Raw genomic sequence first — 60948 nt, forward strand, 5'->3', positions numbered from 1 at the left:
TAAAAGGATGCTACTCAATGCTTCTGATTCCGAGTTACGTTTTCTCCCTTCCCAAAGTTGAAGCTGAACTAAAATGCTGTCGGTAAAGTACCTTGGTGTCATTTTCTCCCGTTTTAACAGCTGTACCAGAATCATTAGGATCTGTGTTTTCTCAAAATAAGTGTCTTTCACACACAAAATGAAGGGGCTGAATATGCTCAGCTGAGGAACCAGACACGCTTCCCGTAACGCGTCTGTCCAGCGGGGTCCTGACACCAGAGGCGAGCAAGTTCGACCAGAGCCCCAGGAAAACGAGGGGGAGCGGGGCGCCGGTCCAGCTCCCGCAGCGCCGGCCGCGAGGATCCGGGGCCGGGGACACAGGGGCTCCGGCGCGGGGCCACAGCGGCGCCGACTCGGCCCAGGAACGGCGGCCGTCCGCCCCCGCCCGAAGCCCCTGGGCGGCCGCCTCCGCGCCCCGGGCCGGGCCCGCCGGGCCCCTCCGCCCGCCGGCCGGGCCCCGCCGCCCTCCGCCCGCCCTGCGGCGAGCCGCCGTCTGCGCGCCCACCTTGGTCGTACGGATGTGCTCCATCCCGAGGACGCGTCCGCCGGCAGCCGCACTGGGCGCACCATGGAGCGGAGGAGCGGAGACCGGTGGCGGCGCCCCTGGCCCAGCAGGAACCAGCTCCGCCGCCGGCCGCGTCCACCGCGCACGCGCGGCCCGCCCCGCCGTCTCCTGGAAACACTTCCCCAAACCCGGCCGCCGAGGGGGCGCGGCGCGGTGGGCAGAGCGGCGGCGGCGCGGGGAGAGCGGCGGCGGGATGGTGCGGGGCCGCCGCGGGTCCCACAGCGCCCCTTGCCGGCGGAGGCCCTCCAGTCCCGAGGAGAGCGCGGTCCTCTCAGGCGGCTGGCGGTTTTCTCCGCTCCAGACTGGGTCCTGTGCACGTGCTTACGCAGAGAGAATTTGGTGGGGGAGGGCGAGACAGGATGTCACTGAAGCCCCTCTCCCCACCCGTGGACAGCACCAAATTTCAATACTTCCTCGTTAGTCTGAGCTGCAGTTCGGCTCCCAAGAATCCATTCCACGGAAATAATCAGGTGTATTTAGTGTAGCCTTATTTGAATCGATCACAATCTCCAATATGGTGAGATTAGTTATTTAAAGTGGGGTATGGCCCTACACTGTTATTACCAGCATCCCTTAACAATTACGGGATGCGTCCTAACAAGTAAAAGCTGAACAAACTGAAAAATCAACAACTTTTCGTAAGAAACTCTAGTTGAGAAGTGAGATCACAGGGCAAACCACTGATCCCCGAATTAAAGGAAACAAGCAAATATCAGAGAACAACAGGTTATGGGAACAGAAATCCACAGGCGCACCCTCCCTGGGAAGCAGTGCTGGGCAGTTTCTTTGAGCCAGTACATCCTGTCCGACTATCTGGAAAACATCACATGACAAACTAAAAGGCAAAGAAACAAAAAACCCCACAGAGTTTGAAGAGACAAAGCAAGCATCAAAGCCAGTCTTAGATATGGTGGGGATGTTGAAATTATCAGGATGGGAATTTAAAACAATTATGATCAAAAGGCTAAGGGCTCTAATGGGTAAAGTAGACAGATTGCAAGAGCAGATGGGCAGTGTGACCAGGGAGATGGCAATTCTAAGAAAGAACCAAAAAGAAATGGTGTGGATAAAATCCACTGTAACAGAAATGAAGAATGCCTTTGATGGGCTTCTGAAAAGGATGGACATGACTGAGGAAAGGATTTCTGAGCTTGAGGATATAGCAATAAAAATCTCCTAAACTAAAAAAGCAAGAAGAAAACAGATGGACAAAAACAGAATATCCAAGAACAGTGAACATCTACAAAAGGGGTAACATCCATGTAATGGGAGTATCTAAAGGTGAAGAGAGAAAGGAACAGAAAAAAATTTGAAACAACAATGACTGAGAATTTCCCCCAAATTAACATCATGCACCAAACATTTCCTCAGAGAACACCAAGCAGGATGAATGCCAGAAAAACTGCATATCATTCTCAAATTCTGGAAAATCAAAGATAAAGAAAAAAAATCCTGAAGAAGCCAGGAGGAATAAACCTTTATCTACAGAGGAGCAAAGAAAAGAGTTACATCCGAATTCTCTTCAGAGAGCATGCAAGCAGGAAGCATGGAGTGAAATATTTAAAGCATTGACAGGAAAAAAAAAATCCACCAACCTAGAATTCTATACCCTGTGAAATGCTTATGTATAAGTGAAATTAGTGACAGCATTGATGTCAGGGGCAGGAGGGAAGAGTTAGAATTATTTCATTATAAAGTATTCACAATGTAATAGGGAAGAACAAATCTGACTCCATATTAGATCTGTTCCTTTAGTTCTAACCCTGTGCTCTGTTTCCCATGCTGAGTCATGCTGGTTCTGCACCTTTTGTAAAAGAATGTTGCCTCTATCCTGAAATACACAGGATAGATCATTCTCAAGGCTCTGACCTTTAAGGGTATAACACTTTTCCATTTACATAGAGATAAAAAGTTGCAGAATAGAACATTACATTTGTCTTGTTGGAAGTTTACTGGGACACCATGACCTGACCCATGGGGACAGCTGCAAGAGCAAAGGATTCCAACACCAAGAAGTTTGCAACAACCAACCACATCCCCTCCCCTTTTTAGTATAAAAGGAGCCTGAATTGACTTGGGGAAGATGGTTCTCCAGGACATTAGTCTGCCATCTTCTTGGTCTGCTGGCTTTCCCAATAAAGTCATTATTCCTTGCCCCAACACCTTGTCTCCGTTTATTGGCCTGGCAGCGAGCAGAACAAGTTTGGACTCGTTAATAACACTACCAACAAAGTTATGCTCTACAGGAGTATCATATAACGAAATTGTTGATGCTGAATTACTGAATGAAAACTAAACCAGCTATATAGCGGTCAGTTCAATTTGACTATGCTTTGTAATTTTTATTTATGTCAAACAAAAAGCTTACATTTCTAAATGGTTAAGATTACAGGTGACTTTTGTCATTCTATTTCAGCAGTTCTGAAGTGATTTCAGCCTGGGCTGATTTGGCCCTCAGGGTATATTTGGGAATATCTAAGAGATATTTTTGGTTGTCACAACTGGGTGTGTGTGTTGGGGGGGATGCTACTGGCGTCTAATGGGTAGAGGCTAGGTCTGGTCCTGAGCATCCTAAAAGGCACCAAACACCCACCCTGTAACCAAGCAGAACCCTACTGTCATCAGCGACCATATGGTATTTATGACTGCTTAACTGTGTAATAATTTAAAGGGTTTTTCTCATGCTTTTGCTGACCAAGATTAGGCCAGAGAGGAGGGGGTTGTTGTTAGCTAAGTGAAATCATGAACAGAAAACCGTAAGCACAGTAGCTGACCTCAGTAAATGCTCTATAAATAAGCTGTACGTGTGTGTCAAGCAGAATGCATCGTAGAATCCGCAGAGGTATCTGTATCCCTGCTGATTCTGATGCTAGTTCTTTAGCACTGACTGAGTTCAGATGGGGTTTCTTAACAGATATAAAAAATAAGGGGAAGCAAAGTGGCTTGCGGTAGAATTTAACATCCAAATCACTTGCTTCATCCTTGGTAAGCAGCCATTCACATAGAATAGATACATGAGTTCAAGTCTCAGTAAGTCAAAGAGGAGTATTTGAAACATGTTTTGGGATAGGATGTGATACTCTCTCCAGCTAAGGAAGGTTAAGCCAAATTCCAGTGCCCCGTGGTTCTGCTGGCTGGGCAGGGTTTAATTTGAAAGAGGCATGAAGCTTATGTCATTACCATTTTACAGCCAAGTTTTTGATTGAATAACCAAACAACTGGGCTTTCTTTGGAGTTTTATTTCTGCAGAACGTAAGGATTTAAAGTGTCTTCTTTTTGCTAACAGGACAAACAGAAGTCACATAAGATTACAAACGGTTTTTGAGATCCAGTCTTACATTTGGTGCATCTAGAGAGGCAAGTGGTAGATTGTAACACTGCGCATCAAATATTCCAGTTTCCATCTCTGTAGGGTTCCTCTCTGTGGAATTTTGGGATTTTCTGCAGCAATAACTTAAACTACTCTGCTAGATACAAGACAGAAATATTGTACTAAAGTTTCTATAAGATCAAGTTTAAAAAGTTTGTTGATTTGAGTAACTCCCCCCAAAACTCTGTGAGTCAGATTTTCCTTTCTTTTACAAACTTAGTTTTAGATTTACAGAATTATTGCAGAGTTCCTATATACCTCAACCCTGTTTCTCTATTACGAACATGTTATTTTAACCCCTACTGTATTTTTACATGCTCTTTCCATCCAGTTAATCTTATATGTGTTGGTAATTAACATATATGTATTTAAGTGACAGGATTTTGCTTTTACTAATTTAATTTTGGTATTCTTCAAAAGTTTTGGAAAGAATGCACAACAAAGACGTAGGGAATCACTTTCTATCTTTTTACAAAAATTGTCAATCTTTTTCCTTTCCAGTGAAAGGTGTCCTATTTGTACCTAGATTTTACACTCCCAGCCTCTTACTGACCACCCCATAGTCATCTCTGATAGTAGCATTCTTTAGACCATTGAAGCTCTAAAACCCACAATTTTTTTTCTCTTCCTGTTCAATCACTATGTTTTTCTTTACACTACAGTTCATATATGTCCCTTTTCTTTCTCATTTCCATAGTGACCTCCATAGTATTTGAAATGCTGTTTAATTTTTAAACCATACAAATACAGAGATGGTGTTAAGTCTGCTCAAGGTGTGGTAACAAAATACCACAGACTGGATGCTCAAACAGCAGACATTTCTCACAGTTCTGGGAGCTAAGTTCAAGACCAAGGTGCCTATGGTCAGTCTTCCCAGCTTTCAGAAGGCTGCCTTGTTTTGGCTGTGTCCTTAGAGGTGGAAGGGGTGAGTTCTCTGGTGTCTCTAATTACCAGAGAACTAACCCTATCACGAAGGCCCCACCCTCATGACCTCATCTAAACCTAATTACCTCCTCAAAGTCTCATCTCCAAATACCATCACACTGGGGATTAGAGTTTCAACATGTGAATTCCAGAGGGACACAATTAGGTCCCTAGCGGGGGGCAATGTCCAAGCCCAAAGCAGGAGAAAGTGCTGCATTAAGGGGACCCCTGAGCTGTTAGGTTAGAAAGTGATCGAGTGGAAGGCACTGAATGGGAGAATGAAGAGCCACTGGGTTTTTGATCACGGCAGTGTCCCAGTGAGAATTGTTTAAGGAAAGCAAATACGGTGGAGGCTTCTAAGATGACTCCGACTGGACGAAATCGCAGGTAGGAAAACCATCTGTGGAAGTAACGGAAAAATAAGGACACACGTAGAAAGGCAGCACCCCAAACACACCACCGCCGGGAATTCCTTCCTCACCCTTCCGCCCTACGCAATCTCCTCTTTACATTCCCATTTTTCTTATGTTTAAGGGTTGCTCACAGAACCCTGTCATTGTTCCCGGTTCTGTACTTTTCTCATCCCGTCCACTTTGCGGTTCCCTAGTGGACACACGAAGGTGTCCCGGCGCCCCAGCTCGGAGGCAGCCGAGGGCGGGACCCCAGGTTCCAGCCCGGAGACGCGGGCACGTCCGTGGGCTCCACCACGGCCTCGGACAGCGGGTCTGGGCCGGTTCCAAGTGTCCCGCACACAGAGCTCGGAGGCGCCCGCGCGGCCAGCCGGCCCGACGGGACTGCGGCCTGGGACCTCCCGGCCGTCGGAGTCGTGCGGAGGAGGGCGCCAGCCTTGCCAACGCCGGGCTCTGCGCATCCTCCCTGGCTGCAAGCAAGGGTAGAAGCAATAACAGACTCGATAGCCACAAGCAGAAGCTACGTCAGCACAGACGTCCAGACACACCCAAGGGGGAGGCACCATCCGAACCGGGTGGACCTCGGGGCGCCGCCCCCAGTCGTCCCAGGGCGCCTTGCGCGGCACGCCGGCCCCACCCGTCCCCTCCCAGCGGCCCCTGCGCGGCTTGCGTACTTCCGGGGCTGCGTGCGCGCGGCCGACCGACGTGCGCAGCGCTGTCTCCGCCCCTTCAGGCCTGTTCTTGCGGCCGCCTGGCTCCGGGTTCGCGCCGGGTCGGGGCTGGGCGGGAGCGATGCTTCCCGGCCTGCCTCATACTTGAGGCGGGAGCGACCTGCCTACCTCTCTGCTTGCCCACGGCGCCGAGCCGGCAGCCATGTCCGCGGGGTTCTCCTTCGGGAGCGGCACGCTGGGCTCCTCGACCGTGGCCGCCGGCGGGAGCGGCACGGGCGGCGGTTTCTCCTTCGGGACCGCGGCGTCTAGGTAACAGCACTCTGTGGGCGGCCTCCTTCCGGGCGGCCCTGGGGGCCGGGGGCCCTGAGAGGGTAGGGGAGCCTGGGGGCCGGGGGAACCCTGGGGGCCGGGGGCCCTGAGAGGGTAGGGGAGTCTGGGGGCGGAGGGCCTGGAGGACCGAGGAGCCTGAGGGGTCTCGGGGCAGGGGAACCCTGGGGGGGTGCGGGCTGTCTGTGTGGCGGGGAAGGGCGGCCTACCTGGGGTGGGGGCGGATGGCTGGGTAGGGGGCGGGAAGGCGAGGGAACCTGGGAACAGCCTGAGGGTCGTGGGGGGCGGGGGACACCTGTTTCCACGCGAAGTCTGGGCCCAGTGCGGCCCAAGGCTGCGGCGTACGGTGAATGTGAAACGGATGAATGGAACTAACTTGTGGGGTTTTAGAAGAAGATACTTAATAGGAAATTTTAAGGGAGACAATTACAGGTTTCTCCCTGATAATTGAGATGCCATTGTAGGGTATACGGTTTGGGACATTAATGATTGGTTTAATGGTGTCGTGGTTATGTTAAACGCGCTTTCAAACCTTTTGTGCCTCATGGGATCTTATCTGCCCTTTTGTTTTTTGTTTTAAATACTTGTTACAGCATTTATTGGTGATAATTTTGAACTGTATATGCAAATTAGCATATCATAGGTAACATTACTGGGTTGTAATGACTCACATTGGTGCAAAATGTAGGTACCATAGTCCTCGTTTTTGAGCGGCCTGCTACACCACCACAGTTTGGCTAGTAGACACCTAGAAAGGCGATTAAAGATTTTAATGATGCGAGATTTAATCCTTAGAACTCAATCTTTTGAAGATAAAGGTGGAGATCAAGTCAAGAGGTTTACCGAGAACGAATTAGATCACTCCTGAAGCTTGAAGAATGTGGTTGTAAATTAACCAGGCAAAATGACATTCAGTTTTGCCTATTAAAAGGGGGAGGGTGATGGTGGTGCACAGAGTACAGTGAAGTCAGAAATCTGGAGTTTTCCTTAATACCTCCTCTCCTCTCGCTTTGCGTGCTTCATCGGCGAGGCCTGATAATTTTAATTCTTCGGTTTCCCCTTGCTTCATTTCCAGAGCCACCACCCTGTTGCAGACTCTTGTCATTCATGGGACAAGTAGTTATTGAACACACTCCTGTGTAGTAGGCTCTCTGTTAGGCGGTAAGATGAATAAGTCCTGCTTCCCGGAAGCTTACATTCTTAGGAAAACACTTACGATTCCTGCCAGGTTCTCAATCAGTGACCTACCCTATGTTAGAAGAAAACTGCTCCTGTCTACTTTGATTAGCTCAGTGGTATCTAAGTTGCTATCTCAACTGCTTTTCCAACTTTTTTTGCAACACTGTGGCCAGTGATTTAAAAAAAAAATTCCCTCTGCCTCCCTTCAGTGATTTTTGCCCTGTCCTTGGAATGAAGTAAAAATAAATCCTACCATGATCTGCAAGACCCAAACAGTCCAGAACCTCTTCAGACACCCTGAGCCCAACTCATTTCAGTTTGCTCCAGTTCAGTGATCCAGACTCACTATGAAAAAATAGTATCTACAGACACACAAATAAGTAACAGAAACAGTTTCAACAGAAGACACTGCCCTTATTTCCTGCAATGCGCTTTGATATTTTTTATTTCGTTCTGTTTCATTTTTTTTTTTTAAATGCTGGTTTGTGAGCTGCTAAACTGATTTTATACTCCTCCAGTGCATCCTGATCTTGGTTTGAAAAACACTGCTCTAGCAGCTTGGGCCTCTTTCAGTTCCTCAGGTGGACTTGGCCAAACCCCTTCCCACCTTCGGGCAGGTCCCTCTGCTTGGCATCCCCAGCCACTTCCTGTGCTGAACCTGGTGCCTGTTTTGTGGGATTCGTGCTCACTTCCCAGGGAGGCCTTTTCTGACCTGTCAGTGTAGAGGTTTCCATCCTCATGCCTGTATTGTAGCACTTACCACAGTTGTAATCAGCTCATTACGTTTTTCAGTTGCCTTGTTTATTGTCTGATGCCAGCAACAAAATGTCGACTCTGTGATGGTGGAGAAATTTCATGCTAGTTTTCCCAGAGACACAGTGGAGCTCAGCACATTATTTGTCGAATGAACAAATGATTGATTAATCTTTTTCTTTATGGTTGGAAACTTCCTGAGGGCTGATCTGAGTCTTATTTACCACTTGATCTCATCCCTGCAGCAGTGCCTGGTGTTATTATGAAAATGACTCTGATAAATACTCGTTGAATCATTGAGTAAATTATTAGCAGTGAACTAGAAGAATTTATACAGCCTTTAGAAAGCCTGAGAAATTAATAAAAGAGAAAGTCTGCCCCCTGTCCGTTGGAGTACTGGTTTGGAGGCCTGACTGCCCTTAATGCCACCTGGTGACTTGGTCTCTTTGGTATATCATTTTGGAGTTACTCTCCAAGCCTCAGTTCCCATATCTGGAAAAGGGGTATAGTCATAATGTTTACCTCAGAGAGTTGTTGAGTGAGATAAAGGCAGTGAAGTGTTAGCATTGGGTCTGACATTTGCTGAGTGCTCAGTAAATGCCTCCTCTTGTGTCAGCTCCTAAGTGCACATTCTGAATGGAAAGTTAAGATTCTGTTCCTGGTCTGCAGGTCTGCTCGGCTTTTCCACAGCACGCCCTGTTGAGGAACTGGCAGCTAGTGCTGGTTGAGGCAGTAATTGGTTAGGTCTGGGGGAGCTTTTGTTTCAGTAAATTTCTCTGCCACAGAGAAATTTCTCTTCTGCTTCTCTGGTAAGATTTCAGTTTGATGTGTTTCTTTGGTAATGTCTTCAACTTTATGAAGTTGTGAAACACTTCTTTGTGTCTTCGTCTATCTTGAAATGTCAAGAAACTTAAATATTTATATTTTCTTAAAATACATTTAAAACTTATTTATGAGATAGCTATAAAAACATGGGATCATTGATTTGTTTGGGAGGAAGGGGAGCATAATAAGCATTTTCATAATTTGATTCTTCAGAATTTGCCAGTGTTCCTTAAAGTACATTTTTGATTCAGTTGATTAAGTGTTTAAAGATTTGTGCTTTAATTGTGGGTGAGACCTTGCAGCCCTGTTCTGCTAACCCTAACCTTGTGCTTACACACCCAGGGCACGTACAGGTGTGCTTGCTCATACGGATCACTTTGAAGTCAGTGGTAGTCTAACACACAGTTAGGATACACCCCCTCCTTCCTGCTCAGAGTTGAGGACTGATTTCAAGTTCTGCCTTCTTAGTAAGCCCCTCCCTCTCCATTCCTCCCCCAGCGACCAGCTGGTGGCATACCTTGTGCGTAGTGTGTTTGGTTGCATTTGTAAGTGCTCCTTACGATAGCAGTAGCAACAGCATTTATCGGGTGAAGCTAATTTGCCCTGTGTAATCTCTTAATCTTTACAAAAAAATCTTGCTAAATGGGTACTGTTACTCCCATTTTGCAGTTGAGGAAATAGAGGCTCAAAAAGGTTATGTCTCCCACGTGCCAGCACGTTGGAGAGAACTCCTGTATAATCTTTGAGGTATCATATTGTTAAGGTTTTTTTTTTCATCTTTACATAATTTCTTCTCCCACCTAGAGAGAGCAAATTTGAGCCTCTGAAGTTTGCTAAGAACAGCTGAAAAGCTGTGAATTTTGTTCACATCACTTGTTGTTAGCAGCTGCTCTTTTTAAGCTTTCAGAAACTCTGAAGAGGATTTCTGCTGATGAACGCATAGTCTTCGAAGAGGGTAGTTTTCCATCGCCACTTACTGGTGCCAGGATATGTCTGTTCTTGCCCCTCATCCCCACCCCCAGTGATGGTAATACAGCAAGAGAGAGGTGGTGAAGACACCTTAGAATAACTTTTCTGTTTCTGGCTCTAACTTTTCTTTATGTTAGCAGTTGGGGAAGGACAGATGAATTTAGCAGTGTGAGTTGTACATGAGTAGTTCAAAAGGAAAGTAATCCACATTTATAGGATTTCCTTATGGCCATTTAAAAATATACTAGCTTTCAAACAAAAACTGGTGAAGGCAGAATATATGTGTGACCCTGTTTATGACTTGGGATCTGAAATACTAATTGCTATAGATTATGCCTTTCTTGAAGGCTGGTACTGTATTTTTAAAGACAAATTGTACATGTGGATGTATTTTTAAAGAGAACAGAAAAATACTTGAACTTGGTTGGTTAAAGGTGAATTGTTAGTTACTTTTGTATCTTGTGGAGATGTATGAGATATGTTAAATGAAGAAAATAGCCCCAAAGAGCTAATTTTCATTTTTCTTAAATAAGTATTGGCTCCAGTAGGCTTTACTTTGTGTTTTTTATAAACAAGCAACCCTTCTGTGGGGCTCAGTTTTGGAACTCTTGGAAGCACCACGACGCCAGCAACTACGTCTGCTCCTTCGGGTGGTTTTGGAGCTGGGCTCTTTGGATCTAAATCTGCCACTGGGTTCACTCTAGGAGGAACAAACACAGGTAAGGAGGATTGTCACATTTTCAGGGAGTAGGTTCGGGATGTTTGTTCTTTGTGCGTTCTGTCCTACGTCTCCTCTCTTTACAAGGATCGTCATCAGTGGTAGCCCTAAACGATGTAGAGAGATGAAAAGAAGTACAGGGATGTGGGATTGAGGGCCAGAAATGGGCCCAGCCGTTACCTATGACTTACATTACTATAAGAAAGGAAAACACACACGTACATTTAAGAATTAAAGGAGATAAATCTCTTTAAATACAATGGATTAAAGTAATTAAAATTTTATGTTAGATTATAGAATGCAGTGTTTTACCTTAGTGAAGATTATGTCAGATTGACAATTTGGACATTAATTAATTCAGCATAGATGGGATAACCGGCTTCCTATTTTGCTGTAACATCATAATTTACATCCCTAAGAGATGTTTTAAATTTTTTATTATTAAAACAATTGTTTCACAAGAAAAAGGGTAAGATATAAAGGTTTCTGGTGGACATTTCGGTAATGAAAAGTTTTTAAAGTACAGGTAATTTGTTACTATGAGCCAGAAACATGTTTCCCTGGAGCCACTATTTTCAAAGTTTGCTTCCTTATTCACATTCAGCGTGTGCCCTCAGGCCTCTTGGTGTCTGTGACCACCTTTGGCCTTGAGCTCCCAGCCTTGGTGGCAGCGCTTCCCCGGCCGCGCAGGAGCCGCCCGGAGCCCAGCAGTTGCCTCTCCAGATAGTGCTGGTGTTCTGCTTGTAGAAGCTTTTTTCCCTCCTTGCCTCATTTTGTTATAGGCAATAGTTGTTCGCATTTTACATCCCTCATTCCCTGATTTATCGGGTTGCATACAGTTTGTAGTAGGAACCCCAGTGCTGCAGGAGAGCACGTGTGCGGGCAGTGGTGATGGCGGAACAGACGCGCTCCCTCCCAGTCCTCCTAGCAGGGTTACCCGCCCTGAAGGGGCTCCAAGTCTCGCGCTCATGGCAAACCAGAGAATGCCATCTTCTGTCGATGATTACATTTTATTTCTCTTTTTGTCCCCAGCAATAGCAACAGCTTTAGCCATAGGATTAACTCTGGGTAAGGATTTTTGAGGAAAGAGCCCACATCTGTGTTTCCTACTCTTCTCTTCCCTGATGTCTCACAGGGCTGGGGTGCAGAGGAGAGCAAGTGAGGAACTGAATGTAGGTCACAGATTCCCGCTTCTCGAAGAACCTCTCCGCATTTGAGTTTTTTAAAAAAATCAACAACTATATAATGCTTTTTAAATTCAGAAATAATTTTAAATACTGAAATGATTTTTCTGTAGAAATTTATTTCATAATACATTTTTTCAGTCGTTTAAGCCCTTTTAGTGGAAAAAGCACCAAACTTCAGTCCGGAAGCCTTGGAATGAAGCCCTGGTTGTGTCTCTAAGTAGTTGTGAGGCCTCAGCTGCCAGATGCAACATGACTGTCCTTTAGTTACCTATAACATGAGGATATTGGACTAAAAAGTATGGTTTCCCTTCCAGCCCCAAAACCTGCTAGTTCTCTGTAGTGATGTGCTGCAGGGAATGTGAGTAACCAGGTCACCACTGCCCTGACCTGGAGGACGGGAAGTGACGTGAAAGGGTGAGAGGACAATGAGGGAACTCAGTTGAAATTAATTAAACTTCAATTAAAAGTTGAAATACATTAAAGTTTGGTGACCTTTCTTCCCTTGGATGCTACTTACCTGTTATCAACAGAAAACACGTCTGTTTAGCACCAAAAGTTAGGGCAGAATTGGGTGTAATACACGTAATTCTGGTAAAAAGGATTAATTTTTTAAACAGGCACGCCGGCCACCACACCTGCGTCCACCGTGGGCTTCACTCTGTGCTTCAGCAAGCCCGCGGCGCCCGCCACGCCCTTCGCGCTGCCCAGCACGTCGGCCTCCGCCTCGGCCGGGGCGCTCACCCTCTCGTCCGCTCTGACGTCGGCTCCGGCAGGTGCGGCCCAGCGGGGAGCGGGGCGTGTGAACTTACGTGCTTAGTGAACATAGGTACCTACCTTTAGTAAAGATAATTTGAGTTTGGGAAAATTTTTATTTTGGTCATTCAGCAGTGTTGACCTACTAAAGGACTGATTTGTGAAGGTCAGCATTGAGCCTTAAAGCGGCAGAGGCCTTCCTGGACGTTGGTCTCTATTTACAGAGCAAAGCAGGGGAGAGAGTGAGAGGTCACATGTGAAATGATTCATATCTGCTTTGTTTTCAAGGAGCATTTTGGTGACAGGCAGGATAACGAGTTTTCATAAACCTTGCCTGGCTTAGGATTCATCTGGTTTTGAATGCGGAGTTGGTGGCCTGGCTTGAACACCCTGTGTTACTGTCTAGAGTCAGTTACCTGATCCCATGCAAATATTAACCAAAGTCCTTATTTCTGTCCCTGGTTTTTGCTTTGAAGGTACTATTTCTCTTTATTCTAAAGTACATATAATCTTATCTTTAGTGAGTGGTTTTTTCCAAGAGCCAGTTTAACCATGACATCAGTTTTTTTTAGAAGTGTTTGTATTTTCTGTGATGTGCTTGGAAATGATGTTTCCTTTTGAAGGCTGACTGTTTCGCTGTTTGCAGCATCCACAGGATTTACTCTGAATAACCTGGGTGGAACGACGGCCACGACTACCTCTGCATCCACGGGCCTGTCCTTAGGGGGCGCCCTGGCTGGCTTGGGAGGCTCACTTTTCCAGAGCACAAACACTGCGGCGTCAGGTGATGGGTGATTGCTCTCCAAAAACAGTGAATGTTTACAGTTTAATTTACTGTATCTTTATTTTCACATTTTGAGCAGATCACATTGTCTCTTTAACTGTTATGTTTTCCTTTTAGAGTAAAAACTGAATTATAAAATGTAGTTTTTAATACATAATTGGGTATTTTAGCCATATTTTAGAAATACATTTCCTTAGTGTTGACTGACTAGATAGGGAAACAAAGAAGGGCCTGTTTAAGGAGTTGGTAAACTGTTCTAGAGAAACTTGTCTTTAGAGTTAGAGGGTTGCTTTTGTGTTTATTACTGAGTTTTTAGATCAGTTCTGATTTTTCTTAGGCCCTTTGACACGCTATTCAATGCTTAATTGTGGTTATGTTAACCTAAAGATGCCATTGATTTTTTAAAAATTAGTAAGTTACTTACTCAGCTGTGTGTTTTCACACATTGCCAGGATTTAAATCATTTTCATTGGTCCTGTGCTCTTATCCAGTACATCCTGTTGTTTCCTCTGGTTTTAAAGTAAATGGCATTTTGTCTAGAGAAGCACATTGTGTCAGCTTGGAAAAGCATAGACTTCGGTGATTTACCAATGCAAGGTCTCTGAAGTTTTACTGCCTGAGTCACAGGTATACGTTGATGACTTAAGATTAGCTATAGTCTAGCTCCTTCAATTCCGTTTGTCAGTGAGGTAGTGTTTAAGTAAGTGAAGTCTACTTTTTTTTTCAATTTATTGAAAAGAACTTGGGAATATGAAATTTTGATGATGTTTGAACTGTAGCTCTTTAATTAGCAGTTCTTTAAATTTCACTAATAATAAAACTATTTGCTGTATATTATACTGAAACCTTGTGAGTTCATGCTGGATTGTTTTTCCCCAGCCTTGTTGAGGTATAATTGACGAATAAAATTGTGAGATACTTAGTATACTACATCAAGATTTAAATTTGATTGTATACGTTGTTTTCTTCTGTTGAGTTAATTAACACATCCAATCTAGAGTATTTTAAAAGTATGCAATTTCCAAAGCATGATTGGAAGATAGTATGCAAATGAAAGCTGCTTTGGTAGAGAGGGTATAAAAACAACTAAAAATCAAATATCCACATATACTGAGTGAACAGATACATTCTGGCCCTTTTAATAAATCAAAATCATGTTGTCGAAACTACATATACCATTCAGTCCAAGCAAGATTGTCAGTCTTTGTCCAAAGCATGCTCTAGACTTGTTTCTTGTTGGTCTAAATCAAGTGTGAAGACAATCTGGGATCCAGCTTAAGAGCGTTTGAGTGCGCTGGTCAGCAGAGGAATCATAAAGACCGCGGAGCCTTGTGACTGATGTTTGGTCTGTTTGCAGGACTTGGACAGAATGCTTTAGGCTTGACTCTGGGAACTACAGCAGCTACTTCCTCTGCTGGCAGCGAAGGCCTTGGTGGCATAGATTTTAGTAGCTCATCGGATAAAAAGAGTAAGTAACGGTATACTGTAATCCTATGCTCCAGCAGGCCTGTTGAGGAAATTTAAATTTCTGTGTCAGGAAGATTGTTGGTTAAATATTCAGCAGTATGGGTTTGTTTTTCAGTTTGCCTTATGTTTCACAAATTTCGTCTGTGCAGGGCATTTAAGAATTAACTTTTGTAGAAAAGTCAGATTTGTAGGTACATGTGTCTTATGTAGCTAGCTTAGTAAGTGTATTAATATTAACATTTTAAAATCAGGACCGTGATACGTATATTGTTTTGTAACCTGTTCTTTCTCGTGTAATATATCACAAGTTGTAATCAGTGTCAATAATTCTTTAAAAATATTTCAGTGCTGCTCCATATCACTTTCATTAACGGATATACCCTCATTCGGTCAGCCATCATCTGGCTGTTAGCGTGTGTTTCCAGTTCTTTACTTGGCATCCTTGCAGAAAGAGGCATTGTAGTGCAATCGCCGGGCTGCGACTCCTGTCTCACCTGTTCACGGTCCTTTGACCTTATTCCAGTTGTTTATCCTCTCAGCGCTTTACAGAGTAGGGGTTGGTTTGAGGATTACTGTTTGTAAAACCTTAGCGGAGGCAGGCACGTGGAAAATGCTGCTTGTTTTTATTATAAGTTTCTGTTCATATTTTGGTTATTTCCTTAGGGCAAATACCTGGTGAATCATTGGCTTAAAGGGAGGGACATTTTGGAGACTCCTGACATATGTTGTGAAATTACTTTCCAGAAACATTTTACCAGTGTATTTACCCACCAGCCAGGATGAGAATTCCCTTCTCACTGTGCTCTTGCCGTGCTGAATATTCTATTTTTTTTCATTTTTTTAAACATTTTTTATTGATTTATAATCATTTTACAATGTTGTGTCAAATTCCAGTGTTCAGCACAATTTTTCAGTCATTCATGGACATATACACACTCATTGTCACATTTTTTTCTCTGTGATTTATCATAACATTTTGTGTATATTTCCCTGTGCTATACAGTGTAATCTTGTTTATCCTATTCTACAATTTTGAAATCCCAGTCTATCCCTTCCCACCCTCTACCCCCCTGGTAACCACAAGTCTGTATTCTCTGTCCATGAGTCTTTAGATTCCACATATGAGCAATCTCATATGGTATTTTTCTTTCTCTTTCTGGCTTACTTCACTTAGAATGACATTCTCTAGGAGCATCCATGTTGCTGCAAATGGCGTTATGTTGTCGGTTTTTATGGCTGAGTAGTATTCCATTGTATAAATATACCACATCTTCTTTATCCAGTCACCTGTTGATGGACATTTAGGCTGTTTCCATGTTTTGGCTATTATAAATAGTGCTGCTATGAACACTGGAGTGCAGGTGTCATCCTGAAGTAGATTTCCTTCTGGATACAAGCCCAGGAGTGGGATTCCTGGGTCATATGGTAAGTCTATTCCTAGTCTTTTGAGGAATCTCCACACTGTTTTCCATAGTGGCTGCACCAAACTGCATTCCCACCAGCAGTGTAGGAGGGTTCCCCTTTCTCCACAGCCTCTCCAGCATTTGTCATTTTTGGATTTTTGAATGACGGCCATTGTGACTGGTGTGAGGTGATACCTCATTGTAGTTTTGATTTGCATTTCTCTGATAATTAGTGATATTGAGCATTTTTTCTGTGCTTTTTGATCATTTGTATGTCTTCCTTGGAGAATTGCTTGTTTAGGTCTTCTGCCCATTTTTGGATTGGGTTGTTTATTTTTTTCTTATTGAGTCGTATGAGCTGCTTATATATTTTGGAGATCAAGTCTTTGTCGGTTTCACTTGCAAAAATTCTCTCCCATTCTGTAGGTTTTCTTCTTGTTTTATTTCTGGTTTCCTTTGCTCTGCAGAAGCTTGTAAGTTTCATTAGGTCCCATTTGTTTATTCTTGCTTTTATTTCTTCTAGGAGAAAATTTTTGAAATGTATGTCAGATAATGTTTTGCCTATGTTTTCCTCTAGGAGGTTTATTGTATCTTGTCTTATGTTTAAGTCTTTAATCCATTTTGAGTTGATTTTTGTATATGGTGTAAGGGTGTGTTCTAGCTTCATTGTTTTACATGCTGCTGTCCAGTTTTCCCAACACCATTTGCTGAAGAGACTGTCTTTATTCCATTGTATATTCTTGCCTCCTTTGTCGAAGATGAGTTGACCAGAGATTTGTGGGTTCATTTCTGGGCTCTCTATTCTGTTCCATTGGTCCATATGTCTGTTTTGGTACCAATACCATGCTGTCTTGATGACTGTAGCTCTATAGTATTGTCTGAAGTCTGGGAGAGTTATTCCTCCAGCCTCTTTCTTTCTCTTCAGTAATGCTTTAGCAATTCTAGGTCTTTGATGGTTCCATATAAATTTTATTATGATTTGTTCTAGTTCTGTGAAATATGTCCTGGGCAATTGGATAGGGATTGCATTAAATCTGTAGATTGCCTTGGTCAGTGTGACCATTTTAACAATATTGATTCTTCCAATCCAAGAGCATGGAATATCTTTCCATTTTTTAAAGTCTTCTTTAATTTCCTTCATCAATGGTTTATAGTTTTCTGTGTATAATTCTTTCACCTCCTTGGTTAGATTTATTCCCAGATATTTTATTACTTTGGGTGCTATTTTAAAGGGGATTGTTTCTTTACTTTCTTTTTCTGTTGATTTATCGTTAGTGTAAAGAAATGCAACTGATATTTTGAACATTAATTTTGTAACCTGCTACCTTGCTGAATTCTTCAATCAGCTCTAGTAGCTTTTGTGTGGACCTTTTAGGGTTTTCTATATATAGTAACATGTCATCAGCATATAATGACACTTTTACCTCTTCTTTTCCAATTTGGATCCCTTTTATTTCTTTCTCTTGCCTGATTGCTGTGGCTAGGACTTCCAGGACTATGTTGAATAGGAGTGGTGATAGTGGGCATCCTTGTCTTGTCCCAGATTTTAGTGGGAAGCTTTTGAGTTTTTCACCGTTGAGAACTATGCTGGCTGTAGGTTTGTCATATATAGCTTTTATTATGTTGAGATATGTTCCTTCTATACCCACTTTGGCGAGAGTTTTTATCATAAATGGGTGTTGAATTTTATCAAATGCTTTTTCTGCATCGGTTGAGATGATCATGTGGTTTTTGTCCTTTCTCTTGTTGATGTGATGTATTACATTGATTGATTTGCGTATGTTGAACCAGCCTTGTGTCCCTGGGATGAACCCCACTTGGTCATGATGTATAATCTTTTTTACGTGTTGTTGGATTCTATTTGCTAAAATTTTGGTGAGGATTTTGGCGTCTATGTTCATCAGTGATATTGGCCTATAATTCTCTTTTTTTGTAGTGTCTTTGCCTGGTTTTGGTATCAGGGTGATGGTGGCTTCATAGAATGAGTTTGGGAGTATTCCCTCCTTTTCAATCGTCTGGAAGAGTTTGAGAAGGACTGGTATGAGTTCTTCTTTGTATGTTTGGTAGAATTCCCCGGTGAAGCCGTCGGTCCTGGACTTTTATTAGTAGGGAGGTTTTTAATTGCTATTTCTATTTCCTTTCTAGTGATCGGATTCTTCAAGTGTTCAGTTTCTTCTTGATTTGGTTTTGGTGGACAGTATGTTTCCAGAAACTTGTCCATCTCCTCTAGGTTATCCAGTTTGGTTCCATATAGTTTTTCATAATATTCTCGTATGATATTCTGTATTTCTATTTTGTTTGTTGTAATTTCTCCATTTTCCTTTCTTATTTTGCTAATTTGTGCTCTCTCTTTTTTCTTCTTTGTGAGTTTGGCCAGAGGTTTGTCGATTTTATTTACTTTTTCAAAAAACCAGCTTTTGGTTTGGTTGATTTTTTCTATGGTCTTGTTAATCTCTATTGTATTTAATTCCTCTCTGATCTTTATTATTTCCTTCCTTCTGCTGCTTTTTGGGGCTTTTTGTTGTTCTTTTTCCAATTGATTCAGGTGGTGGGTTAACTTGTTTATTTGAGATTGTTCTTCTTTTTTGAGGAAGGCCTGTATCGCTATAAACTTCCCTCTTAGCACTGCCTTTGCTGTGTCCCATAGGTTTTGAGTGGTTGTGCTTTCATTATCATTTGTCTCAAGGTATTTTTTAATTTCAGCTTTGATTTACTCATTGATCCATTGTTTTTTCAATAACATATTGTTTAATCTCCATGCTTTTCTTTTTTTCTCCTTTGTTTCTCTGTTGTTGATTTCCAGTTTCATGGCATTGTGGTCAGTAAAGATGCTTGAGATAACTTCTATCTTCTTAAATTTGTTGAGGTTTCTTTTGTGTCCAAGTACATGATTGATCCTGGAAAATGTTCCATGTGCACTTGAAAAGAATGTATATTCTATTTTTTGGGGGTGTAATGCTCTGAAAATATCCACCAAATCTAGTTTTTCTATTGTAGTATTTAATTTCTCTGTTGCCTTGTTTATTTTCTGTCTGGAAGATCTGTCTAGTGATGTCAATGCAGTGTTAAAATCTCCAACTATGATTGTATTCCCATCAATATCGCCCTTTATCTCTGTTAGTAATTCTTGTATGTACTTAGGTGCTCCTATATTGGGTGCATATATATTAACGAGTGTAATGTCTTCATCTTGTATCACTCCTTTAATCATTATAAAATGTCCCTCTTTATCTTTCTTTATGGCCTTTGTTTTAAAGTCTATTTTGTCTGAAATAAGTACTGCAACACCTGCTTTTTTGACTTTTCCATTTGCATGGAATATCCTTTTCCATCCTTTCACTCTCAATCTATATGTGTCCTTCTCCCTAAAGTGGGTCTCTTGTATGCAGCATATTGAAGGTTCTTGCTTTATTATCCAGTCTGCCACCCTATGTATTTTGACTGGAGCATTTAGTCCATTAACATTTACAGTAATTAATGATAGATGTGTGTTTATTGCCATTTTGAACTTACCTTTGCAGTTGAATTGGTATATCCTCTTTGTTCCTTTCTTCTTCCTTTTGTGGTTTGGTAATTTTCCTTTGTATTATCATGGATTTTATTTAATTTTTGTGACTCCCTTGTAAATTTTTGACTTGTGGTTACCCTTTTTTGTAAATCTATTAACCTATACCTGTTTTTATTAAACTGATAATAACATGATCTCAAACCCATCCTACTGTTAAAAAAATTTAAAAAAGAAAGAAAAAAAATTCTATATTTCCCTGCCTCCCTCTCCCACTCTCAGTGATTTGTATGTCTTCTTTTATAATTTCGTGTTTTCTTTATTTGTAATTCATGAGTTATCACCTTTCCAGTTGTGAGTTTCTCATTTCTGTAGCATCCTGCTGCTTTTCTATTTAGAATAGCCCTTTCAATATTTCTTTTAACATGGGTTTAGTGTTGCCAAACTCCTGCAGCTTTTTTTTGTCTGTGAAACTCTTTATTTCTCCTTCTATCCTAAAGGATAGCCTTGCTGGATAAAGTATCCTAGGCTGAATCTTTTTTTCATTCAGGGCTTTGAATATATCTTGCCACTCCCTTCTGCTCTGTAGTGTTTGTGTAGAGAAATCAGCTGAGAGCCTTATGGGGATTCCCTTGTAATTCACTTTTTGCTTTTCTCTTGCTGCCTTTAGAATCATTTCTTTATCCTTGACTCTGGTCATCTTGATTATGATATGTCTTGGTGTGGGTCTATTTGGATTCTTCCTGTTTGGGACCCTCTGAGCTTCCTGTACTTGGATATCTGATTCCTTCTTTAAGTTTGGGAAGTTTTCAGTCATGATTTCGTCAAAAACCTTTTCAATCCCTTTTGATCCTTCTTCCCCTTCTGGGACCCCTATTATGCGAAGATTGGGACGCTTTATATTATCCCATAGGTCCCTTATGCTCTTATCATTATTTTTTATTTGCTTATCTTGTAGTTCTTCTGAATGGGTGCTTTCTATTGCCCTGTCTTCTAGATCACTAATTCGTTCCTCTGCATTAACTAGTCGGCTTTGCACAGCTATTAGATCATTCCTCATCTCTGTCAATGAGTTTACCCATTCTGCTTGGCTCTTCTTTATAGCTTCAATTTCATTTTTGACATATTTTATCTCTCTAAGCACTATCTCTTTTAATTCCTTCAGCAATTTGATCACTCCTTTTTTGAAATCTTGATCTAGTAGGCTATCGATGTCTTTCATTGATCTTTCTTTCAGGGGATTCCTCTTGTTCTTTTAATTGGGAAAGGTTTCTCTGCTTCTTCATCTTGCTCATACCTCTCTGGCACTGTGGTTTATGGAGTATCAGTTGTCTATTTTGGATCTTAAGGATTTTATCTATCTAATGCCTATTTATGAATAAAACTTAGGAAAAAAAGAAATAATAAGAGAGAGAGAGAAAGGTTTTTAAAAGAAGGGAGAAAAAGGGTTTGAAAACAGTGTATAATGAATAATAGAAGAGCGAGTTGAAGGAGAGTATTAATCGGGTTGAGACGTCCTTTTAAAACCTTAAAAAAAAGAAAAAGAAAAAGAAAGGGGTGGGGAGATGAATAGATGTATTTGAAGCCTGTGTCTAATCAATAACAGGACATCAAAACCCAAGAGAAATAGAAATGAATTAAGAAGTAAAAATTAAGAGAGTAATTGAAAATAGAACAGGTAAAAACAGATTTAAGAACAAAACAAAAAACAAACAAACCAAAAAAAAACAAAAAACAAAACAAAAAAAAGGGGGGTTGTCGGTGTTCTCCTGGAGTCTGTGTGCTTTTAATGTGAAGTCCTTCTGTCTTCGTCCTTTTTTGGAAGCTCAGCTTGTTTTCACAGGCCCTCTGTTGGCGCCCTCTTCTGTGCTGCTCCCAGCACCTGTCCGCAAGCAGATCGCGCCTCCTCCCAACACGGGGTCAGATGCAGCTCTCCTCTGCTGTGGGCGGGCGGGTCACTGCCCCTCCGGATGCCGCAGTCAGATGTTGCAGACTGGCCAGGCAGGAGGGCGGGTCGTGTTCCATCCCAGCACCTCGGTCAGGGGCTGTGTTCCTGCCTGACAGGCGGGGGGTGGGGGGCCGCTCTCCCTCTGCCTGCGCCGCCCGTAGCTCTTCTGCTCTGTGCGGCTGCGGGCTCCGCCCTGGCCCGCGCTCCGCCCTAGCCGCGCTCTGCCCTAGCCGCGCTCCACGGGTGGGCTCTGGAAGACCGAGGGGCAGCCTCGTCCCTGCTCCGAGCCAAGACCCAGCTCCTTGTTTGTCTTTGTGGAGCAAGTTCTCTGAGGGACCAGGATGGAAGGATCCTATCTGCCCTGGGCTGTAGGCCCGTCTCAGTCTGGCCCTTGAGGCTGCTAAGCCCTTCGGTGCGGATGCAGGTTTCGCCCCTGCCCCCGCCTGGGTGCTCAGCGCCGGAGAATATGGCGGCTCAGCCTGGGCCCCGCCTCTCTTCCCCTGAAAAGTTTCCGCGGGTTTTCAGAGATGGGGGTATGCACCCTTCCCCCGAGAGCACATCAACCTTGCTGTTTTATGGAGGGCCCAGGTTCTTCTGTCCTGTACACCCACAGCCACGGCGCCCAGCCCCTTGCAGTCCCCCGGAGCTGCCTCCATGCAGCCGACCCCGTCCTCCGCCCGGCTTGTGCAGCCTGGCCCTGCCCACTGCTGCTGGCCCGCGTCTCAGGCTGGGTGTCGGCGGGATGCTCTGTGCCCGTTTAATTTAGTTCTGTCAGACAAGGGCTGCTCTGTACAGCTCCGAGCCTCGGAGGCTCCCCTCTGTCCTGCTGGCCTCTCAGTTGGAGAGGGGAGACCCAGCGAGCGAGCGCCAGTCCTCCTTTGCCGCTCCCTCCCCGCGGGACCCGTCCCGCGCTGCTTTGCCTTTTGTTCTTTCTTGTTTCCTTTTCTCCTACCGGATTTTTGGCGTCTTTATCGTTTGAAGAGGGCGATGTTCTGTCGGAGTTCCGCAGGTGCTCTGGTTGGCTGAATGAGTCTGTAGATGTGGATCTTGGTGTATTTGTGGGAGAGGGTGACTTATGAGCGTCCTTCTACTCCGCCATCTTGCCTCTTCTCCCGTGCTGAATATGCATATTCTTAAAAACTTTTTTCAACCTAAGTTTATTTTGAGGGTTTTCTGTGGTTGTTGGTTCCATGTGAATGGTTGGTTTGTTTTGTTTTGCAACATCTCTTCTGATGAACGCATGTTGCACTAGAGTGCATACACGAATACTGCACTGAACCTTTCTGAAGAGCTTAGATGACATAAAGGATGAAGGTGTGAAATTTTCAGTGTCTGTATCTGTTGGAATCTTTAAAATGGGATGTGGGTTTTATTATAAGGAGATACTGTTTTAGAGTAAATTACTTTCCTGAAAGTTGGCAAAATCCTTCTAGTCTTAGAAAAATTTGGATTTATTTCTCTTTGAATGAAAATTAATTTCTAAACATAAGGTCCTATCTCTTGTTTTCACTTGATTTTCTTTGTAGCAACTCCCTAATTCAAAACCGGCCGCCGGGCCTTAGCAGCTCATTGTGCACTCAGTTGGAGTGCCTGGTGCCCTCCAGCCACTTTTATTTTAAGCCTGAGATGCCCCTCTTCATTGTAACTGCTTTTAGGCTCCTTGTGAAGGAGCAGATTGAGGAATGTGAGGAGTCAGTCCCCTCTCTCTTCCCCTTCACCAGCCCAGTGCCCTGCTCTCTGGGGCTACCTCAGCTAGAGCTGAGCTGGAGGACCGTGCAGGACAAGTGCCCCTGGCTTCGTGTACCATGCCCCAGTCCCCGCTGATCCCGTGTATGTGTCAGGGTTTTTTTTTTTTTATCTCCAGCGTTAATCTCTGTCAGCCTGGACTTGCAGTCTTGGGGGGGATTTAATCAGGTGAAGCGGGGTGGGAAGCAGCTTTCTGGGAAGAGGGGCAGCCCAGAGCAGGACCTAGGGGTGAGGACGTCGTGAGCACTTTTGGAAAACTCCTGGCTGGCCCGTGTAGCTGCAGGACAGAAAGGCCAAAGCGTTGTAATTAACCGAGGACACTCGGATCTGCTACAGGGCTTTGCTCTCAATAATGTGATGTAGGCAAGGTGGGTTATGGGAGCGTAAGGATGCTTTCCTAGTTGGAGTCCATGGCCATCTGAAACAGGTGCACGTTTGTGTGCATGCAAACTGTTGTAAAACATAATAAAAATGGAATATTGAAAAGTATAGCAAAACAGTAATTAGTAAACAAGTTGAACTATTTGGGAAAAAATCCGTTTTATATTAGTGTCTCATTTAATCTAAGACACTATAGAACATGAGTGCCAATTTCAGGAATGATAAACTATGAAAAAAAAAATCTCAGAATCAATGAAATACAAAATATAGAAAAATAAACTACAATTGGATCAAACAAGTAAACAAAGAAACCTCATGTACAAAGGTAAATGACAAATTGAGAGTAAAATCCTTGTTTTCTTGATGCTTATTTTTTCACGTAACATCTATGAGATCGAGATGTGTATTATAATTATAAGCATCTAATTTTAGGAATAGGCACATGAAGTATGTATGTGAGACAAAGAATATGCTTAATGTTGAAATAACTCTCAGAAGTCAATAAGACAAATACCTCAAAAATGTGCAAATCACATGAATAGGCAGTTCGCAAAAGGAGATATAAACTTGTCGAATTAACTTTTGAAATAAAAGTTTCACTTAATACTATCAGAAATAAGAATTAAGATTGTAATACAGTGGCATTTTTCACCTATATATCTGCGATGATCTCGTTTAATATGTTTATTGTTGAGGGTGTGATGGAAAAGGTACTCTTATTCATGGTCGATGGGGACATGAATTGTGACAGCTGTTTCAAGGGATGAGCTTGATAATATGTCAGATGCCGTCACCAGCATACTCTCTGACCTCAGATTCTTCTGCTTGGGATGTGAATAAAGCAGCGCACAGGTGTTTGTGGATGAAGATGTTCACTGCAGTAGCATTTATACAGTGAGGGCTAATGTGCCAAGGAAAGGGTTAGACATGAAGGTTATGATAACCGCTGTATCATCAATTCTCTGTGATCATTTAAAGTCATTTTAGGTGACATGGAAAATACTCACAAGCTGAGAAAATATGTTAAAATATCAGTTACAATCCTGATTGCCCTTAAAGATGTACATTAAGTGCAGAAAAAGGTAGGATGAAGCTCTGTGGATTTCTTTATTTTCTGTATTTTGTTAAATAAGCAAGTCTTGCTTTTTAGTCAGAAGTAAATTTTGGAAAAGCAGAAAGTGAGTCACTGCATCATTTTCTGAAGGAGCATTTTACTTTTCTACTTACTAGGTTTTTGCTGTTAGTGCTATGAAATATGTGTTCTTACTGAGAGCTGTTGATATGTCTACAGAAAATAAAAACTTCATTTTTAAAAAATTTGCTATTTTTGTATAATATTTAGGGAAGTTTGGTAATTCAACATATTTTAGTATTGTATTCCGGTAGGGCCTTAGAAAGTGTCAGATAAAGCTCTCAGGCGTTAAACTCCTAGGTGAGAAGATTTTTCAGGGAAGATAGTTGAAAAAGGAAGATTCTTGCTCTTGAAAGAAATAGATGCAAGTCAGACTCATGATTGTTTATATATACAGACATGTTTTTATAACGTGTGTGTGGAATCTGTGGCAAGCCATGACACGGCCCGGGGTTGAAGAGGCAGTCTAAGAAACCCTCAGCCGGTTCTGTTTAAATCTTACTTCATATTAACTTGAAACTTGTGTTTTGAATATACTGTTAAATTACCTATTTTTACACAAAGCTTTTTGAATTTTCTAGGTGATAAGACAGGAACAAGACCAGAGTAAGTTTACAATTTAACTTTTAAAATATTTTATTTAAGGAGCTTTACATTTTAAATTGTAGGCAAATGGTACGGTTGAAGGTAAATGGAACCATATAGGCATTTAGAGGAAAAATTATTTTAGAGTTTTTGTCAAAGATAAAATAATCATAAGCTCCGGAGAGATTATGAAAGGTCAAATCTTTAAGAAAATTTATGACCATTTCTTTCTCAGAAGGGGTTGGTTTTTCTCCAGATAATATAAATAAATGCAAATATATGTCTCTGTCTTTTTAACTTAATAAATACTGGACAACTCGTGAAACTTTACTCTTGGAGCACCTTTTATTTATATGAACAAATGAAAAACACATGCTGTCTATATGTAAATTATGGTGCATGCAGCATCTTTTCCTGATGACGGAGAGGACAGTGGCCTCCAGGTACATTGTGTGTGTTTGAAGATTGTTATCTTTCTTACCAATCATGCTTCCTCGTGTAATAGTTTGTATTACACTAAACAGCACATTTGTAAATGAGTGATGAGCTCATGCCTCCCCACACCTCGTGTGGTGCATGGTACGTGGTTTAGCTGTGTCACCACAGGAGGGAAGCTGAGAGCCTGCACTGTGCCTGGGACCTCACTCGGACGTCACGGCGTGCCCAGTGTCATTCATCCCTGAGTGCAGTGAATTGTCATGATTCCTTTAAGCTGCTCCTGAGTCTTACTTTGTTGAAGAACAAATTGAGGTTATAAAATAATGACATTGTGGTCATCTCATCATGAGAAGTTTTGTAGACTTTCTTTAGTGAACGCAGTGATATGTTTGAGCTGAATAAAATGCCAGGCATAGAATTTTTGAGCTGGAGGAACTTGGTTTAATACCTCATCCCATCTGTGGTGTTTTCTGGTTTTGTTCTCAAACATTGAGCTAAATGCCTCTGTGTACTTACACTAGCTGCCAGTCTTCTTGGAAAAGACACCTCCACGTCAGACGGATTGCTAGTTATCTTAGTTATCTTATAGGCCAGGAAATTTCTTGTTCTGCATAAAGAACTTTGAGATTATGTAAGAAAGCTATAAATGGGGGATGCTTTCTCTCTTTTTTGCATCTTAACACATACTCTTAAAACTCAGCCGTTTGCTTTCTACAGTCGCAGCGGTTTTAATGTGTCTGTGGCATCTTTCTCAGGGACAGTAAAGCCTTGAAGGATGAACATCTGCCTCCTGTCATCTGCCAAGACGTTGACAATCTCCAGTAAGTGTGTCAAGTGTGATTAGTGGATAAATCATACGTGAAGACTTTAGGGGGAACATCTCCTCTTCTTCCTGAACGTTTTAAGTTGGGTTAACATTTTAATGCTTTTAGAAATTAGACTGCAGAACAATTGAATTAAGGAATTAAAATTCTTAACTGCCATTCTGTAGAAAGCATCTGAAATGTAGATGAATTTTTAGTATTTGCTTCTTAAAAACACCTGGACTTTAAACTCTGACCAACCTATTGTAAGTATAGAAAAATAGAAAGCCAAAGGTGAATTTTTTTTAACTCAAATCTGTTTTTTTTTTTTTTTTTTTTTTTAGGAAATTTGTGAAGGAACAGAAACAGGTCCAAGAAGAAATTAGTAGAATGTCTTCAAAAGCGATGCTTAAAGTACAAGAAGATATTAAAGCTCTGAAGCAGCTTTTGTCATTGGCTGCCAGTGGGTTACAGAGAAACACTCTCAATATTGACAAATTGAAAGTAGAAACTGCTCAGGTAAATTAACTTACTGTCATTTTATTGTAGGATTCTTTTTTTTTTCTTTTTTCTTTTTTTTTTTGCTGTTTTCTTGCTTTTTTCAAATTGAAAAATAGGTCTTTTTAAAATTATAAAGTTTAATACGGACATACTATTTAAGAAAACCACGTAGCTTGTGTACTTTTAAGTTGCTATACTAGTAGTTCCTAGTTTGTTTTGAGCGCTTACCGCGTACAAGGCGGTATCTGAGCCGTCAGGCCTGTTACCCAGTGCGCCTTCACGGCGGCCCTGTGAGGCTGGCGCTGCTGTTAGCCCCAAATGGGAAAGCAGACAGAGAGCTTTGTTCCTGGTGACTTTGCAGCTTGGGCTCCTCACTGTTGCCTGCTGCCTGAACCGTATGTTACACAAGGAGAGAAAACGTTTTTACGTCAGTGATCAAATAAAAATTATGTTTTATAGCTATTAAATTCTGATGACTTGCTAGTCTAGTTAGGTCTTAGCTAATAAAAATGATAATGAGGCTAATAACCTGTCACTAATGTCTACTTGCTTTTTGTCCCTGGTGTCATATGCAGCGTAGAATGCATTGGATGGTGGTGGGCGGTTTGCTTGTGTTTTATGCTCCACAGTTACATGGTGTACTGGATGTGACCTCGGCAGTCTAGAAACCTTGCCCTAAAGTTTTCCCTGGTCTGTTACTGAACTTCCTGACCCCTGCTTTTAATAGGCTTGCCAGAGTGCTATGCTCTTCATAAATTAAGTGGTAATATTTTAAGTAAAAATTTTGAAGGTACTTATGTGTCCTTTTTTGTTGAAGTATAATGGATGTACATTAGTTTTAGGTGTACAACATGATTCAATATTTGTATGTATTGTGAAATGACCCACAGAAGTCTAGTTAACGCCCACCACCACAAATAGTTAATACTTTTTTCCCCTCTTGTAGTGAGAACTTTGAAGATCTGCTGTCTTAGCAACTTCCAAATATAAAATGTAGTGTTATTAACTACGGTCACCACATTGTATGTTACATCCCCAGGACTCAATTTTTTTGTAACTGGGAGTTTGTACCTGCTTATGTGTCTTCAAGTCAACTACTGGAGAATACTTCATGACATTTTTAATTAAAATGTGTTACTAAAATAGCTAATCTAAGCTATGATGTTTAAAGGGAATTCAAAGGCTTTATTGCTTGCTTTTAGGTTTCTTGGTCACTTAACAAATTCTGTGGTTAAAGATGAGTAAAGTGTTCTCCCATGTTTGCCTCCCACTTACTCTTCCCAGTGCAGGAAGAGTATGTCGTCAGCTGTGCACTTTCTAGGAGGAAGAGCATCTTAGTTGTGCCTTTAGACTGTGGAGAATGCTTAGACTCCAAGCACTTACAGGAAATTATAAATTTAATGTGTGAAATTACATGAAATTACACAAAAGTCTCCTGAGTTAAGTTCAGAACAGTTTATAGGAGATCTCACATTTGGTCTGAGATTACTCTTAATCCCAGTATATGGGAATTCGTGCTTTACTTCAGTCTAGCGAGTTACAAACTGGAAAAAAAGTTCTGACTTCCTTAGTGAAGTAGTTACCCATCTTATTTAAGCCCTAAACCTCTGCTTCGAAGAAGGCTTTCCTGGGAAATACAAATAGTCCAAAGGTAAACCAGTGTTGTGATTACAAAGACCAGACCCTCATGGAAGTAGAGTCTCTCACATGCCCCACGTTGGGGATGAAACTCGAGAGCTGGAATAAGGATGGGTAATGTTCTTTTCTGTGAGCAGCATAGGTGCCAGATGGTTTGCTGCAGTTACATTGTCAAGTGCATGTAATCAGAGGATGTTTTTAAGGGTCTGTTATGTGCAGGGCACTTCATTGGGTTTTTGGGGATCAAAGCACTTAAAATATGCTAGGGAAGGTGAGCTCTAGCGGGCAGGTAATGTGTTCCAGGTACAAGGCGTCGTGGGGCCCACAGAGGACTCAGGTGGGCATTTCCTCCACCTGTCCGAGCAGGACAGGGTAGCAGTGGTGCCCTGAGCCTTGAAACCTGCATAGGTGCTCCCCTGGCTGGCAGGAGGGAAGGAGAGCAGCTGAGGGTGGGGAGGAGGCATGTGTGAGGATCTGCACGCCGCTTAGCGTCATAGGAGGCTTAAGTGGAGGTTGCAGAAGCAGTGAAATGATAGGAATGTGGAATGTGAGTGGGTTAAACAGGTTATGAGTTAAAACCATAGGCTAGAGGGTAGAAATGGCTTTGAGGGAGAGTAGAGGGCAGTGTAAGAAGGGTTAAGTGTGAGAGCTTTAAAAGAATTGGGCTGCCTAGATGCCTAGACTGGTGCTCATCAGGCCTTCCAGCTGCCTGGCCTGGGGCAAGAGTGCGTCCCGTCTCTGTGGCTGCCTCGTGTTTAACTACCTTAGAGGTTGTTCCTGGAGACTCGCCCCCTTGACTGTGGAGCTTGGTGCTTAGTAAGTGCTCAGAGTGTCAGCTGCTGTCGTCGATCTCAGTGTTAGTACTGCTACCTTGCTTTTTAAAAATAATGTTTTCTACAATTGTATATTAAAGATTTTTAAATCGTAACATAGTCTTTAACTATGGATGAGTTAACTTCATGAATCCTACAGAAACTCATAGGTTCTTACGATAGACCAGCAGCTCCTTATAAACTTATAAAGTTTGTTAAAAGTGATCTGTCTTCCCTGGAAAGAGGCTTTAGCAGCTTGTAAGGGAGCTTCATCTGTAGTATGTTCTCATTGCTTGAAGCTCTGAGATGGCACTGTCGAAGTTTCAGTCCAGAGAGAGTTGGTATTTTTAGCCTAACTTTTAACTGGCTTCTTTCTTTTTTGTAAACTTCTATTATATTAGGAGTTAAAAAATGCTGAAATAGCTTTAAGAACCCAGAAAACACCACCTGGACTCCAACATGAAAATACAGCTCCTGCTGAGTAAGTTACTGGATTGTTTTTAAACAGATGTTTCTTACTCTAAGAAAGCAGAACAGTAAAAACAATATACAGGCTAGGAGTTTTTAGTTCATTTTGCAGCAAGCCTGGACACTGTTTATATGGATTCTTAAATTGAATTCTCATAATAACTCTAAGAGGGTACATTATCCCCATTTTACCGAAGGGTAAGTGAAGGCCGAGGTCTGGGCTTTTAACCAGTATTTTGCAGTTGCACTTCATGTTGCTTACAGGGTCTGTTCCACTTGATTAAATTTTGCAGATGGTAGAAACTTACATTTTTACCCGTAAGGACTTTGAGTTTAAAAATAATTTTATGATATTATTAAAATAATTAAATTAAAAAATAATTTAAAAAAAATATTTAAAGTAATTCTATGCTCTTCCTTAAACAAGACATACTAAATATATTTTAACCTTTTTGCTTATTTCCATAACTTTCATTTGCACAGGAGAAATCTTTAGGAAGAAACATTAGGAAGTATATATAGATCAGTAAAATCGAAGAGTCCGCCTGCCCCCAGCTTGTATATTCATGTTGCTTCTGTACATGAGATGTACATCTGGTCTGTTTTTCACACCCTTTCATGTTGCTCAGGATAATAATAGCTAATGTCGTCCCATGCCTGCCGTGCACCAGGCAGTGTGCTCGGCGCCCTGTGCGGTGTCTGAGCTCCCACACAGCCCCGCAGCCCTCCCCCGCAGGCTCAGCACTGAGGAGCTGAGGAGCAAAGCGGTCAAGTCCTGAGCTTGTGGGCAGCAGGCTTCTGTCTAACTCGTGGTCCCTCACCCTTTTTATTGTAATTTCAGGCAGTTTCAAGAATAAAACAAAGACTTCTCATTTATCTTTCATCCAGATTCCCTACGTGCTAACATTTTTACTGTATTTGTTTTGTTCCTCGCTCTCCATATGCGTAAATACAGTTTTCCCCTGAGCAGTTACAAGTTGTTTGCAGACATGATGCTCTTCACACTTAAGGACTTCAGAGTGTGTTTCTTAAACCTACGGACCTTCTCTCACACTCGCACAGTACAGTGATCAAAACCAGGAGACTGTTACCTCACTCTGAGCAGCACGGGGCGGGCCTCGTCGCTGGGCTCCTCAGTGTCCTGCCCGCGCTCTGCCCTTCATGCTGCTGTCAGAGCTGATTTTGAAATGGGTTGAATTGTGTGTTTTCCCACTGCAGAGCACTTTCACGGTTCCCCATTTCTTACAGAGTAATGTCCAGACTGCTCTGCATGTTATTCAAGGCCCCTTTTTATTCTCTGGTTAAATTTATCAGGATAGTCCTCGTAATTACATATTCTTCCTGTAGTACACTGTAGTGTTCTCAGATTATAAATGGTGTTTCAGATTTTAAGAACTGTAAGAACTTGGTTGTAAAATCTGGTTGACAGTTGCACTTTTTTTTAACGTATTCTTTTGGATTTTAGAGTTGCAAAAATAGTAGTACAAAGAATTTCCTTATATCCCCTTACCTGCTTCCCTTAATCATAGTGTAATTATCACAGGCAGGAGATTAACATTGACACATATTAACCAACCTACAGACTATTTGAATTTTACTGACCTTTCCACCAAGGTACGTTTTCTATTTTAGGATCCTTTTCACACTGCATTTAGTTGTTATTCCAGTGTGTAACATTTATTCAGTCTTTCCTTTTCTTTGATGACATTCACATTTTTGAAGAGTATTAAGTCATTTTGTAGGTTATCCTTTAATTGGGATTTTTCATGATTGGGGTAAGGATGTGCATCTATTTTTGATATCTCGTTAACTTACAAGTTTGGGTTTTTGTTTCACTAATTAATGTCTGTGTCACTTAAAGATACGTTGTGTCATCAGACTAATTCAAAGGCCCTACTTAAATGGGAGCATATCTTTGTTTGGTATTTTGAGTGTGAAAGAAACAGTGCTTTAAAACTGTGACCTGCCTTTGTGAATGTGTTTGTGTAGCTACTTCAGGGTCTTGGTTCAGCAGTTCGAGGTGCAGCTCCAGCAGTACAGACAACAGATTGAAGAGCTGGAAAACCATCTTGCCACCCAAGCCAACAATTCACATATCACCCCTCAAGGTAACATGCTTCCTGTGCTCATTTTTTTAATAGCACTCATTTTTTTGTTTGTTTTTGGTAAGAGAGTTTAAGCTGTTGTATTGGAGTAGATACTCTAGATTATTACTAGTAGTTATCTCAAGCTGCCGTAAGAAAGTTTCCTTACAAGTCCTTGGTTAGACCTTTGTTCCCTATAAGTATAAAAAGCTTGATTATGAATTGTACTGTGTAGCAGGCAGTTATTCTAGGGTCCCCACCTCCCCGCCAGGTGACTGATGGAGAATCTTCTCAGTCTGCTGTGCTGTCTGCTCACATCCGTGGAAATACTGTGTAGTTTCTTCATCCTACACATTAACTGTACCCAAAACTGGACTCAAGTAATAGAAAAATAATATTGAATCTGTTATATACATATTTGTGTGATAATACAATTTTCTTTTATAGATTTATCAATGGCTATGCAGAAAATTTATCAAACGTTTGTAGCTTTAGCTGCACAACTTCAGTCTATTCATGAAAATGTAAAGGTAAGTTTTCACTGCCTGTTCAGCTCTCTGGACATCTACACCCAAGTCAAGTATTTGTTTCATTTGCAGGACAAAAGTATCCATGCTTACTCCAGAAATAGCGAAAATTACACATAAGTGAAAAAGAATAAAACTAAAATAATCCGTAATTACGCAGATATAACCATGGATAGGATCTTTTTTTTAAAATAAAAGATCCAAGTCTCTTGTGCAATCTGCTATTTTAACTTTTTCAGCAGTACATTGTGAGCAGCTTTCCATGTTCATACGCATACTTCTTCGACATCATTCTTAGCAGTTACGCAGGATTTCATTGCATGTATGTGTGTAGTTTGTTTAACCCGTCGCCTTTCGTTGGACGTTGAGGTTGTTTCCATCTCTTTACCCTTATAAACAGAACATTCTTAGTAGCAAAATTGTTCCACACTGCTGCTTTAATACTATGTATGTTTTAAATGTTTATTGGCCCCTACATAAGAAAATCTGCTTACAACATTTGTCCCTTCTAAATACAGGGAACTGTTTGTATTTATTAACTAATAAAAATAAAACAATTTGTCACTGAGTGTTTTGAACCTAGTGCCATATGTTCATTTTTAAAATTTATTTGGGTGAAATGTTAAATATAAGTACACCTTGTCCAGTCAGGCAAATGTAATTAAATCTTCCTTGGAATTAAATACTGTCAGAGAAAAACCTTTAAAATTCAAAGCATTCAAACTTGAGTCTTAAGTAAATTCTTAACTGTATAGAATGGAATTTAATCACAATTATCATTTATATTTCAATCTGATGATGGTAATAGAATTTTTTAAGGTAACCATTTAAATCATACCATTTTTGAAGTGATAGCACACTTCAGTACTTTTGCTTTCATAGATTTGAAATTTTAAACCAAATCTTTAGTTTCAAAGGATTGGAATTTTTATTAAATTCTCTTGAAACTATCTATAGTAAGTATCAGTTTAATTTTGTAAAGTGCTAAAGATGATTCTCTTTTGGCACTTTGAAGTCTGTGCTGTGCATTTTTTTTTTTTGCTTCAGTTTTATTATGAAAGTTTTCAGATACAGACATAGAGCACTATTATACGCCACCCACCTCCAGCCGTTATCAAGATCCTGCTGGTCTTATCTGATCGCTTCTCCACACAGATGTGCTTTTCCCTGGCATATTTTAAAGCAGATCTCAGACATGTCATTTGTAAATATACATGCTTTTTCCATGGTAGTGTCTCCTCTCTAGCTTGAAAACTACCCTTTTCAGTAATATGACCATAAAACAGTAAGATAGATATTTGCACAGAACAGCCACAGATTGTATTGGATAAACTTCATATGAAATTTTGACCTATTTTTTTTTTAATACACATTCCCAAGAACCAGAGAATGTTTCATGATCAGGTTTGACATATTGCCATTTATTTTCAGCTGTGTGTAGCAAACTGTAATTTCTAGACTTGGTCGCTTCATACAGAAATCTCATAAGAGGTGTTCTTTTGCTCCTTTTGTGTTGTTATTCCTGAGGTAACCTGTTGAAACAGGCTTAAGCTACCTGATCAGCCAGGCCTCCGTGACATTACAAAATTAGGCATAAATTTTATCAGTTAATTCTATAAATCATGGCTGGCATCAGTGGGTTTTTTTGGTGGTGATTGTTTTTTAAACTAATTGTCTATTTCACGTTTCTAAGGCAGGTCATTATTTCCCATTATCTGAAGTAAAACTAAAATCTATGGGCTATTGATGCCACACATTGCATGGGTGTGTATTCATAATTGCACAGAAAAGGGAGGATGTGTTTGGGGCAGATTCGCTCTAAGAAGATTTGTTTTTTGGATGTCACATACCCTGCTTGTGAATGTATTTTTCCCAATTTTCAGTTCTTGGCCGGCCCACTTCAGCACGTTGTAGAGGTGGGAAGGTGGGACACACCCTGATGTCCACACAGAAGGAGGTGATAGCTTTTAAGTACTGTGAATAACAGGAAGATTTCTAAGTGCTGTACCAGTTACAACCAAAAACCCTGATATTTATTAATTTCTGCTAAGAACAGTTTGGAAATACGAAAATATACACCTCTTCCAAAAGTGGTATAAAACTGATCTTAATTAAACCCTTAATGAAAGTACTTAATAATTCTAATGTTAAACATAATCATTCCTATTAATGGCCTTAATTAAGGCGATGTTGCATTTCGTGTAAACCAGCCCCCTTTATGGATTTGGGAGCTTTGCTTCCCCACCCTGTAATGACAACCCTGCGCAAGCTCAGCCTGGGTCACTCTCGCTGTGAAATAACACTGACGAAGTAAGACCCTGCTTCACGCCTCCAGGCTCTCGCTGCTTAGGGGGGTCTTACTGTCCTGTGTGTCACCTAGGCCTTTCTGGAAGGTGTTCAGCAAATACACATTCAGTAGGCTTTTTTTTAAAAATTGTTTTGGGGGGGTGGGGGGAGGTAATTAGGGTTATTTGTTTTATTTTAGAGGCGGTGCTGCTGTTGAACCCAGGACCTTGTGCATGCTGAGCACTCAGTCTACCGCTTGAGCTGTGCCCCCCTCCCCAGTAGGCTTTTTAAAAAAGCTTTTTGAATCTTAAAGTTATCAAAAGGTTGGCTACTGGAGGGGAATTTTTCATGAAAAAGTGGAATATTTATTAAAATGGAATTTTTTAGGTATTAAACTTGTCTGAAAGCTTGACTAACTTTAAAGAGGGTTTCATGAAGCCAGGAATTTGAGCAGTCGATTGAAAAGACATGACTAAAATAGGGAAGAAAATATTCAAAGGTGTGAACTCTGAGCTCATCACTTCCCACACCATGCGCATGGCCATGCTAGCACTCTGATTTGCAGGTTAGATACCGTGTATAATGTTACCAGTGTTTTTGATCCGTCTTTGTTAACTTATTTCACGGTTATATTCATTCTCACATCACTAAAGTAAACACAGAACTTGACTAACCTTTTTTCCTTCCTATAGGTGCTCAAAGAACAGTACCTTGGCTACAGGAAAATGTTCTTGGGAGATGCTGTAGATGTGTTTGAAGCCAGGCGAGCAGAAGCCAAGAAGTGGCAGAACGCGCCCAGAGTTACTACTGGACCCACCCCTTTCAGCAACATGCCAAACGCAGCAGCCGTTGCCATGGCTGCGACACTTACACAGCAGCAACAGCCTGCTACAGGTCTGAGTGCATTCACGTTATAGCTTCTCACTGGTAAATGCAGAACGTTTCTGTGCAGTTTTATAAGTCTTCCTTTTGTGTCAGCACTGAAGAAATTTCTATGAATAGCTGTTCCAGTATAGTCTAAACATTGTGACGGACACAATTATAAACACACACCTGATAACAGCACAGGTAGTCTTAGCAATAACTATACGTCATCAGTCAGACACCGAATATTGTGAACTTACTTAATGTTACTTGCTGTATTGCTATAAATGCCCTTTAGAACATGTTGTTTCACTACTGAATTACATTTAAGAGCAACAGATTCTAAAATCGTGATTGTGTCATATGCTGTTTCAAAGCCCAAGATAATCCAGCCATAGGTTGCATTTTCGTATGTGGTACTGATGAGCGGTGTGCTCGCACACACAGTGATCACAGAGTACCCAGGTTCAGGAGGAAGTGTGTCTTTACTGGCAGAGGGTGTGTTGAAGATCAGCAGGTTTGTTTGTATGTGTAATGACTGGAAACAGTACAGGCCTTCTTAACCAAATTTGGAAGAAGGTATGTGCTAGAATAGTTTGCACCTTTTCAAAATGAACAGAACATTGCAAGAGCAGGAGAAAGGTGTTTTGAGGTGTTCTGAATTGTACTTTCAGAAGCATAACCGGGAGGTTGAGCAGTTGAAAATACTTGGTGAGATCCTGGAGAGCAGGTAACTTTAGTCCTTGGTTTAATTTCACCACGAGAGAAGCGTTTTCGTGGTCCAGCTCTGCCTGGTTAGTAGGTCCTGTGTCCTTAGAGGTTACTTCGTCTCTTTTGACCCCTGTAGTCCCTGTTCGGTCAGGCTTGAAGTGTGACTCAGAAAAATGTAGTCTTAATGGATATTGGTTTTTTCTTTACTTGTTGATAAATTTTTGAGTAGTGCTTATTAGTTGCTCCATGGCAGGTGTCTTTCTGAGAGTTCCTTGTTGTCCAGAGTAAGTTACAGTATAAAAAAATAAACAACAGTACTTCTCTAGATTGCATTCAGGCTGCCTCTGCTAGGGAAGGAGTCTCTGGGTTTCACTGTTGGTAGTTTAAATAATTGTTATTCACATTTGGAGGTGACAGAACTGACTTACTGTCAGTAAATGGCTGGTGATGGATTTATGCCAAATCGTCCACGTTCCGTGGCTGGACTGTGTGCACAGTGGCTCACGTAAGCCCATGTGGTAGCCCTCCAGCTGGCTGGAGGGTGGGACTGCCTTCTCAGGTTGTGGGGAGAGTAGTCCTATAACTTGATTGGCTCCTTGTCAGGTCATCATGGGACTGATAGAAATCAGTCTCATAGTTAGAATCATCAGTTCTCATGATTACTTAACCAGCTATCAGACCAACTCTGCTATTGATGTGTTCTTTAGAGCAAATGTCAATCCTAAAATAGATCAGAGAAGCAGAATGTGGTTAAGTGTTCCTTAAATATGACAGATTTCCATTCTAATCGATAAACTCTCTTGAGAAAAGTCAGTTATCTAAAGTGCAGTGCTAGAAGTGAAAAGTGTTCTGTGGGGTGCAGCTGAAATTGAAGCAAAACTACCTGTCAGGGCTTTCGTTTTGTTTTGCACTTTCTTGTGTAGACAGTCTTGAGGTGTGTAGATTTCCACTCATACTTTTTGGGCTCATGGGCATATGGAGAGAGATGCTCACTCTGTAAGTAGGAGTGGCCCTGGAGCTAGGCCCCCTGGCTGGGCAGATGAACAGGACAGAGGTGGTCTTCGCTCCCTGTGGCGGGGGGAGTATCAGTTTAATCTAGAGTAATCACCTTCACGAGCCTTCTGCTCGGATGCTTTAACTTGTGTGGACTTGTACAGGCTTTGGGGAACTGCCTTGTATGTGCCCTGCAGGGGTGAAGCCCACGTGAGGGCTTTCGCACCAGGTGGCAGGAATTGTCATTTATTAACCTGAACAGTCTTACACTTTTCAATTCCAGTTGTGTAGATTTAGAACTGGGAAGCTGAACAGTGGTAACCATCTTGTTTGCCTTCTCGTTTTCCTTTGTCTCTCTGAAGGACTCCCATGCTCCGTGCTCTGTTTTACGCCTCTCCCAGTCAGAAAGTTGGCTATTTCCGTCTGTCACCGTGATAGCGAGACTTAGGAGCTCTGTCAGATGCGGCCTGGCTTGGCGAGACAGCCCATTTAGAAACGACCCTGTCTGTTGCACGTGCTTTGTACTCGATGACGTATTCCTTGCGTCCTGACTTTGATGAAATCTTTGTAAGTGCCAGTAACAAATTGTAAAGACCATCTAGGTGAAGCTGGGTGAAGCTTGTGTCTGCCTTTATGCATCCCTGTTGGTCTGTGCAAGGTTGAGCGGTCGGAGGGGTTTTGCTTCTGTTTGCATGTGGATCCCTGACTTTATTAATGTACAAGAGTTGATCGCTTCTCAGGCTGCTACCTTCTGAAGGTGCTTTCTGTGTAGTCTTTCTTGGAGGTGGAAGTATGGACTTAAGTGACTTCTTGATCCTTCTTCAATGTCTTTTAATGAAAAAATCTGTATATAATAGAGCATAGGCCTGTGTGATTTATGGTTATTGCTTCTGAAGGCCTTTGAGGAGGACTGAAGAAAAATTCTGCAGGCTATTTTTGTGTGAAATAAGCATCAATATGTGGATAAATTACATGGTGGTAGACCTTGAGTGTACTTGTCCACAAGTGCTTCTGAAGTCTCTTAAAAGTTTAAGACGGCTTTTCAGTATAAAAATCCAATTTAGGGTAGATTGTTTTAAGCTGATATACTGGGGTTGAGTTTTGCTGTTATGTTCTGACACTTTTAAAAGTTCTTGATGTTTACATAAAAAGACTTCTCATGTGACTTAGCTGCTGTTTTTAAGGAGAACTTAGGCATTTTGTTAGGAATTCCTACTTTCTAGCTTTTAGTGTAGGTTTGGATATTTAAGGTGTAGTGCTAAATAGGAAACTTAAGTATCTCATTTTAGTTCCTTGTGATTTTGTGGTTTTGTTGTATTTAATAACCAAAGGAGCATTCCCCATTAAATCAGTAAGAGTAAAAATTTTCAAATTGGGGAAAAGGCATTTTTTAAATGACAAATTATTATTTTAAAAATATGACTTAGGAATAACCATGCTAATTACATTAGATACTTTGAGTGATCATTGAAAATTATAAAAAAAAAAATTAGCACTTTAGTTCTTTTCCTGTGAATGCAGTTATACTTTTGAGAAAGTAGAATTTATTCTGGAAAATATGAATTACAGTGCTAAACTTGATTTTCTTGTGTGTGAATATATTATACAGTAACTTTTGTAAAATGTTACTCTACATGAAGATTTCACTTTGGGCGATCACTGGGGTGTGTTACTACTAACTTGGGTTTATTTATGGAACTAAGAGCCTCTCCTTGAATGACTAATGACTATTCAGATTCTGAAACAGACTTCTTGAATTGTTTACGTAGCCTTTGCCCGAAGGATGTAGATTCTGCTTTCTATTAGTGAAACTAATTTATATGGTGGCCAGAGTGTAATATATGCTAACACTTTGGCATGGGAGATATTTATCATGAGTTTTTACTATTAAAAAATGTTATACATTTGCCTACTAGTTTTATAAATGATGTTGCCTTCAGAATTTGTGTGAAGGCACAAAATTCAAGATACCACGTACCTGTTGTGCAATGGAAAGTCTTGTCGTCGTCAGAGTTCTTGGTTACCTGCACCCTGAATATTGATGGTTAGAGTTGCTCTTAAAAGCAGACCCGCAGACAACAAAAAGCACGCTATTTGAGTGACTCTTCCGACCTGTAGGGCTGAGGGCTGTGGTGTGCATTATTCTCTAGGGTCTTCCACCAGCAGTGCCTCCTATGAACATGTGACACTTGAGTCTCTCAATGTTAAAGAAACTGGACGTGTGTTTTCTACATATTATTTTTGTTAGAATTAAAAAGGTAATAGTTTAGTTTCTTTTTCCTATAGTAACATTTTACAAAAGAGCTGCTAGGGAGGTATTTTATTCTCAAATTTATCTCAAACTGGATGTAAAAATTTAAATCCTTTTTTAATTTATTTCTTCATAGTCGTGTAAGAACTGTGGCTACTGTTAGTCCTTGTATTTTCTGGGTAGAAGCTGTTTGGAAAGTCCAGTTTCTGTCCCAGTGCAAAATGTAGTTCCTCAGTTTCTCTCCTTTTCTTTTCCTTTTCATGCTTTATAATTTTACACTACCTTTTGAATATACAAACCTCATTCTTCATTGAACAACTTGAAGGCTTTGATTTCTTTGAAAAGATTCAGTACCCATCTGTGTATTACTTTGGCAGTTCCCTCAACTTTGAGATGCACTGATCACTGTGCTTGAAAAAGACAAGACTGAAGATTGTACTATGAAATTTATCAAATAATTTTCATAAATTATTTATCAAATGAGAGATTTTTAGATTTTTGTATTCTGCTTAGTTTAAAAAAAAAAGTAGTTAAAAAGAGAGGCTAGTAAGTTTGATACTATTCTTGCCAAACAAACAGCCAAAATCTTTGAAGTAACAAATGGGAAAAGGATGATTAATCGTTCTGCATCTGAGTACATTTTCCAAAATGTTGGAAAGAAACTTCTGAATTGAAATCTTGAATGTATTGACTCTGTCGAGGTACACAGCGGTGCCTTTGTAAATGTTCATTATCCATCCTTTTTAATCAGGTGATAAGTGGTGTAACGTAGCAGAGCTTAACGGTAGAACTCAGTTATCACTTTCTGTGAACAAGTTGGAATTGTCATGTTACTGTGTAATTGATTTGCTTTAAAATGAACAATAAATTTAATAAAATGCAACATTGTCCTGTTTCTTATCTATTTATTGTATATATCATTTATATTTCTTATAAAAAATCATGCCTAGTTTTTGGTACTTATGAAGTAACATGATGGTTTTGCATGTTAGTGTCAGTCTCTTTTGATCAATTGAGACTTGACTCTAACAGTAAGGAGCTTATTCTAAAAAGAAAAAAAGTAAAAACCTTACTGATTACACCAACCAATTTTACCAAAAAACAAGTGGGGAAATCTAAAATCATTCTAGAAGTAAAACCAAAAAAGCTATAATTTACAATACATTAAAGATTTCAAATTACTTAGTAGGTTAAATTAACATTCATCTTTCAGTGCGGTAAGCCTCTTTTAATTGTCTAGTGTGAATAGGTTAATTTTTTTAAATTTAATTTTGAAGAGGTAAATCAGTTGGGACAGATAAATTAGGCTGGGGAGACATCCTATAAACTAAGTTTTAGCAAATAGAGTTTGTTAAAAGTAATCACTGTTCATTTTAAAAATAATTTCATAAAGAACCTTTAATTTTGAAAGAGTAAGGCAAATTTGTTTCTTTTCCCCCATTTTTTTTATACCAGGGCCACAGCCATCTCTGGGAGTTAGTTTTGGAGCACCATTCGGGTCAGGTATTGGCACTGGCCTGCAGTCAAGTGGCCTAGGTTCTTCAAACCTTGGAGGTACACTTTAACTTTTCTCGTATTGCGTTGGACGATGATACATTTGAATTGCTATCAGTCTGTGAAAACTTCTAAGAGGATCTGCTCTTTTGGAGGTTAAGGTTCTGTCTGGCAAAAAAGGATTCTCCAGACATAATCAGTGCTTTCCAGGGTTAGATTTAGAACTTAAAAAATTTCATCTTCTGTGAATAGTAAATATAAAAAAGTATTAAAATTAAATTTAGGGATTTTCATATTTTCAAAACAGTATGCTAAAATATGAGCTTGAACATTACTTAGTTTTATTTAATTAAAAAAATTAGTTGAAGTCCAAACTACTTCTGGATGTATATTCTAAGCATCGTGCTTTTCTGAAAACAACGCTTTAAATGGGGAAATAATTGTGTTATAAATTGGACAGCTTGACCTCTTTCCATTCCAAAGCACTTTTGGCATATTTGCCTTTGTGCATACTTGTGTATACATAACCAATTAAGTTTATTTTATTAGTTTTGTAAGTTAACTATAATTAGTAAGGTAAGTCTTTTGCAAAAACATCATGATAGATAAAATGCATTCACAATTCTCTGGTGTGGATAATTAAAGGTTGACTGTACTTGACATGCATTTTCATCTGATGAATAAAGTTCCCTTATTTCCACGGGACTATATCATCATAAGACAGGAAGCCTATAAGCTATTAAGGCTATTTAATATGTTAGACTCTGCTAGGAGTTACTAGAATTACGGCAGCATAATCCCTGTGATCTATAATCCAGTTTATTGCCATCTTTCATACTGTTACGGGCAATAATATATCAAACTCAGTATTTTAGATAATTTAAATTAAATAATTTACTGTTGCAGAATAACTTAAAAAGAATTTGAATTGTATTTTTAGAGCGCTTGAAACCAATCTTCAATTTTCTTAGCACAATCTCTTGACTTCATACAATGAAAAAATTTTCTTTATTTAAGTTATGCCTATAGTATTGTTAGGAGAAAAAACAGGATGCTCCCCTCCCAGTTTCTCATTGTTGAGTTGCTGGGGCTGAGGCAGGAGCCGGCTCTCCCTGCAGAGATGCAGAGTGAGCGACTGGTGAGCTCGTGCACTTTTCCAGTGCTGAACGGTCGTAAGTGCAAGTGTTTTCGTAGGAAGCAGAGTAAAATTACCTTGTGGTACTCGTGTTTAAATTATTGTGCATGTCATGCTTATGAATTTAGTCACTTTTTTCCTTCAAATGAAATAGCTTTAAGTAGATATGTTTGTATCTGTTTGACTAAAATCATACTTGAATGATCAGTAAATGTTCTAGTCCATTTGGGAGAGAAGGTACTAATGTGATCTTGTTTTTTATGGCCTTGTTCTTCAAAAATTACTAATGGGTCATAAACTTAGTGTAAATAGATAGAAATGTCTTATTTCAGAATTGGTCTGGTTCTTCCAAGAGTCCTGTGCAAAGCAGTAAACAGCAGATTTCCTTGGCAAGGCCGTGGTTTTTGCACTGTGTGTAGTAGACCTTTGGTAATTTGAGGTTTTGCTTGTCGGCATCCTTTAACCTGTTTCACGTTCGTTGTGTATTTCTCTATCACCCTGCACTAGGATTTGGAGCTAGCTCTGGTTTTGGATGCAGCACCACAGGGGTCTCCACATTTGGATTTGGAACAACAAATAAACCCTCAGGAAGTCTTAGTGCAGGTTTGTGTGTGTCGGCCTGAATCCCAGGCAGATTTAAAGGTGCAAATGATTTAATTTAAAAATATAAGTATTGCTATTTTCAGTATCAAAAAATAAAAAATCCCCAGTTTACTTTCTCCCCTGGAGAAGCGTGCAGGCCTCACTCATCGTGCAGCTTGTCCCTCCGTGAGCTGGAGGTCCAGTTTGTAAGAACGTTTCTAACAACTTACCAGGTTTGGTAGAATAAATAATAACATCCTCTCTTAACTAAGTAGAGGTTATTTTAAACCTGAAGACTAGTTCTATGTTTAAACAGTTTTCTTCATTATTACAAAAATGAACCCGTTGTGAAAGTTTTAATGCAGTTTTTATCATTATTCATTCAAGAGAATCGTTTCTCTTTTAAAGAGGTGTTCTTTAGTTTTAAGTCCCTCTGATTTTAAGAATACTTGTCTTACAAATGATTAATTGGGTTCTTTGTTTTTGAAATAGGTATAATCTTTTGACATTTCTAGTAGAAAATTCCAAATTCTGTCTACTTCTGCATTTTTTTCTATATTTGTAAATAATGGATTGTTTTTATGTGCAATGCTTATGGATAAATAGCATGCCTAAAATAATAATAATTTAATACTGATTAAATTTTGTTTTAATTGAGGAAATTTGAAGGAAATTCCATTTAATATTAAGTAGTGTTTAAAATCAATAGTTTCTACAGAGTAGGATAATAGAATTACAGGTATAGGGAAGATGGAGAATAGCTATCAGGGTTATGATCTAAATGTGTTAATACAGGTTAGCTACGCAGTCATAGTTCTTGATCTTAATTAAGCTACGTCTCTTACAAAATCAGAACAGTAGGTAATACTCTTCCATGTATTCGTTGTCCTGAAAACTGGGTTGAGGCTTTCTTGAGGACTTAGAATTGCAACGGTGGGTCCAAAGGTTGTGAAAGTCTCTCTCCTACATTTTGATAAAATGTTTCTGGAGGAGCTGAGGAGGAAGGCACCTTGGCATATTTAATTAATAGGAAAACGCCTGCCAACTTGAAGTTTTCTGTCAATTTCTGTTTTTTTGTGTCAGGTTTCTCGCTTGGCCTGGATCACTAAACTTCTGTCTGTAATGGTACCACTTAGTTGTCAGCTAAATTATTTTCCTGTCAAATTCCACGTGAGAAATTTAGGACCCTAAGATATTTGCTATTTTTATAAGTTATGTATTCTCTCAGCTAGAAATTTCCTTCTCACCCCCTTTTTTAATATTTGCTTTTGTGATTTAACTTCTGATTTGAATATTTTCTTCCCTAAACATAAGGCTTTGGCAGCTCAAGTACATCTGGGTTTAACTTCAGCAATCCTGGCATCACGGCGTCAGCTGGTTTGACATTTGGGGTATCCAATCCTGCCTCTGCAGGGTTTGGAACAGGAGGACAGCTCCTTCAGTTGAAGAAACCTCCAGCTGGAAACAAAAGAGGAAAAAGATAAACACATGGGTTGATGTATTGAGAGAATCCATAGCAGCGTCGATCATTCTATGAGTCTATTTTTCTAAAGTTGATGCAGAAATTAAACTGCATCCCAGGAAATTTATAACGTTTTGATATTTTTCATTACTTCTGGAATTTGAACTTTGTTCTTGTTTGCCATGCTAAACAACTTTTTTCTTGTGACTCTGAAACCTGGCTGTATTTTTTGTTACGTTGATCTCAGTGTAAGAAATGTTCTCATGACATCGCTGATGGGCAGAACCTGCTGCTGTGTAACCCGCTGTCACAGCAGTGCTTTTGCTGACGAGGTTTACAATTATGTGAACACACGCACACGTTTCTCACGTAGGTGGTATGAACTCTGGGGCCTGTACTGGCATCAGCTTGTTCCTGGTAAAGGCCTTTGACCTACACTGCAGGGCATCTTGTGAATATGTATGTAAACTGTATACAGGATAATACACACAGTTGTGTGTGCGTGAAAAATATATATTTACAGACCTACAACTTTTGCCTCAGACTGTTCCCCTTCTCTAAGGGTATTTTGTTTTTCACCTTCTATGCTTCAAATCCTCAGTGCTAGTGGAGCAATCAGCTAGAGGTGCCAGGTCATTGTGGTTACTTGCTTAAAGACTTAGCGGAATGGTTACCCGTGTAAATATTTGACCAGCTCAACTTCATTGCCCCCATCTCTTCCGTTTTTGTTTCCACCTTAACCTTTAGCAGCTACTCCAAGTGAGGGATGCTGTCAGACTCATCAAACAGAGTTTAACGGCTTTTATTGTCCTACACGTGCTCATACTGTCTGTGTGAGGTGCGTTTTCCTATCTGCGATGAACCTTCAGTAGCGTATCTGAGCTCCAGACTGGCGTCCTGGGGGCAGTAGCTACTGGGCCAGACTGACTCTGTGCAGGTGAAGGACGCACTGCTACTTCAGTGCAGGCTTTTCTAGCTGTGCCAGTCCAGGGTTCTTTCTCACAGGGCTCCCGATGCTGACGCCAAGTGGAGTGGCTTATCAGCCTCCTTTATGTCTTAAGTCAGTGCTTGATTTGGAATAGAGAAACCATATATTTTAAGAAAAAAATATACTTCGTAGCAACAGTAAACTGTCCCGTTTTAACGGTGAACAGAAAGTTCCACGTAACGACACGTAGACACATCTGGTCGCATCTGTGTATTCCTTGTATCAGCATTAGTGACACAGAGCGGGTGAAGAAGAGAGCCCTTGGACAGAGAGCTGCCTTAGCCTTGATTTCAGACAGACACCATTAGGTAGACGTATTTATCTTTCAAGTACAGTTTTCAGATGGAATGTGAACATGAATTTCATTGAAAATAGTTTAATTTTTTATATAGAAGGTTTTGTACATAATGTGCATCAAGTGAATATTTTCAGAATCATTTTCACCAAGGCACCTTTTTTTCTAAAATAGGTATTACATATATATATACACACATATATACACATATATATTTTTTAGTATAATGTTAGTTGGGTTTGATTATAAAAGTGTTGTCAAATCTGTTTTATTTATCTGCATATAGCAATGATTGGCTTTTAGAATTGAAATTTTTGCACCTTGATGCATTAAAATAAGGAAAATGCTTTGTTTCTGAGCACTGAAGTTATTGTTATTTTTGCATACTTCTGTAACACTGCAGTCCCCAGATCCAGGTTTTGGGGAAGGGTAGGAAAACGTGGTTTTGTGTTTTGAATTAACTGTCAGAATTAAATATACAATTACAGCAGACTTTTTTTTAAAAAGGACATTGCATTGTGCTGCAAAAATCTGGATATTTATATTTCTTGGTTTTTTTTCTTTATATATTTTACATTTTAATATGTTGACCACTGGAAATTTGTAACATCGATTTGTGATGGGAGTTTAAACGTGTTGTCACCGTCTCTGCTGTCTTCACTTTGTCCAGAGCCTGTCATTATGTAAACAATAAAATTGGTTGTGTCAGTTGCTTTCAATCTTTCTAGGTGTCAGCAGTTGTTCTTAACATGGAATTTTCTTATTACTTCTTTATTCTCTGGTTGAAAGTTTTTAGTGTTCTGTTTTCACTGATATATACTTATATCTTGCTTTTTTTTAAAAAAAAAAAGACTGAACACAAGCTAGTAAGTTCTTTGTCACTTGCTTTTGTCTTCTCAGAATTACAAAAACATTTTTAATTATACAGAAGAAAATTGAGAAAAAAGTGAAAGTCTTCAACGCCTGAGCCCTAATTCTGCTTTCCTCCCCAGGGTCTGCTCTTCGTGGTTTGGTGTGTGTCCTTTCAGGCCCATTAAAAAAACGCCTTTTTCAACGTGTGTACATATGTTCAGTCTTTTTCCCTCTGTCATTTTCTCACATTTTGTTCTCTTAGATCCTTTTTATTTTTTAACAAGTGGGTTGAAAATCTGAGTATTCTGTGACTTGCTTTTTACCCCCTCAATGACACGTCACGGAGGGGCCTCTGTGCGTGCTGCCCCGTGGCAGGGTGCATGGCGACTTCTCCCAGCGCTTCCCTCTCCTCCCCAGTGTTCCACCTGTACAGGAGGCGCTGCACTGAGTGTCCTCGAACGTGGCCCTCGTGCTTAGGTTTCACGCTTCGTTGGGACTGACTGCAGACAAGGAGTTGCTGGAGAGGTGTGCCGGTGGTCTGCTTTGATGTCACGCAGCCTTCCAGAAACGCTGGGTAGACAGACACTCCTGCAGCGTGTGTGCCGACCCCCTTCCTGCCTGCAGCCCTGACGTCACCGGTCCTTGTAACAAGTGCATGTGAGGTTGAACCTTTTAATATAGATGTTAGCCATTTGCATGTTAATGTAATCACATGCTAATACTGTGTCCGTTTTTACGCCAGGTCACTTGGAGTTTTTTCTTAATGATCTTTGTAGCTAATGTGTGCTGATCTTTTTCTTATGAGATAGGTTGGACTCCTGGAGTCGGCTGGGTTCAGACCCCTGCCTTGAACCTGTGTGATCTTTTGTCATCAGAAAAGTGAGGACAGCAAAGACAGGCAGTTGTGTGAATGACGGTCTGCGTTAAGGCACCAGGTGAACAACGCCTGGCACTTGAACGGCATCTTCCGCTCCCGCAGCAGAGCCCCAGCTGCTCCTTGTGGGGGTTCCTTTACTTTGGTTCCTGATAGGGAAGCCGCCCTATCCTCTTTTGGGGGTGGGGTTGGGTTGGGTTGGGTTGGGGGCTGTTCTGGGCCCCTCACTCTTGACGATGTACCTACTTTGTCAAGTTTGATTTTTCCTAGGAAGAGTCTTACTTGGATTTTGATCAGGTTTAGACAAATATATTATGATCCGGGGACAGCTGACAGCTTGTACGTACAGCGTGGGTTAGTATGTTTACCAGGTGTCTTATTTCAGCAGCGTTTTGCCAGTGTCCGCTAGATTCTTGGTTGTTTTCACTGGTAGCACCTTAATTTTATTTCTCAGTGAGGTTTTTAATCCTAGTTAGTACAAGGCCATTGACATTACACATGCAGATAACCTGTTCTTTTGTGATAATATAGGAGGCCTAAATGAATGTACTGCTAACCTCAGATAGTGTTTTTTACAGCGAGAGTCTGAATAGCACCTTCAGAAATGCTGTGATGGGGGGGGTGTGTGTGGCTCGTTTGGGTTTGGGTGGTTTATCCTGAGCTAAGCAGCGCCCCCTCCCTGTGTGCCTTCCCCAGGCGCTCCCTGGGACCGGGCCTGGCTGCATGTGCCTCCTAGAGCACACTCCACAGCGTGTCACCTAGGGGACACGGCCCCGGGGCTCAACACACAGGCCACTGTCCGGGAATCCTCGCACAGAGCCGTAGCTCTCATTGTTGGGTATGTAGTCTGCTCTGGGTACCACACTCAGAATTTTATATACTTGACCGTGTTTAAATCTTCAGTGTCTTGAAGGAACTCAGGCTTAGGTTAAGCAATTTACTTGAGGTCACACAGCTGTTAAGTCACGGAGATGGGGTTTTTCTGTGACACAGGAGTAGCACACCCATTTTCATGTCCATCCTCCCAGAGGATGGCAGGTGATGCGATGACGTAATTTACAGGGGAAATTGCACACACGCGACAAATTAGATCAGGGCAGGGTAAGCACGAAGAGCCTGGGCCTCGAGGGAGAATGTTGTGTCTAGGGTGTGAGGACTGACGCCCCAGCATCGGGGGTGGTCTGTCCACCTTGGAGAGGGTGAGGGGGGCAGTTTGGGCTGTTTGCATCTTAGGAACCGTGAGAAGTTTAACAAGAAAGCCTTTGTGGAAAGGCTTGCCTGACTCCTGGAACCCAAAAGAGCACCATGAGCTGGGATTAAGTGCGGCAGATCCTCTTGCTATGCAGAGACGAACCTTAGCTGGCCTAAGAAAACCATGGAAACGGGCGAGAAGCCACAGGTGCTAAGAGAGCAGCAGGTAGAGGAAAGGGTGGGGGTTACCGGAAAATGGGTCTTGGCCCAGAATGTTTTTTGCTCTTTCCCACTCATTCAGTCTAACGCACTTTTTTTTTCTTCTACCTAATCTGTTAGTTAATAAACACAGAAAAAGCCTACCAGGCTCACAAAGATAGCGGTGCTGTTGCAGAGAGCTTGTTTCTGTCATCCTCGCCCCTCTTTGAATCCCCTGGGAGCAGGTCACTAATTCAGCAAATGTTAATACTTGCTGTGCGCGAGTCACTGCCTGGAGCTCAGGACAGAAGTTTGGGCGGGGGACGTCTGCTCAGTAACGCTGGCCAGCGGCACTGGGTGCTCGGTAGGGCCAGGACCTGCTCTTCGGAGCTTTCAATGTATTAACTGTTCTTCTCAGTCCTGTGAAGTGGCTACTATCATTGCTTTTTCACAAATGAGAAAAACGGCACAGAAGTTAAGTCACTTAATGGTCACTCAGCTAGTAAGTGGATGGGCCGTTAATTCAACCCCGGGCGGGTTCCTGAGTCTAGGTTTTTACCTCTCATTGTATGCGAGTAAGTATAACATGGAGGGGGCGCGCTTGTAAGTGATGGGGTAAATGTGCAAAGAAGATTCTCGAGAGCACAGAGGAGACTCTCCTGGCTTGCGGGGAGCCCAAAACTTACGGTAATAGTAGGGAGCCTGTGATTTGTGACGTGTTCACAGTTTGAAATTTAAAAAGTAATCATGAATGTGAACAACAAAAGGGTAAAGTTAAAAGCAACTGACTTTCTCCAGGAGTTTCCTACGTTTCCTTTCATCTTGGTTCTTGTTTTTCTTCGTTCCTTCTACCAGTTTCGTAGCCTATATGTGTACATTCTGTTTCACTAGTTCCTTTTGGTGAGTATTTAGATGGTTTCTAATGTTTACAGTTACCTATTAGAAATAATTATAGTGGGACAGGCAAAAGTAGTAGCCAGGTTTACTGAGGTTTTATGAGAGTTTGACCATGTTCACGTGGGTATCAGCCATCTTTCTTAATTATTTTTAAGAGCTCTTTGGATATAATCTCTATGGAAATGTTTGAAAAAATTAATTTTAAATCTTTAATCTTGGATCCATGTGACTTTTTTAAATTACATCCCCCCTATTTCACATTGTTTTAAAACATTTCTTAATATCTAAAGTATTTGTCTTATATATGGCAAATGTTTCATAGTTGAAATCGTTTCATCTCTGGTTATGGTCACTTTTTTGTTGTTGTGTAGAACTTTTTCACCTTCTCACGTTGCCAGAATTCATTAGTGTTTTAGAAATGACTTCTGAGAAGAGGGAGAACTCAGTGGGAGAGAAAGAGAGTAAGACACGTTATACAGTCCGTGAGGTCTTGCACACTAACAGTCACGATGCTTCATGGCTGTCCGAAGACGCCTTCACCAGACTCTGCTCGGTGGTGGGGCCAGGACTGCAGCGGGAGGGGCGGGCCTGGTGGGAGAAGCCGCCGGGCACCGCGTTGCCATGGAGGCCGGCGACGTGAGCGCTGCTTTTACAGATGAGGGCAGAAGTGAAGGTGATTTGCCCAAAGCTGTGTAAGCACCAAGAGGTGACGCCAAGACTCGCCGCAGAGTCCCAGGTGTCATTCTGGTGAAATCCTTCTGACACATGGTCAGGTGGAGGGCACTTTGAGCCCAGTGTCCCTTCCAAGTCTAATGCCACTGCCGTCTGTGCTGTGATGTCCTGAGAAGGCAGAGGGAGATCAGGCCACCGTGGCCAGGGGGACGTTTTCTCTCCCATAGACGTGAGGACTTGATTCCAGGACACCGCTCCTCGCGAGCAGCACCAGCGAGCAGCTCTCCCTCCTGCTGTGCAGCCTCCTTCCGTGCACTTGTGACTGAACCGTCTGCGCTAGCCCTTGTTAGATGTGATGAGTGCACGTGTTGAAATAACCCATTGAGAAGCGTTTGGAAACCACCACTTTGAGACGCTTTAGTGCTGAGCGTGTGTGGGCTCAGTTAGGTTTTCCAGGTCTACCTGGGTGTTCTGTGTGCGTGTGACTTTCACTGCAGTGTCTGATACAGTTAAGCTCACACTTACACATGAATAAAATTGAACATGTCGTTGAAAGTCATCCCTGTGTTGATGATATATATTTAAAGATCTACTTTGCATGTTTGCACATCAGTATTTCACCCCAATAGCTGACCAATCAGTCTACTGCCTATGAACAGCCAGATGTCCCTTTAAGGCTTGTCGCAGCCCCCCTTCCTCTCCATCGTGAAGCGACCGTCGGGACCTCTTTAAGCTCTAAGTCAGTTCTGTTCCCAGTCCCACCTTCACACCTACTTGCAGAAATACTAACAGCTTCTGACTCGGCCTTCCCTCCCGTGAGCTTAAAGTTTAACTTTCTTGTTTTGCTGAGTCAGTTACTGTCCCATTCCAATTTCTAAAATTTGAGTCTTAGGCCACTTTTAAAACTTTAATCTTTTTATGATGATAATTTTATTGGAAAATCATTGAAGTTTTATTTTCTAGAAGTTCTAATTGGTCCTTTCGAAAGTCCGCCCGGGTGCGCGTTGGTGACCTTAGCCCTCGCTGGCCCTTCTCCTTTGCGCGTCGTGCCGCCTGCTCACATGTGTCGCTGCGAAGTGCAGTACCCAAAGGCAGTGGCGTCTGAGTCTGTGACTTGTATTTTGGCTTTTTTCCCACGACTTTTGTTCAGTGTGACTTGTCTTTGCCCTTGTGTTTTTGTAATTTCTCTGTGAGCTCGTCTTTGATAGGAATCTACCTTCAGGGATTCTTGGAGGCTGCAGGCGTGGTCCTCCAGAGAGGACCTGCGTTTGCTTCTGCCAGGCCCAGCCCACGTCAGTGTGGGCCTCACCCTGAGGGGTTTTTGGACCATGTGTGTGACGCGGCTTGAAACCATAGTCCTTTCTGAGAGTCAGTGCTAAGGAATGAATTCTCGGAGCAGAATTTCCTTTCACTCAGCCCTGATTTTTAAAAATCAGATCTGTCCTAAAATTCCAAATCTGAGAAGTCAGTGGACAGGTCTACAGCAGGCAAGTTCACGTTGCCAGATACTTACCTACCTGTCTGTCTGTCTGTGTCCGTCTGCCTATCCGTTTATTTATTTTTGGTCGTAGTGCTGAGAAGGGGCTTGGCAGACTGTCGCCTGTGGGCCAGACCCAGGCCACCTCCTGCTTTGTAGCTAAGGCTTCGCTGGGGCGCACCCAGGCCGGTCTGGTCACCCACTGTCTGTGGCCGCTTCTGCCTCTGCTCCGTGCAGAGCTGAGTAGTTGGGACCGCATGGCCTGTAAATCTTAAAATGATCACTATTTTTCTGGCCCACTGAACTCAAAATACAGTGGCTTAAACAACATTGTTTCTTTCTCTTTCACACCGATGGTCAGAAAGCCATCCAGAGTTGCCGGGGTGGCTCAGGGCCCAGACCCCTGACGGTGTGGTTCTGTCCTCCTGACAGGGATGGTTCTGGTCCAGCTCATGAGGAAGGGAAAGCGTGGAAAGGAGGGGATCGTCTCCTCAGAGGGGGCACTGGAAGCTGGGTACGTCAACTCCTGCTCACATCACTGTCCAGAACCTAGTCACAGAGCGAGTGGCAGGGGAGGCTGGGATGTCCCCTAGGGGTGGTCACACACTCCCCTCAAGCTCCTGTCGGTAGGAATTGAGAGGAGGGTTCCTGGGCTGGGCTCCCGGGGCTCGGCTCGTCCCTGAAGAGCTGCTGAGACCTGTGGGGCACTGGCCACTTCCAGCCCCGGGGCCCCCCTTCCTCAAGCGTTCACTTCATCTTTGGCTTCTGAGATTTTACGTTACTTTTTTGCTAGCTCAGCCGTGAGTTTAAAAGGTGTTTAAAAATTATACCCATCATTTTCAGCCATTTTGTATCTTTGAAGATCCAATCCAAACAGGGTTTTAAGTAGAGGGCCTTGGCTTAATTCTTACGGGCTTGCTTCTGTTGACTCTCTTACTCCTGGTTTGGGTATAAGCTGCCCCAGACTGCCTCTCAGTAGTGGTTCCGTTCTCGTCTGTCCGTGGTCTAGTTCACATCATCCTTTCTTCAGTTGTCCTTCACTTGGCTCTTCTTTTCAGTCTGTTTCTGGTGTTGCTCTTTATTTTTAGCTCCTGTAACTTTATGTTCAGAGGCTGCAGCCAAGAGGTCTGTAGCTTGGTCTGTCCAGTCCACAGAATGCTGATTTTTAAAAACCAGATCTGTCCTAAAATTCCAAATCTGAGAATTCAGTGGACAGGTCTGGCAGCAGTGCTGGGGCCTCCCCTCCTGCTCAGGGAGCTGCCCCTTTCAGTGTCACTCACCGTCCAGTTTGCCCCACTCCCCACCCCTCCCTAGTGTGTCTCACACTCATGTCCCTCCACTTGTTGAATCACCTGCCACACCAATTTAATGACTTTCTCTGTTTCATGTTGGCTTGTCTGTTCCCTTGCCCACCTTCAGCTATCACAGGGGGCCTCTCCACCCGCCTAGTGCAGGAGACGGGGGTAGGGTAGGTATCTTCTCCGTTTCACAGTAGGGAAGCCAGCTCACACCCAGCAGGCCTCTGGCCTTCCCCGTTCACACGCTGTCAGTTACACGTCGCAGGAAGACGGACTCACTGCGTGGTAAGTTTCTCGATGCTGGGAAAACCTCTGGTGATCAGCCACTCTGAAAGCGGGGAACCTGAAGCCAGCTGTGCAGAGCGGTGCAGCTGACAGCAGGGGGTGGGAGGGGCCAGTTCCTTCCCGGCCTGGGGCCAGTTATAAATGTCTCACAATCACGCCACACACAGCGTGCTTCCTGACCTGTTACTTCATGTCAGCGTTCTCTAATGGGACTTGTTTTCTGTGTTTCACTCTTTTGTTTCAGTACATTCATAACGAAGAGTGATTCTTTCCAGGCATCGTTTACATCATCCGTATTAGCTGAACCAGAGGACTGGTCTAAAGAGCAAGTTTTTAAAAATAATATAGGCAAAGACAGTCATGTGCTGGGCATTCCTTCTGGTCTCAAAGAGAATTCCCTCTTCCCCACAATACTGTGTTTCATTTGCAGTTGGTTTAGAATCAGTGATTCTCCGCCTTTTAAATCCTATGCTCCCTGATAATAACAAACGTATTGCTGAACACCTGCCACCAGCCACCCAGGAGTGGGAGTGTTCAGTAAGTCGTTCTGCCTCGGTTCAGAATTAGTGCTTTGATATGTGCTGTCCAGAGTGGGGGTCACTAGCCATATCTGCCTCTGATACCAAGCAGGACCCTGTGGGCCCCCCACCACCCCTGGCCTTTGTTCATAGAAAAGCCGAAGTCTCCCCGCCTCCCTGAGTCACAGAAGAGCAGCTCCAGCAGCTGGTGAGGACTCTGACCACCTATCTCAACAGTTACTGAGATCACTCCCCTATTTCCCTTTTAAACTTTCCGGGCTGAACAGAAACTTAGAGTTTTTTGTGGGGGGGGATTCTAGGTCCACCAGATTGCAGGCATTTTGATTAAAAGGCAACTTTCCTTTTTGTTACCAAGGCTGTTGCCCCCGGGATCATACCCCTGCCCCTCCCTCAGATAGAAACCAATATCTAAGTGTCAGGAGGCAGCTGCAGAGAAGAAACAAGAACTGGTTAGAACCGACAGAGTCCAAGATGGTGGAGGACTTGACTTCCAGTGACCTTGAGCCTCATTATACGCTCATTGTAATGCATTATCTGCTAAATGACACCCCCACCAGGACCATGACAGTTGGGATCGCCATGACAACAGCCAGAAAAGTCCATACAAGGACTGATTGGCTCCATCACACCTAGAAGGAGGACTTGACGGTGGAAGCCTCCCATAAAAGTCCACGTGGCCCAACCCAGGCCGGGGCTGTCCCTGCTGCCCAGTTTGGCTGACGGCTTCCCTCTCCAGCAGTTCCTTCCCTTTCCCCCTCTAACAGTAAAGCGACTGTTCATGTCGTCCCTCTGCTTCTGTTGTGTGAATCCTTTCACAGCAAGGACTCCCACTTTGGCGGGCTTCCTCATTTAGGGGGCCCTTCTGTCTGCTAACAGCTACTGAGCACATGAAATATGGCTAATGTGACTGAAAAACTGAATTTACAGTTCTTTTGAATCAATTTAAAATTTTGAAACTGACATTCGATTCAAATACGGGGTATGTGTGTGGAACAACTTGGATATATGAGCCTACTTTTTCAATTGTAAATTTTATGAAATCTAGATGCGAACCAAGTAGTCCTAAGGTAAATTTAGCATCCAAATTGAGAAGCATTTAGGTATAAAATTCACTCTGGATTTCAAAGACTTAGTATGAAAAAGTGTAAAATATTTCATTAATATTTGTATATTGGTTTTGTGTTGAAATAATACTACACTAAGTTAAATAAAACAGTATTCAAGTTAATTTCACACATGTCTTTTACTTGTTTTAACATGGCTAGTAGAACATTTTAAATTACATATGTGACTTTCTATGTGTTGGGCAGTGCTGGTTTAGATGATACTAACCATGGTCCTAGGACCACAAATGGCTTCTCATACACCTAAAAGAGAAGTAAGTTGCAGATGTTTGATTTACTTCTTTTAAAAAAGCTCTAGGTCAGTTGTTGGAACAGCCTCCTGCCTGGTTCATTGTCTGCTTTCATCGTCTCTCCCCTCACCCATCATCAGAATTCCTGGGGATCTTCTCAAAGTGCAAACAGGATTGTGTGAAGCCATACATGCTCTTTGGTGCTTTTCGTTCCAATCTCTTTAGCATAAAATACAAGGCCCCCCACAGTGTGGCCTCCACGTCCACCAACCCGGTGGGACACCCTCACTCCAGGACCCTTCTAGAACGCCATGTTCCTTACACCCCTTTGTGCAGTGTTGCTTCTTTGGTCTGGGGTAAATGCTGGCCTTTCGGCGCCATCTTTCCTCACACCCCGCCCCAGCGCTCTTCACTCTGCTCCGACGGGGCTTATGGCGCAGGCTCACCACGCCGTAGTTTTGTTGCCTGATGTTCCCATTGTCTCCCACATTAGACCAAGTAATGCTGGAACAGGAGTCCTGTCTTGTTTGTTTTGTTTGTTTTTGTGTCATCAACACCCAGCATCTAACTGGGCTTCATAAATACGTCTGAATTAATTAGTGGGGGAAAGTGTTCGTTAACTCAGTGACCCAGCGCTGACCTTTCTCCATCCAGCTGTTGGATCCGTGCTGCCGCAGTGGGATTTCTGCTCCACCGCCTCGCAGGTGTATGACCTCGGCCAAGTTGTGCCCTGTAGTAAAACAGAGAGAGTGCTACCTATGTTTCAGGTTGATTGTGCAGGTTAAAAACAGCTAACATATGTAAGGTGCTTAAGTATGTGCCCAGTGTAAGCTAAGCACCCAGTAAATACTCACGATGATTGTCATAATTCAGTCTGAACGATTTTTCTTCTTCTCTCAGGCAGCAAATCGCAGATTCTAACTGGATTTTGCAAATCCACTGTTAAAGAAACCAATGAAATAGGAAGAAAAATCCATTTCTGAGCAGGCACTGAACCCACAAATATCTACTCTGCAAGGAGCTTATGATGATCATTTTGTGAATCTCATTATTTAAGAACAGAACTGTATGTCATACGGTGAGTTTGGTCAAGAGTTTTAGAATTCAGGAAAGAAAACTTGCCCCCGGTGTTTAAGGACAATCTAATGGATCATAGACCAGATACTGGGAGTGTTTAAAGCAGCTGTATGCAGGCCACTAGTCCAGTGTTTAGAAAGAGTTGTGGAAAATTCACCAATGGAACAGGGAAAGTTGATACAAAATACAAAGCAGCCAAGTGGAGTGAATTAAATGTTTACTAACTTTAAATATGCAACTTATTCTTTTTAAAAAACAGCTTTTTTGAGATATAATTTACATAGCATACATTGAATGAAGAGTACATTCAGTGGTTTTTAGTGTATTCACAAAGTTGTGCAATATCACAATCTGATTCTAGAACATTTTTGCTGCCCCCAAAAGAAATCACATACACATTAGCAGAAGCTCCCCACTTTCCATCACCACCACCCCAAGTCCTAGGGTCAACAATGTTGACCATCTTTTCATATGTTCATTGGCCATTTGTATGTTATGCAATCTATTCCTATGTTTATTCTATTATCAAATGTTTGTTGAGCAGCTATTATGTGCCAGACATCATTCTACCTGTTGGAATAGGTAAGTGAACACATCAAGCAAAAATCCCAGCTCTCATGGAACGTATATTCTAGTTGGGGGATATAGATGCTTTATAAAATAAGTCAATATAGAGAATTTGGGGTGGTGATATATGTCACAGAAAGAAATTAAGTAGGAAAAAGGAATAGAGACAGCTGGGGGAGAGGCTTGTGATTTTAAATTAAGTAGCTGGAGGAGGCCTCACCAAAGAGGTGATGTTTGAGTAAAGAGAGGAGGTGATAATGGAAAGAACTGTGCAGGGACATGAGCAAAAGTCTCAAGGCAAAAGGATTCAGGGGCTCATTCATAAAGAGCATCCGTGTGGCTGGCAGAGAGGGAGGGGAGTAGGAACAGGTGAGAAGATTATGGAGTTAACGTGAGATCACATGAGGTCATTATAAGGCCTCTGGCTTTTGCTGTGAGGTCCTAAGTCTGGAGAATTCGTAGAGGAGTGACACGACCCGACCCCCGCCTTAACAGGATGTTTGGAGGTGTGTGCTCGCACACACAGGTGCAGGGGTGTTGATCCCCACAATGAGGGGGACCAGGAATGCTGAACATTTTGCAGCAGAGTGACCTTCCACACGTGTCAGTAGAAGCCCTGCTGTAACACACTGGGGCGAGGAGGAAACAGGAGATAAGCTGAGAGGTATTCCCGCCATCCAGCTGAGACACGAGCACGACCTGGATCACACTGGGGCAGCGCAGGTGACAAACCCCAGATTTATTTTCAAGTCAGAGTCGACAGGACTTGCTAATCAAGGACGATGTACAGGATGTTGGTCTGCACATGGGGAAAATGGAGTGGGCCAGTGGGGAAGGAGGCGGCGGGGAGGGGTGGAGGAGCCATGGGTACCGGCAGGCGCCCGAAGCTGGAGATGCCATTAGACATACACGCGGGCAGGTTAGACAGCCGGCCAGAAACCCACGTCCGCAGCTGAAAAGAGAAGCCTGAGTGGTGACGTGAACTTGGGAGCCTTGATCTCAGGCCAGATGATCAACCAAGGAGTGAGGGAGGATGGGGTACTCCACCGTAAAGTGAGTACAGTGAGGGGGGAGGAGAAAGAGGCGGGAATCCCTGGTCACCTGGAGTGATGAGCGAGAGTGGTCCCAGGAGAGTGGAGAACCTTCCAGTCTGGGTTATGTTCTCTTCCCCTGAGAGCCCATCCCTCCCGCTGATACGAACATCAACTCCAGACAGAACACAAAAACAGCCACTTCAGGATTTTTTGAAAGTCTGCGACAGAAGGCAGATTGCAGAACAGAGACCAGTTTCTCTTTTCTTTTTAATGCTTTCTTCTCTCAGTGCTTTGCCCCCGGGTAGCTTATCAGTGCATTTCAGTGGCTGAAACTCCAGACTTTCTGGCCAGAGGAATGAGGTGGAGGAGCCCCTGGGACTCGAGAGAGTGCATGTGCTTGTGTCCTTGGACTCAGGGGAGGAAAAGAAGGGCAGATCGAAAAGGGGAAAAGGGGGCGGGGTGTGAATAGAAAACAGGGACAGGGATTCCCTCACTCTGTCGATGAACCTGTGGGAGTCTCAGATTAACCGTGACCCACACATGTGCGGGGCAGACCCAAACCCGGGTAGCAAACACTGCAGGGGCCACCTGAGACCTGAGCCCTGAAGTCACAGCAGAGCTCACGGTCTGAACCTAGCAGGACACACTCAAACCAAAGCAGCAACACTCCCCAGGGACTCAGGGCAGAACCCAGGGTTTACAGGCAGTACCAGGTTCAGGACACAATGGAAATTAACGTGAGCCATCCCCAAAGGGAGACACAACCTTGATCACAGGAAACTCCAGATAGGATGAAAATCACAGGTGAAAGACAAAAGCCCCAAAATAAGAAAATGGGTCACTTAGAAGATAAGTACAATCTTGAGCTGACGAACGCTTTCTCAGAATGTCGGGAAACCGGGAAAGCGAGGGGCGAAGATCACACAGTTCGACCAGCTGAACGCTAAGCGCCGTCCTGGGGCTGCTGGTTTCCGCCCCCCGGCCTCCCCCCTCGCATGCTGGCCGCTGCGGGTGGCCTGGGTGGCCGCCCCGTCCGCCCGCGCTCCCGCTCATGCCCGTCCCGGGGCTGCTGCCCGAGTCCGGGCCACCGGGACTCGGCCACACGTGTGAACGCGGACCTGGGGACTAGGAGACTGACAGGGGCCGGCCCCTGAGAAGGCTGCCCGGGTCCACACCTTGGAGCCCAAGGGCTGGCCCTGCCCCAGGCTCTCCTGCCCCTTCTGCCTTGGGTTACCTGAGGGCCGGGTCCTCTCAGGGATTCCATTTCTGCGAAGGTAGCGTGGTCTAGGGACCTGTTTGGGGAGGGAAGCGCCGCTGCCTCCCTTCACCCTACAAAACGCTAAACCAGTCGAAAAAAAAAACTGAAAAATACAATAAATAGAGAATAAAACTGGCCAGTTCACAAAAAGAAAATACCAGTACCCATGAACGTATGAAAATGTTTAATCTCTCTAATAATAAAGCTATGCAAACTAAAAGCGTCAAGTGTTCAGCAGCCGTTACAGGTTTGCGCGGCGGCACAGTGAGCCCCTCTCGGGCAACGTCTCCTCCGTGCGCATCCCCGTCCCCTTCGCCTCGCCGGCCGTGGGCGTCTGCGTCCTCCAGCTCCCCGCGCCTCGGGCGCCGGGCTTCCCTCTTCCGCTGAGCCGCCCGCGCGGCACTGTGCCCCGGGCCCCCCGCCCGGCACCCCGCTCCGCCCCCGGGCCGGCCCTCGTCCTGGGACCGCGCCCTCCGCCGCCTGCCGCCCACACCTGCTCCCTCCCGGGAGCGTTGCTCCGGGTCCCGTGAGGTAACGGGAAGGGGGGCGCTGCTGGGGATGCCGTGGGTGGGAGAGGGGTGGGGGCGGTGCGGGCTGGAGGGGGCGGAGGGGCCCAGGAGAGGGAGCGGCCCGAGCGCCCGGGGCAGCGCGGCCCGCAGGGGCGGGTGGAAGGAGGTTTGCCTGCGCAGGGGAGGCTGTGCCTGCGTCCTCGCACGTGTTTATGGGCGCCAGGAGGCGCGCTCTTTCCCTCCCTCACTCCCTCGCCGGGCCCCTCGGCCCCTTACGCCGCCTGTCCTCACTGCCTCTCCAGGCTCCGGCAGTCCACTCAGCGAGTGTGGGCCGGAGGGAGCGGCGTGACCGTGTCCACGCGGGCCTGGTTCCCTCCCTGGTGCCTCGGGGAAGCCGCCCCGGGGACCACCTGTCGGGAGGCGCAGCAGCGCGTGGGGCTCTGCGCACCTGGGCACCTCTGCTTGGCCAGCGGGCTCTGCGTTGTGTCTGTAAACTCGCACCACCTTCTCCGCAATCCAAGGGCGTATTGGATGGGTTGTCTTCCCAAACTCGGGCATAAATGAAAGGGTGCATCTTGCCTGAGTTAGAATTCAGGCTTCTTTTATACTAAAATGGGAGTCGGGGGGAGCCCTGGTTCTGGCCGCTCAGAGGGGACGTTAATTTCTTCCTTCCTGCAGCTGTTCACGGGGGGCCTGGTCAGGATGTTTCTTGTGAGCTAAACAAAGGTATCTGAGCTTAACGCTCATTACCTGGGAGGCAGGGTGCCCAGAGATAGGCCACTATGCATAATTTTAAGCTTACAGGCAACATCCCTGGAGTCAGATTTGTTCCTTCCCTCTCACGCTGGGTCCTGAGGAGCTGGAGGGGCTGAGCTCTGGGGCAGCACCCAGAT

The 60948-nt window shown here is 42.8% G+C and overlaps 2 protein-coding genes across 3 annotated transcripts in view; one reads left to right on the forward strand and one right to left on the reverse strand.

The window, feature by feature from the left end:
- MTMR6 (myotubularin related protein 6) overlaps positions 1 to 728 on the reverse strand; it is a 21846-nt gene extending 21118 nt beyond the window's left edge. Inside the window, exon 1 of the mRNA XM_072976025.1 lies at positions 545 to 728. Within this exon, the coding sequence (XP_072832126.1) occupies positions 545 to 568 (24 nt within the window). The 5' untranslated portion in view covers positions 569 to 728. The remainder of the gene's footprint in view (positions 1 to 544) is intronic.
- A 5281-nt stretch (positions 729 to 6009) lies between these two features.
- On the forward strand, positions 6010 to 56918 carry NUP58 (nucleoporin 58). Of its 2 annotated transcripts, none has more exons than XM_072976026.1 (15): positions 6010 to 6288; positions 10609 to 10751; positions 12555 to 12710; positions 13337 to 13474; positions 14832 to 14942; positions 25638 to 25662; positions 26835 to 26900; positions 27227 to 27401; positions 30235 to 30314; positions 32291 to 32409; positions 32833 to 32915; positions 35891 to 36092; positions 41473 to 41571; positions 43154 to 43249; positions 56511 to 56918. In XM_072976026.1, the coding sequence occupies exons 1-15, from the start codon at positions 6182 to 6184 to the stop codon at positions 56591 to 56593; spliced, it is 1683 nt and encodes a 560-aa protein (XP_072832127.1). In that variant the 5' UTR covers positions 6010 to 6181; the 3' UTR covers positions 56594 to 56918. The 2 variants fall into 2 exon arrangements, with proteins under 2 accessions (XP_072832127.1, XP_031540529.1); XM_031684669.2 differs by lacking the exon at positions 56511 to 56918 and adding an exon at positions 44543 to 46692 and having other exon boundaries at positions 6011 to 6288.
- Positions 56919 to 60948: the final 4030 nt, after the last annotated feature.

Source organism: Vicugna pacos, chromosome 14, assembly GCF_048564905.1.
Source record: "Vicugna pacos chromosome 14, VicPac4, whole genome shotgun sequence".
In the NCBI taxonomy this organism is placed as follows: domain Eukaryota; kingdom Metazoa; phylum Chordata; class Mammalia; order Artiodactyla; family Camelidae; genus Vicugna; species Vicugna pacos.

Bases quoted from the DNA above. Each gene is read 5' to 3' on its own strand.
- NUP58 (XM_031684669.2), top strand. From the start codon at position 6,182: ATGTCCGCGGGGTTCTCCTTCGGGAGCGGCACGCTGGGCTCCTCGACC. The intron at 27,402-30,234 runs GTAAATTAACTT...CTATTATATTAG, and splicing joins TGAAAGTAGAAACTGCTCAG to GAGTTAAAAAATGCTGAAAT. The intron at 32,916-35,890 runs GTAAGTTTTCAC...TCCTTCCTATAG, and splicing joins CTATTCATGAAAATGTAAAG to GTGCTCAAAGAACAGTACCT.